Source organism: Oreochromis niloticus, linkage group LG3 (assembly GCF_001858045.2).
Source record: "Oreochromis niloticus isolate F11D_XX linkage group LG3, O_niloticus_UMD_NMBU, whole genome shotgun sequence".
NCBI classification, from domain to species: Eukaryota; Metazoa; Chordata; class Actinopteri; order Cichliformes; family Cichlidae; genus Oreochromis; species Oreochromis niloticus.
In genome coordinates, this window is record NC_031967.2 from 27240894 (window position 1) to 27305969 (window position 65076).

A 65076-nucleotide genomic window follows, 5' to 3' on the forward strand; every position below is an offset into this window, starting at 1 on the left:
AAACTCACAGCCTTTTTTTTTAGTCTACTATATTCGATTTACGTGCACAATAAATGGAAAAATAGGTTTTCTCATGAATGGTCTCTACGGTGAGGCCTCAGCCATCGAGAGCCTTCTGGCAGTGATTAGAGGGAAAATAATTACTATATCCTCTTACCTGAAAAAATCAAGTTGGGAAAAGTGTCGTCAACTAGAAGAGAAATTGTCAGAGCTGCAACACCTACATTCTGTGACGCTGAATGATGATATTAAATCTGATATAATAAAATTTTGAAAAGAAACAAATGATCTAAATATGAAGGACATACAGAAAACCTTATTTTTATTAAACAACAGAACTGTGAGGTAGGGAGGAAATCATTAAGACTTCTTTCTCTTAAGCTTAGGAAGCAACAAGCAGAGAGGACTATACATAGAATAAAGAAACCTTTTAATGGTCAAATACCAACTGAACCAGGAAAAATTCAACAATGCTTTCAGAACTATTATAGAAGACTCTACTCTCAACCCCTCGTAGATAACAATAAGTATGTCAATACGTTCCTGTCAGAACTAGGGTTGCCAGCAGTGACAGAGGAACAAAATAAAATGCTATTATCCACAGTAACCAAAGAAGACATTCATTTGGCAATTAAAAGACTAAAGGGAGGGAAAATGGGAGGGCCAGATGGGTTTGGCCCAGAATGGTACAAAATAATGCAGGATTATTATTCCTCACCATGCTGAAAACATTTAACTGGGTAATGGAAAAGAAAATGGCCTCTTCCTCGTGGAGGGAAGCAATAATTTCCATTCCAAAGGTTTATCCTTTCCTTCCTTTGGAAGGAAAGGATAAACTAGAATGTTGTAACTATTGCCCAATCAGTGTATTGAATATTGATTATAAGTTGTTCACATCCATTATCTCCGAGAGACTAGAAACAATATTACCTGGGTTAATCCATAAGGATCAAACCGGTTTCATTAAACAGAGGCAGACCCAGGACAACATCAGGGTTTTGAACCTGCTATTAACTATATCCTATTCTACACAGGCACTCCTCAAAATCATGGTAATGCTATGAGAGTATGGCTCTATCTCGGGATACAAGGTTAATGTAAATGAAATGCAGGTACTGACTCTAAACTATGATCCACCAGTTGAAATTAAGAATCGCTATAAATGGAAATGGGATGCAGATAGCATTAGGTACCTAGGGGGGGATAATACACCGTGACTTCAACAAAATGTTTGATGCCAACTGTGGCCCACTATGGGCTCAAATTGTGGTCATAAATATTTTGTACTTGTAAATCAGTTTTGTATGTGTAAAAAGAATTTGTATGTGTGTAAAACAGATTTGTGTGTGGACTTAACCTAAAAATTCGTGTGAAACTCTGCACTCAAGTTTCAAGTTACAAGTACGAATTTTGACCCTATTTTTCTTCCTTTCAGCTGATTGGTCAATGTCATGTCAATCACAAATTTAACTATCCAGTCAGAGAATTGATGGGTTTGACTGTCGGAGGGGCCCTTTTTTGAAGCTGGAGGATCTCTATCCGATAGTGATGTGCGGATCGATCCTGAAATATCGATTCCTCCGATACCAGTCATTTATGTTCTAGAATCGATTCTCACATTAAAATATCGATATTTTAGTAATTTACAGTAAATTTGTAGTTTATCATTAACAGGAACACAGTGGAAAGAAACTATAACATTCGGATTGTCTACATTCAAAGGAACTACTTCCTCTTCCGCCTTTCATAGTCATGTGCGAAATACGGCTGTATAAATGTCTCGCAGCCCCTGGCGTGCGCACTCACAACAATGGCTGAGCATAATTGGAGTCATGTGCGGACGTATTTTACCTCCACAAATAGCTGAGACGTGGTTTGCGATACATGTGGCAAAAAAGTGCTCCAAGAGTGTTGTGGCCATACTCGGGAGACATTCAAAAAGGCTGTGGGGTGGATAAATACATTTTACAGTGTTTATTTATCGGATAAAATACGTTAAATGTCACCGTTATTATTGGCCAGCCCGGAAACAGCGGGGGTGTCCAAATTCAGAGGCTGCTTCCACCTGAGGACCCGGCCTTCGCGGTCTAAAGAAAGCCGGGTAGTACGTCACAGGCTCCCTCGGTGGAGTGAAACTCTGCTGTCTGCTCCTTGCTATCTAAAATATAACCAGGCGCTGGCGTAAACTCTCGACCGTCTCTCACGTCTGTTTAATCAGTTTTCTGTTTGACGTTTATTCAGCTGTGTGAAAACCCCGGAGGAACCCTCCCGAGGGATTAATAAAGTTAAATTTAATTTTAATCTAATCTAATAACTTTAATCTCAGCCAAACCGATTTACTCACGAACAAATAAAACACTGAAAAAGCCAAACAATAACATTTTTAAGTTATCAAAGTGACTTCTATCACTAGTGATATATCATGTTTAACCCGAGTAGCGAAAGACCGCGGGGGTTTGAAGACGATGTGTCGGTCGGCTCAGATATTTGAAGTTTACACAGCTACATTCTCACCTGAAAATATGTTAAAAGTCTTTTTGCGACCCAGAAAGAGAAATAAGAGTAATATTAAAAATAAGTAGCTGCCGTCATTGTTGGAAACTGGAATTGGCTGGGCCGCGCTATGAATTCTGCGATATGGTTTTTCAATTTTGTTGTCTGGGTGGAAAATCGGGAGAAATTTGGGAGAATGGTGGCTCTAGGAGTTTTTTTTTGGGAGGGGCACTGAAATTCGGTATTCTCCCGGAAAAATCGGGAGGGTTGGCATGTAAGGTTGTGGCAACACCACTAACCTTGTCAAACACCTCAGAGTAAATCATATCACAGAATATGACGAGCTTATGTTAAGGCGAACTGAAGAGGAGGACAGGGACAGGTGTTCACGTCTCACGGAGTCCTTTAGTGCTGCAGGCAGGCAAGGTGTTCAAATAGCGCACAACTTCAGTTTTTGTATTTCTATATGATGAACTCTGCCTTATTAAGTGATAAGAACAAGTAATCTGATGTCCTGTAATCATTATGATGCTATAATTTGAGATACAATAAATAAAATACGTTTTTGTACAGAGTATCGGTATCGGATCAGTATCGTCGATACAACCCTGAATATTACTTGGTATGAGATCGGAAAGAAAATCAGTGGTATCGCACATCACTACTATCCGATAGAAGCTAGGTCCCCTAACTTTCAGTAGCTGTTGAAAGGATAACGTTGTGGTTAGAAATACCATTATTAATTTAGGATTAGTTTAACACAAATTTTGTGCTGATCCGGGACCATTGCTGTGAGTCACAGTGCGCAGCATAAAGGTCCTTTCACATCGGATGCAGCATGTGCTGCTAATGCTAAACTTACTTAAACTAAAAGCCAAGGATCCAGAATTTGTTGCGCTGGCTGCTGAGCTATGTGGGTTTTTGTGGCAGCTCTACCTGTGCTAGATGCACCTGCTCCTTGTCGTTTCTATCTCTGACTTTATGTCCTCTACAAGAGTTTCTGTTTTTTCTTTTTAACTTCAAACGTTCTATAAAAACATGTAATGCTAATTCATAATGAAGAAAGCTTTGTAACTATCCCCACTAGTGATTTCCACAACACTGCCCCCCCGCAGTCCGCAGCGCTGTTGAAAAGGCTCTGGAGGTCCCTGTATTAAGCACGTAAACCTGTGACACAAAAGTCACCAAACTCGGACGACCACAGACTGTTTTCCTTCGTGGTGATGAAGGAAAACGCTGAGCTGCCATGTAAAAGGGCATTTATTCCCTTCAAGGACCTGAAGCGCCATAATAGCCAAACCCATCTGTTCTGTGATTGGGTAATTGAATTTGTGATTGACATTACATTGACCAATCAGATGAAAGGAAGAAAAATAGGGTCAAAATTTGTACTTGTAACTTGAGTGCAGAGTTTCACACAAATCTTTTTTTATGCACACACAAATTCTTTTTACACATACAAATCCTGATTTACAAGTACAAAACTTATTTACAAGTACAAAATATTCATGACCACAATTTGAGCCCAGGCCCACTGAAAGAATCAATAAAATCTGATATACAATGATGGCATACCATTCCTTTTCTGGACCTACTTTCTAGGACTGAATCAATTAGATTAAACATTCTTCCCCGATTGCTGTATTTGTTTCAGTCCCTACTGATTCTCATACCACAAAAACAATTTGTGGTATAGGATAGAATGTTGTCAAATTACACTTGGAATGGGAAACAGGACTTTTTGGAATTGTGCTGAAACCTGTGTAACTGTGAGGCAGAGCAGACCAAAGTTGTTATACTGAACTAAAATTATAATCAAAACCTGGAATTAAAAAAATTAAAAATAACTAAAATAAAAATAAAAACGGACTTTTGAAACAAATACATAAAACTTACTGAAACAATTTCATAGAGACTAGAAAAATTATACATCCATCCACATAGTTTCTCCCACTTGTCCTTTTCGGGGTCAGGATGTGTGGGCTGGAGCCACTCCCACATGCTGTGGGGCGAGAGGTGGAGTGCAGCATATCTGAGTATTGATGCTGACAAGCTGCAACCTTTTGTCTCCATAATTTAGATTTCTTTATAAAAATTAATTTGTACATAGTAGAATGGGGGAAAAAGAGCATGAATTAGTTTATTTTTGAGTTTATTTTCATGTATGTGTACATTTTCATGGCTGTTGATCTTCCTTTAATGTTTATGATTTTATTTTATGTCTTTGATGTCTCTGTATTTCATAGTGAACCAGTCCTATATTTTATTTTTGAAAGTGTGATTTCTGTGCTCTAAGAGAGAGTTAGTTTTATGTGTTTTGTTTTCAGTTTTGAGTTCATTCAGGTTTAGTATTTACTGTTCTTACCTCCTTTGTGTCCTTGTGTCTCAGCATTTAACAGAAAACTCTAACAGTGTCACTCAGGGCCGTTGCTAGCCATTTGGGTGCCCTAAGCACAAATGCTTTATGGTGCCCCCCCCCGCCACTGAAAAAAAAAAAAAAAAAACATTAATACTTTTGAATTTCTCAGTGGAATTTGTTTAATTAAATAACAACAAACATGACAGTTAAACAAATAAATAAGGTTAAAGGAGGTTAAAAATACTGTTACAAATAAATACTGAAACAAAAATTGAACATTGGAACAAGAACAAAGAGCCTGGCAATAATGTGTAATTTTTTTATAAAAAATAATATATATAATATAATAGTATTATTATTAATATATTTACAAATAGTTTCACAATAGAATTTAAATAAGAAACTTAAATAAGAAAAATAAGAATTTGAACACAAAAGCCACATTCCTTAAGTAACTATGTTAAACATTTTTACAATTAGTTGTCAGAGTATGCCCTAGAGAGGCACACGCCTGCATTTTCTGGTTGCAAAATCAGCTATAAGGTCATCATATGATAGCTTCTGAGCCACGTCACCATTGATGCTGATAACAGCCAGACCACTTAAACGTTCCTGCCCCATTGATGAACGCAGGTACGTTTTAATGAGTTTGAGCTTTGAAAAGCTTCGCTCAGCAGAGGCAACTGTGACAGGCAGGGTCAGTGCAATACGCAGAGCAATCCACAGATTGGGATATACCTCTTGAAGCTGATTGTCATGTAAAAATGACAGCATTTCTGTCAGTGGCAAGACATTTTTAAACATTGAAAGAATACAGAAACAGTCAGAGTTTTGTTCAGAGAACTACGTGCGCACGGGTGAGTGATCGGGTGATACCCACCCCGAGGCTTTGCAGTCAGCTTTATTTATACATCGTAGCATTCCCTGTTTTTCAGGCTGTAACAGACAATCTGGGCATGTATGGGACACAGTGTGTGTGTGTGTGTGTGTGAGTGTATTGTCTATCTCGAGGAAAACAGAAGCCAGTTGGGTCCTGTTTCCAAGGGTGTCTGCAAGAGACTTTCACAGGAGTCAGCGATTACTGCAGGGCTCATGTGTATGTGTGTGAGAAGAAGCAAAGACAAAACATAAAGATATGTGAACACTATGTGCTTTCCAAGCCTTTCTTAACAGGAGCATATGAGTAAATGAGTAAATGGAGCATTATAAGGAGAACTGAGTAAATGAAACATTAAAAAGGAAGATGTATCAAAAAGGAAAAACATCATAAAATCACAAAATCCCTTAACATTCCCTGCTGTTGTTCATATATATTTATGTACTTCAACTACTAGTCACTTGCAGAAGCATTTTCAACTAGAGTATCATTTTGTGAAAACGTACATGATCAACTTTAGTGGGTTTACACAGTTTAGTGCTTAAAAATCATCTTCTTCAACTTGTACCTCTTCTTGAGCTTGTTCATTTTGAGATAATGCAACATAAGCTTGCAATCTTACAGTAAACATTTTGCTTATCATACTCCGAATACAAGGCAGTACACATGTGGAAAATAAGCAAAGTAACATAAGGAGCATTCCAACGAATGTTAGTCCTTTTGTGAGTAATGACTTCCACGACCCGCTAAGCAGCCATGTGAGCCAGTCCTCGGTGTTGTGTGTGTAATCTTGCTGCTGTACTCGTCTGAGCTGACGTAGCGTGTTCAGTGCATCAGACATGTTGGTGGAATGCACATTATCAGGTGTTTTGCATTAAGAGGCATGTGCGAACAGATGTAATAGTTTCTGTCTCTTGTGGAGTTGTACACATAACGGTACCAGGCATTGTTCATCCATGGGTGGTTGTGATCTTGTGTCATGTCGTCTGGATGTATTGTGTCATGTGTCAATCTTGTCCTTCTTCTTCTGAAATCAGCGACAGCAGTCCCAACAGAATTGTGACACTGGCCACCAGAACGAGTAGGGTCTTCATGATGACCGAACACACCTGGTCCTGTGAGTGAGTAGACTAGGGGCGAGAAGAACAAGGGCGGGATTTACCCAAACAGCCCTCTCTCCACCTCCCAGGTCACTGACAGGCAGGGGTGCTGGCGTCTTAGTGTGGACTGTCACTCACTTTTTTACAGTGGCTCTGGTGAATCCAGGAAGGTCGTTCAGCAATTTTGCAGGCTGTTGGTGTGGCCAGGGGGACTTGGTAGGGTCCTTCCCACCTCGGGGAGCTCCACTTTTTCCTCTGGAGCACTTTTATCAGGATCCAATCTCCTGGTTTCAACCTGGAAGAGACTGGAAGAGAATCATCTGGCAGTTGATTGTTCAAAACTATTTCTTTGTTTTCTAACAGTTTTGTCATCCATTCTGCTAGTTTTGTTTCTCTTATGGATTTGTCTATGAGATATGAGAAGTGATGTTTTATACTGAAGCCCAGTGCTTCAGAGACTTTTGATATTACTTCATTTACGAAGTGTGTAGCACAATAGACAATTCAATCAAGACCTTGAGCCATAAACAGACCTCACGCACAGACATTGTTTTCATAACCGGACAATTTTAGACCTTGTTCCTTAAATCTACATAAATATCCTCTGGGTGACATAAAACACATTTTAAGTAATCAATTGCTTCTCATAAAAATTATGTATTGGGATGTTTGTGTGCAGCATTTTGCATGAGCATAAGCATTTGCGAGCAAAGCATTCTTCATTGCATAAGCGTGTGTGTGTGCCATTTCTCCCTCTATCAACGAGTGCACATGTGTTCATGTGTATATTTCACTTCATTCTGAATCGGTGTATGTAGATGTGTGTGTGTTCATCACTTTCCTGTTCTGGTGTTCTGGGTAAACCACAGCCTGAAGCGTGCCCTGGGGTCCTGCCCTCCTCCTTTTCAGTCCGTTTGCCACCATTGCTGCTGTCCAAAGTTCAGTCTGTCCTGGTTCTGACCTCAATTGGGACAGTCCTTTTCTCCAGTGTCCATGCTCACCGCAGGTGAAAACTGCATCTTCTTCTGTGTTTTGTCCATTCGACCTCAGTTGCTCCTTCTGTCTCTGGCACGCCCTTCTTGCTGCCGTGTTGGTCCATCACTGTCCTGCACCGTGTTAATGCAGAATTGTTAAGGTCAGCATTCTTTTGCTCGGCCTTACTTGTCATTCGGCTTGGCAGGCGTCTCGTCACAGCTCTGTCAGCTGAAGCTGTCTGGGAATTTTCCCCCGTGTAGTGAAACGGGCCTTGGTTTTAACGCTCTCCGTCTCCGCTGCATAAGATCGCTTTTCTGCAGCCCTGTTGACATTTTCAGGAAATTGTTGTTATAAGTCCAGCTGTTGCAGCATTTGGTCAGGGTCACGTAGAGGGGAGAGCAGGAGTCCAGGTCAGCCTCGGCTTTCAGGGCCGGCAAAGCAGCCTGTAATTAAACATAAAGAGAAGAAAAAACAAAACAAAACAAAAACAAACAGAAGTGTACGAACAGGAAAATTATGTTGTGCTGGCTGTGATACAAAGAGAGGGGAGAAACACAGGGCAGGCCCTGTGTCAGCCTTCCCCTTTTTTTTCCCTTCTTTTTTTTCCTCTCACGATGTAATCAACTGATAACCCACCAAGTTGACAGGACAACACAGGTAGATATTTAAATTCTTAAGATCATGTTTAAAAGCACAAAAAGGAATTTTCCTTCCGTCAGTAATCACATGTGTCGTTCAATCAGCAGAAAACATCTCACAATTTGACTTTTAACCACTAAAATTGTTGATTAATCACTGGTTGGTCATACCAGTCTCTTTATTTTCTTTTTGAAGAAGTTAAATTGTTGTCCTGCAACCCAGAGGGTATATTTGTTAGTAATAGATAAACTTCATCATTTAACAACAGGTGTATATTAATTTTTTTGCTGCTTTAACCTTGCTGGAAAATCTTCACGTGTTCATGAGTGTAAGCTGTGTTTTCATTGCGTTTGTAGGCAGGTTAATTTTAACTTTTCCTCAAACAAGGCATGTCTCTAACAGTTGCCCTTCACTCGCGTGTGCTAAGAAAGGCAAAAGTGCTTGTAGTAGTTGTGAGATTACATTACATTATACCTGTAAACAAAATGAGTGAATCATGATACTGCTGTAGGCCACATCATACTTCTTGTTTAATCAGTATTTAGTTTCAGTTTGCATCACACCTCCCAATTGAAAGAACGTGAAAATCACCAGATCTATTAGATAGGTTTGTATTATCCTATACTGCTGATTTACTGTGAGTGAGTTACACTGTTTCATGACATTTCATAACGCTGAGTTATGAAAAGAGTATTGTGTTCAGAGAGTAGGGGCCTCCCTCTTTTCTTTCTTTTTTTCCTTTGTGATAGTAAAAAGAACAGAGCACATGCCACGGGAGCGTCACCCCCACCTTTGGTGGAGGCAGAAAAACAGGGAGCCAAGGTCATAACTCAGGCTCACAAAGAGTCAGAAAAAATGTGAATGCTTAGTTTTGTGGCTGTGGCGCATTTTGTATGGCTTCTTTTCTTTTGTTTAGTAGCTTTCTGCCTTCACCTGAGAGGGTGTGCCCTAAGCATGTGACTTCAGGTCTCCATGATTGGAGTTTATTTAAAGATAAATAAGATGATTTCATTTATTGCTCGCAGATCATGCACTAGCAGTATTAGCCGTCCTCATCACTTAAACAAAACATCACTCTTTGTTTTATTATTATTATTATTATTACTATTATTTTAAATTCTCCTTTCTCAAAAACAGAAAATGAAATTGTAGTTGTTCCTTGCTGAGAAACACAAAATTACATTTCAAACAAAAAACAGACACCCCAGCTCTCAGCTGGCTCTGGACTTATCATCATCAAACTGATACAACTGAAACTGATTTATTCATTTTTCAACCCAACAAAACAAAACGAAACAAAAACAAGTTACTGATGGCTTGAACGCTTTACACACGAGTTGGGACACAAAAAGAAAAAGAACTGCTGTCAGAAACAAAGCAGAAGTGTGAGAGAAAAAACTGAGATCACAGACTGCTGCATGTGTGAGCTTTTAATATCATGCAGCTTCTGCTCTGAAAAACAAAAAAAATTAATACACAATAAAAAGTGTGTATCTTGCTCATTAGCTTGGTAGTATAGGTTTGCTCTTCATCTTAACAAAATCTCATCTAGGATGACAGGTTTACAAGCGGGTCAAGTGTCTCTATGCACTTAATTAGTTTACATATTTAATATTATTTCATTATTAATACCAGTTTACCAGTTGCTATCCTTCTATTATCAATTTGAATACATTAACTAAGCTCTAATTTAATTTAACCTTTTGTTTATTCCACTTCATTCCTCTTTCCATGCTTTAAAACATTACACCTTGTTTTGCTTTTATTTATTAATACTGCCAGCACACACTGTGAGACGTTCTGGTACTAGAGTCAGAGGAGGTTATTAAGTCAGCCTTCTACCCTGAACTAAATTCAGGGCGGACTTAATTTTACGCGTTGACGCGCAACCTTTTCTCTTTCTCACCATCCAGTACTCACAGGAAAACAATAGGAGTAGTGCAGGAGCCTAGAGCTCCTATTCAATGAAGCACTTACTCCTCAACAAACATTCAGCAAACAGTTAGCGCGCTTAGAGAAAATCCTATTTTTATTTGACACTCTCGCTTCTCTGGCTACCAACCTTTATTTTTGTTGCGGATTGAGCCTCTCAGGGCATGTTAATCCGTCTTACACAGGCGAGCGTGGCTACCAACCTTTTGTTTTTATGCTGCGGATTAAGCCTCCCAGGGCGTGTTAATCCGTCTTACGCAGGCGAGCGTGAGATATACTGGCTACCAACCCTTACTTATGTTGCGAAACAGGCCCCCACAGGGCAGGTTGTTTCGTCTTACACGGGCGAGCATATTACATAGGACACGTCTGTCCTTTTCCTTTTCGGTCCACACAGGACCCTTCTACTTTGAGCAGTGTCAAACTAAAATCGATTATTCAACGCAAAGTGTTTCTGGCTGTTTTATATTCACCTTCAATGTTGCGCTGTGTTCTTTTTCCCGGCGTCACCGAGAACCTGGCGTCGTGGACCTGTATAAGACACTGGCCAGTAGGCGAATGTACGACTCTGGGCTTTTCCTCGCTTCGCTAGAAACGGTGGTTGCAGTGCAGGTAGTCACGACGTCAGGATCTGGTGGCTCCGTCTGTGAATAGTTAGATGATACAATAATATCAATAAACTATCCGGCTCGAAGGACCAATTAAATGTCAGTGGCAAGACATTTTTAAACATTGAAAGAATACAGAAACAGTCAGAGTTTTGTTCAGAGAACTACGTGCGCACGGGTGAGTGATCGGGTGATACCCACCCCGAGGCTTTGCAGTCAGCTTTATTTATACATCGTAGCATTCCCTGTTTTTCAGGCTGTAACAGACAATCTGGGCATGTATGGGACACAGTGTGTGTGTGTGTGTGTGTGAGTGTATTGTCTATCTCGAGGAAAACAGAAGCCAGTTGGGTCCTGTTTCCAAGGGTGTCTGCAAGAGACTTTCACAGGAGTCAGCGATTACTGCAGGGCTCATGTGTATGTGTGTGAGAAGAAGCAAAGACAAAACATAAAGATATGTGAACACTATGTGCTTTCCAAGCCTTTCTTAACAGGAGCATATGAGTAAATGAGTAAATGGAGCATTATAAGGAGAACTGAGTAAATGAAACATTAAAAAGGAAGATGTATCAAAAAGGAAAAACATCATAAAATCACAAAATCCCTTAACAATTTCCAAAGCAGACGTCTGTGGTGGCAGCTGAGGAAGGTTGATGATTTCCTGCATCATCTCAGGTCCATCAATGTCAGCTACTCCCTTATCTGTCAGTGTCTTCTGTACTTCAGTGCAGTGTTTTTTTAAATCCTCCTTGGACATCCCATTCACTTTGCTGAAATCAAGCAGCACTCCATATTTCTCCTTCACTTGATTCATGGTCTCAAACCTCTCCTGTAGGGACATTAAAGCAGAGTCCACAACACAATTGAAAAATGTGACCTCAAGCTTTTTAAGGGCATCATGGAGGGGCTCATCAACAGCTTCATATGCAAACTGCCTTTTTGTGCTCCTGAGCCTTTTCTCCTTCAACTGTGGTTCTATGTTCAGGGCCTCACAGAGTTCTTTGGCAGCTGACACAGCCTCATCAAACCCAGACTGTCTGTATTTAGAGAGGTTACTTTTGGCAGTGTCAATGAGCCTGACAGCAACATCGAGCTGCATGGAGCTGGACTGTAGTAACTTGTTCACCTGGTTTGTGATTGTAAGAAGTTCACACCACACGATGGAGCAAATCAAAAATCGAAATGAGGCTACTTCCTCAGCAAGCACTTGAGCCTCCACCTTTGCGACTGCATCACTTACAGCTTCTCTGGCCTCCAGGAGAGCATCCCTCACTTCTTTTGTCTGACTCCGGACAGCAGTTACACTTTGAAGCCTGCTTTCCCATCTAACGTCACTCCAAGATTTAAGTGTCAATTTCACATGTTTTGTTAAAATGGCCCATCGCTGGGTGGCACTGGAAAAGAAATTGAACAACTTCTGCAAATACCCAAAGTAGCCAGTTGCATCTGGAGAGGACTTGGCAGCATCAGCTATGACCAGATTCATCGTGTGAGCTCCACAAGGCACAAACAATGCTCTCGGGTTTAATTGTAGCAGTCTGGCCTGAACACCTTGCTTCTTCCCCTTCATGTTGGCCCCATTGTCATAGGCCTGTCCTCGACAGTTTTCAAATGGAATGCCAAGCTCCTTCAACTTGTCAAGGACAACATTGGACAGGTTAAGGCCAGTTGTTTGCTCCACATTTATATAGCCAAGAAAGTATTCTTTAATATCTGGTTGTGCTTGGAAACAAACAATGCGTACTATGACTGACATTTGTTCAGTGTGACTCACATCTGGAGTACAGTCAAGAATGATGGAGAAGTATTTTGCCAACTGGATTTGCTTCACAATGGCGCGGAATGTTTCTGAAGAGATAATCTGAATTAGTTCGTTCTGTGTCTCAGGGCTGAGGTAATGTGTGTGGGAACCTTCATCTTTTATGTTGGCCAAGTGATTTGCCATTACAAGGTCATATGTTGCCATAAGCTCTACTTCCTTCAAGAAGTTGCCATTGTCCGGCTCATAAAGACGGTCAGAAGAGCCCCTAAAAGACAAATTTCTGGAAGCCAGTGAGAGAGTTATTGAGAGTAATCGTTTGAGAATCTCTCGCCACTTTTTCCTTTCTGCCTCTAGTAAGGTCAACTCCTGTTGATCTATTGCCATGCTTTTCTTTAGCCGTGTGTCCAGTTCTCTCCACTTAAGCATGCACTGTATGTGGTCTTGGCTACACTCATGACCCCTCAAACGGATGTTGATGTTCGACCAGTCACTGAAGCCCTCTGTACTCAGCTTTATATCCTTCACACTGAAAAGCTTACATGCAAAGCAGAACACAGCATTGTTCTGCGGTGAGTACACTAACCAGCTCCGGTGAACCTTTTCTCCATTGGGAAGAATTTTGAACTTAAGGCTAGTGTGAAATGCTCTTCCATCAGGCCCCTTTGGAAAATTAAAATCAGAGCTGACATTAAAAGGACCTCTCTGCACAATTTCAACACGATCAGCATCTACAATGTGAGCTGGCCAAAGAGCAGGATCGGTTGAAGGGGGCACACATGTCTCCACAGTGTCACTTTCTGATAGTCTCTCAGTGACAGGACTCTCAGTGGTACTTGTGTATGGAACTGTACCTGAACTGGTGGTTGATGGTTCTTGTTCTTCTTGGCTAGGGATTGTTGCAGGGTCTACAATGGCTGGTGGTTGATGTCCAGGGATGGCACTACTACTGGATGGTTCATCCTGTCCTTGAGATCCTCCTTGAACATATTTAAGCATTGACCCTGCATACAAGAGAAAATATTCAGGGATTTTACAGAAATACAATTTTGAATCTACAGTAGGCCTACGAAAAATTGCATTATAAGACTAATAAATTAAGTAAGTCACTGGTACATTTAAAAATTACTAACTATATTTTACATGTATAGATTTTCATAATGGCAAATGGCAATATAAACATGCTGTACATAATTTGATATAAATGCGCAAGTAGGAAATCTATATTACTGGAAGATATAGGTTTCATATTACACTGTAATATGAAACCTATATCTTATTTATGCCGCATAAATAAGATATGCGTCTTTATAGATATCCTGAAATGCAGCAACATACAAAGTAATCTTGTCTAATCTGATAATAATACTTGACTGCATCACTGACCTATCCCAAAGTTAAGGTTAATCAGTAGCATGCATGACGTTAGCCAGCTAGCAACCTGAGGAGGGAAATGCTAGTCTCACGATTGCTAACGTTATCTGAAAACCGTCAATTGAGTGACCATGATGAGTTGCTTTTAGTAGTCCATTCTATATTCATATCCACAACGTAAACAAACTACCCAACATCAATCATTTGCAACATTTGTTAACACAGTATGAACACTGCTAACAGGAGCTATCACAGAGTTGACGGACATGAGCGTGCAAGCAAGGGCTACAATAATGAACTTTTTTTATTATTATTATTTAAACATTGCCTTACCGGCAAGCGACGCCTGAGTTTCATCACGCTTCCTCTTCTTCTTTCTTTTCTCCGCTCCCGACTCCTGTTGCCGTTTCGAGGCCATGTTCAAACAGGTGTTTACCAATACCGAATTGAGGCATTATAGAACAGACCACTGGGAGTGGGGGGGGGCACCAGGAGGAGACTGGAGACAGGGCACAAAGCAGATTCACCCCTTTTCTCGGGAAAATTGTTTTATGTTGCTTTTGTATTGTTTAACCATATTAATGCATATGATATTTATAGTATTAATATGGTTTACTTTTTTTTTTTTTACGACCCTGATTTTTTTGGTGCCCTACCGGCCATTTGGTGCCCTACGCAGTGTGCGTTATGTGCGTTTGCGGAGCTACGGCACTGGTGTCACTGAACATTCTATGGTGAAGTTAACCTGGAGCATTTTGTAGCAAATATAAATGGAAAAAGATTTATTTACATTTTGTTTCCTCTTCCTGCTCTTGCTTGTTCGACAGTCAACAGTGCAGTGTTAGATTTCCGTTCTCTACAGCATTACATAAAATCCCCGTTTCATCCCCGATATATACACTGGATCATTCTGGTGGAATATTTTTATATTCAGATTTTGATCTTTGGGAAACAAGATCTCTGTGTTAGTGTAGCATACAACCTTCTTTTGACAGCAGTCTTTACAAACACAGTGAGGAGAGACATCAAGGAGAGAACTAACCAGATGTAAGTTTAAATCTTTGTTAAGTCATTTAATCTTTGTACATATGCACAGGTGTAGATGATGTCACTACTCAGTATTTCTGACAGTGTTTCTATTTTCCTGGTTTTATATTCTTTGACAAAATATGAAAATTAAAATATTTTACATTAGTAATTGTTCAGTACAATCAAGCTCTGAAATTTGTCCACTACACTAATCTAGTATGAAGGTTATCCAGGCTACAAAAGCTAAAATTTGGTACTGATTGTGGCTAAAGTTTCACTCATGATTAGCACAAAAACACAGGATCAGAAAGTGAGTGTGAACTTCTTTAACCAACATTTGCCTTGAAAAACTTGAAAAACATAACACACAATATAAGATGCTTACAAGTAAATATTATGTGCATTTTAGCTTGTGTTTTTGAATGACCTGACATTTGGCTCTACTTTACGAGCATTTAGCTGCACCTCTTCTTTATTCTTTCCCGCTGTTTCTCTGGTCATTGAAGATAAGAAGTCAATACAATTCAAATTTTTTCATGTAGCGCAAAATCACAACAGCAATTTTCTCAGGGTGCTTTAAATTGTAAGGTCAAGACACTACAATGATGAAACTGAAATAAAAACAGAGAAAATTGAATGATATTGCAGAAATACTGCAGAGAGACATTTGCAGACCTTGCCTGAGTGTTTGACATGGCAGTCATAGAAACCAGACATGGCATTGGTCTCTGCCAGGTGTGAAATGCATTTAAATAAAAACAGTTGGAAAAGTTTAGAGCCAAAATCTTCTGCTTATCCAGGGACAGCAGCCTAAGCAGAGAAGCCCAGTCCTCCCTCTCCCCAGGCACCTAATCCAGCTCTTTTTACCATGATGGACCTTTATGTCATCCACATCACTGCAGCCACAGCACCAATCCGTCTATCGATCGCCGTCTCCCCTCACTCATCAACAAGTTCCCAAGATACTTAAAGTCATTCCCTAAGGGCGGTGACCTCTCCCACTCCGAGAATGCTGTCGGAGCTCAGCCAGGGTTGAGAATTGAAGATGGGGTCTCTGCTAAGCATTCCCAGGGCACCCAAATGTATAGTGCAGTGAAAGTGCACTGCGAATGCCTAGCAGGTTTTTCCAGCATCCTCCCCACCTGATCCAACTCAAAACCAGATGGTGATCAGTTGACAGCTCAGCCCCTCTCTTTATCTGAGTGTGCAGAGCATACGGCCCCGAACTCTGAACTATCAATCTACGCAAATGCACAGACAGCAGTCAGGGCTCATTCCCTGACTCGAGTGTGCCTGTGAAAATTAGATTTTTGAGCAAAAAATAATAATAATTAAGTAAAATGTGATCTATATTTGGAAAAAGTTCTGGTGAGCCGTGCGCAATTAGACTTATGTATGTCTTGACCGCTGTGTCTTAAGAAACATCATAGTTGGAAGACTGAGACACTTTCTAATGATTTGATAATAAATTTGCTGACCTGTGTTTGTGCCTGACATGAGTGCCCTGTGATATTTATCATCACTTCTCTGTGAAACCTGTGTCACTGGTGTAATTTTCTGCTGTGCGCACCAAACCCGTACTTGAAATACTTTTTCATATGAGGTATTCAAATCTGATAAGACGAATGGAATAATTTATACATTTTAAATTTGAGAACAGAGCAACTTCCCCTTCCCACACACTGTCCACCACTACTGAAACAAAATATTAAAAATGCCCAATACTTAAAACAAAACATCTGAAAATTGTAACTTTAATCTAATGCAATATCACATCTCTTGGTGCACGCTTCTGTTTAACAGTTTAACAGAAGCAGGTTGTACCTGGTGTTTGTTTACAAAAAGAAAAAGAAGAATTAATAAAGATTAATATTCACTCTTCAGTCTTTTCGGCAAACTTAGTAACATTATTACGTTTGAATGGGCAGTGCTGAAAGTAGAGACCTGACAGTCAAACATTAAAATCTGTTTGCCTTGTAATACAGAGCCTGAGCTTCTTCTCCCATTTCCAGCACAGAATTTGTTTACAATTAAAGCAGAAGTAAAGTTAGAAACTTAATCAATATACAAATTTACTGAAATTACTCAAATTTATGAACATAAAAAGTCTCTGGATTCAAAAACTGTAATCATAAATACTTTAATTTATCATTTTGATTTGAAAGTCCAACATCACAACCTAACAATGTGTGTTTTGTTAAACAATATATGAATAATAATAAAAAGGAAAAATCATCGCTCTTGAGAATTATGAAATGTTTGGCATGAATGATAATGATGGTCTGAGATGGACAAGTGGTTAAGATGATGGATGTTAATATAATATATAATGAGTATATGGTGATCTCGGATGAAGTTATTAAGCAACACAGATAAGAAAGACATGTTTATATGTTCTTGTTTGTTGGACAGTTAGCACTGCAGTGTTTTCTACCACTTTTCATATTTATTATTATATAAATGGCACCTTTCATAACTGGAATATACAATTCTCTCCCATCAGCTGATCATTCTTTCACTGGGAAGTAGATACACTTTTGTATTTTAATATTTAAATCCTGACCTGGAAAAAGAGCTCTCTTTTAGTTTATATCAATGTTTATTTGAGAGCTGTCTTCTTGAACACATCGAATAGAGAAGAAATTGTAACATGTAAGTTTAAAAATATCATTTCATGTTTGTCGTACAGAGGTTATGTGAAGAGTACATGTGTCGTTCGTGTAATCAAAAAAGAAAAAAAATACATTTATTAGACAAAACTATTACTGGTACTAGTTAAAATATCAACAGCTATCACGAGCTGCTGAATTATTCAAAATAAATTCATGTCTTTTCTGTCTCATAATGGTTCACATATATTTCATATTCCTTACCATCATATATTGATCCATCTTTTCTTTCTTGACATAAAGTGAAGAAAGAATAAGTTCTGTTCAAATCTTTGTTTCCTTGAGCAATAAAACATCACTTTCATCTGTCAGATCAAAGATGCAGTGGAGTCTGTATCTGCTTATTCTGATGGGTAAGTGGATTGTTTCACCAAATATACTTTAATTTAAATTTAAATGAATTTAGATCAATAATTATTCTATAATCATTTGGAATTTTCTATCAGTGCATTCACTGAATATAGATTATTATTTAAATCGATAAAATTTCTGGTATCATCTGATTTTTGTATTATCATGTTAGTGAAGAAGTTTCCGGAAAGGAGCTCAAAGATATTTCAAAAGGCTCAGCCAAAGTGTTTGAAAAATCAGTGCAGTCAGAGTCTCATTTATATGACAGTTTCAACCCGTAATATTTGATTTTTTAAATCAGATTTTTATCTATATGATATTTCTGTATTTCAGGTCAGTGTTGCTTCTTTACATGCCGCCTGTATGAGTACCACTTTATTGCAGAAAACAAGAGCTGGTCTGAAGCACAGAGATACTGCAGAGAGAAATATACAGACCTGGCCAAAGTGTTTGACATGACAGACATGAGCAGACTCCGTAACTCCACACAGAATCAAGGAGAAGCCTGGATTGGACTGAACAACAACACAGGTGGAAACAGGACGTGGCATTGGTCTCTGCCAGGAGTGGAATACATTCAAAATGACAGCAGCTGGAATCTGAGTGGAAGAAGTCAGTATGAACCACCGGGAAATTGTGGGAGGAAAAGAGACAAGCTGGCAGATGTTTCATGTAACACTACTATGTGGTTCATCTGCTATGACGGTGAGGAGATATGAATAGTGTTGAAAATTATTCTAATATCATGAATACAAATGTAATGGATTGATAATTGTGATTTTAGAAAAAAGACAGATTTTAAGCAGACAAATAATAAAGGATGTCTTCTTGTGTTTTAATGTTTGTTTTGCAGAAATGAAGAAAGACAATAAAACATTGTATTTGATTCATGATCTAAGACTAAATTGGACACAGGCTCAGAGCTACTGCAGATATAATCACACTGACTTGGCCAGTGGACTCGATCAGATAGATGGAGAAGAACTCACGATGATGAAGAAAAAGAGAGACCTGAGTAAAGCATGGATCGGTCTGTTCAGAGACAGCTGGAGGTGGTCAGATGGGAGTGATTTCTCTTTCAGATACTGGGATATGGAGTTATTCAATGATGAACAAAGCAACAAGACATGTGCTATGACTCTGTTAAACAGATCAGGAAAATGGAGCTCTGATGAATGTGACAAAGAAAAACCCTTCTTCTGTTACGATGGTGAGTTTGTACAAAAGTTTTTCTCAGTTTTCCCAAAATGAAACACCGCTGTCATTATTGAGAAGATTCATTATAACATATCTGTATAGTCATTATTGTATCGTTATTTCCAAAGTTACGTTGAATTTATTTTTGAAGACCCAATTTAATATCTAGTTGACAGTCTTCAGAAAGTCATGCAGTTAACATTGTTAACCTTAACAATGAAAAAAAGAAAAGGAAAAGAATTGAAACTAACCTTAAATTTCTCTTTTTACCTGTTACAGATAAAATGATCCTGATCAAAGAAAACAAGACCTGGGAAGAAGCCTTGAATTACTGTGAAAACAACTACAAGGGGCTGGTTTCTATCACCAACCCTGAGGTGCAGCGATGGGTCCAGGAAACAGCCAAGAATGCTGACAGTCCCTATGTTTGGATCGGACTGAGCTACAAATGCACTCTGGGATTATGGTTATGGGTCAGTGACTACGTAGTCTGCTATGAGAAGTGGGCCACAGAGGGGAAGACTGAAGGGTGTGACATGTCTGTAGGCGTGGACAGAGGAGGACCGCATGAGTGGTTCAGTCGCAGGAATAAGGAGACATATAATTTCATTTGTTCTAATCAGTAAGTTTTAAACTTACTGATTTCTTATAAACCTAAAAATATCTAATCAAACAGTGAAATATTAGGATCATTTCATGAAATTGCTTTAAATTTGAACCTAATATAACTAACCTGCACTATGCTAATGCTAATTTCTGAGTCATTTAGACCATCAGAGGGAGAAATACCCACAAATGTAATGATGTAAACATTAAATCTTGACTAATTTCAAGTTCAGCCACAATGGTTGCAGGTTGATCCTGTGTGTCACTTTGAAATGATCATGAACAGTAAAAGATATTTATGTTTTATTATTATTTAATCATAAATCATAAATAAATAAACCAGGTAAAACAAAAAATCATGTCTGTTTATGCAGCTTTTTTTTCACTATTGTAACCACAACAATACTTTTTTAAATTTAAAAACTAATTAAGTTCATATTTTGTTGTACTGTTCGAAGATTTGCATGTCTGTAAAAAAACCTCTATCATCAAGGAGATGATAGAGGTTAATGTATAATCTTAAAGACTGTTTTTAGATTTTCTCTACATTTGTATTTTTGCTGAACTTTGGATTATGGTTGTGTGTTCTGGGTTGTTGATATTTAGCTTCCTGCTATTTCCATTTTATTTTACTTTTTTAATAAATGATAGAAGTGTCTTTGAGATTATTTTATGTCTTTAATTCTGAGTTTCTGTTCAAAGATCTTTAGATTCATTCTGTGTTTTGTGGGTTTATGACGTCCTCGTGGTTTTAGGTTTGTTGATCTCCTTTTGTGCTCCATTCTGTTCCTTCAGTGTCATGTTTGTCTTCTGTCTCTGTCAACTTTATATCTTTGAGTCATGGTCTCAGTTTTACTTATTTCCTCTTATTTTGATGTTCTGTTGTCACTTGTGTTTTGTGTTTAGTTCTACTTCCCCTGTCTCATCCTCTGTGATTAGTTTCAGCTGTCCTGACCTGTTTCCTCTCCCTTCATTATCTGCTGTGTATTATTGCCTCAGCCTCTCCTTGTCCTTTTTTTTTCTGGAAGAGTTATTGATTTGGATTCTTTGTGGCTGCTCTGTGGGGGTTTTGTATCTTATGAAAACTTATCATTAAAGATGCTTAAGTTTATGTCAGTCTCCTGAGTCCTGCATTTGGGTCCACATCCTGTCTGGCCTTTCAGCAATTCACTTTCTCACTATTGATGACAAAGCGAATTTTACTTATTTAGAGAAGACCTTTAGGTAGAGCAGGACAAAGAACGAGTAAGAAGGCTCGTCACATCCCAGACATGAATTGTTCATACCTGCCCTGTCAGGTGCCCACTCATCTTTAGATATTCAATCTCTTTGTTCGCATAAAATCCATGTTATCTAGCCAGGCCCTATGATCCTCTCCATCTCCAATCATTGTCTTGATCCGGGTGAGTGACTGGAAAATTCCATCAGCTTCCTTAGTCCCCACCACTTTTACCTCTAAATTAAGCTCATCTCTTGGACCTTGGATAATCTACTTTTTCTCTGGAAATCTCTCCATGCCTCACCTGCCTGTCCTTCTTCCATCACACTCCCTTGGAACCTACGGAAATCAAGTCAGCCAACTCACACCGTCTAACTCACGTGGACTCACGCCGCCTCTCCCTACAAGCATCTTTCACTCCGACTGCAAGTAAGCTAGAGATGCAACTGTGATCACCTTCTCTCATTTTTTACCACTATTCTAACACTGCTCTCCTCTCTCCTCAGTGTGATCACTAAACGTAACCAGCCACACTCCAGTTACCCTTCCAAGCCCAATTTTCCCCACTCAGCCCCCACAACCACATTAACACGCTACGCCAAGCCCCTGTTACATTCTGAGCTTTGTTGTGTTCAGTTATTGACAAATATTGACTTGTGCTAGTACAATAAACATTGTTAAAACTTTCTCGCCACCTCTGCTCTGGGTTTCTGCGTTTGGGTTCAGTTTTGGTACCGACCTTAAGTCCCTGTGACAACTAAACCCACTTTTAATTAAGGCAAAGGTTTTTTCATTTTACGTCTTCATTTAATGCTAGTTTACAATCTCATTTTTACTATATCATACACCTTAAAATTCAGACGAGATGTGTGTGTCCTGTGTTTGCTGTCAGTCACACAAACACACACACACACACACACACACACATATATATATATGTGTGTGTGTGTGTGTGTGTGTGTCTTTTAAAGTCATTGTATTTCATTGGACTGAATTTTAAAATCCAAAAATAACTCATAAAATAAAAGGTAGTGATGACCTGTCTGCAGCTGAAGCTCTGCTCATGTGTGAAAAAAAAGAAATCAACACACTGCTTCTGAAACACTTTGCAGAGGCTTGGTTCATCTGAGCAGAGTCACGTGATAAGCGACGTTCGCTGCTTTAGTACCTGATTCACTGGTTTATAACAAATTGAATCACTGGCGGGATTTGTGCTTTGTGCTTTATAATTTAAAAAAACTATAATATAAACCTAGATTTGGGGGAAAAAATAAAAAATAAAAAACTGACTTTTGAAACAATATAGTAATGACTCAAAAAATTATCCCTCCTTCTTCTCCCACATGTCCTTTTCAGGGCCATGTGTGGTGTTAAAGGTGATCCCACATGCTGTTGGGCGAGACTGCAGCATATCTGACTGTTGCTGACAAGCTGCTTCCTGTTGTCTCCATATTTTTGATTTCTGTATTAAAATTCTTTTGTAGATGTAGAATGTGAAAAGTAAAGCATGAATGTCTCAATTTTGAGTTTATTTTCATGTATGTGTACATTTTCATGGGTGTTGAGCTTCCTTTAATGTTTATCATTTTATTTTATGTCCTTAAAGTCTCTGTATTTCATTGTGAACCAGTCCTATATTTTATTTTTGAACCTATGATTTCTGTGCTCTAAGGGAGAGTTAGTTTTATGTGTTTTGTTTTCAGTTTCCAGTTCAGTCATGTTTAGTATTTACTGTTCTTACCTCCATTGTGTCCTCATGTCTCAGCAATTAACAGAAAACTAACAGTGTCACTGAACATTTTATGGTGAAATTAACCTGGAACATGTTGTAACAACTATAAAAGATTTATTTATAGTTTTACATTTTGTTTCTACTTCCTGCTTTTTCTTGTTCAACAGTCAATAGTGCAGTGTTACATTTCTATTTTCCACAGCTCTACATAAAATCCCCATTTCATATCTGATATATACACTGGATCATTCTGGTGGAATATTTTAATATTCAAATGTTGATCTTTGGGAAACAAGATCTCTGTGTTAGTGTAGCATACAACCTGCTTTTGACAGCAGTCTTTATGAACACACTGAGGAGAGACATCAAGGAGAGAACGAACCAGATGTAAGTTTAAACTCTCTAATGTCATTTAATCTTTGTTTGCATGCACAGTTCAAGTGTAGATGATGTCATTACTCACCATTTCTTATTGTCTTTCTATTTTTCAGTTTTTTTTACATTTTATGACCAAATATAAAAACTAAACTTTTTTACAAAAGTACAAAAGGTGACACACTGAAATATGTACACTACACTCATCTAGTATGAAAGGTATTCAGATTACAAAAGCTAAAATGTGAGACTTGAGAATGATTGTGGATAATCATTTTTATGAGGAAGTTACAGAGTGGGTAAGACAATGTTAACGTTACATTAACAGTTTTCTCTCAGTCCACTTACCGGCAAATTTTCCAGGTGGCTCCGCCGTGAGTTTGTCTCCGTTAATCGTCGTTGTGATGAAATGAAAAATTTCCCGTGAGGCTACGCGTTCTTGCCGCGCACTAATAATCAATCACTCTAAGTTAACATGCTTTAGAGTAATATTTCTCAAATATTTTGATTCAATTTCAAACAAAATATTAAGTACATGTAATAAAGGAATTCTATGAACCACATACTGAATTTTTAGTCTGAAATAAATGTAAATAAATACCTCAATTTAACACAAAAACATAACTTACATTTCTAGACATTTATTTCAATATATCCAACTCAAATAATTACTTAACTGATATTCAGGGATTTTATCAAGGTCATCTAACTTATATTTATAGTGATATTTACTAAGCATGTGAATTACTTTTTAGAGTGTACAAGTAAATTAATAAATGCACATTAACTTGTGTTTTTGAATGACCAGGAATTTGGCACTAACTTACGAGCATTTAGCTGCAGCTCTTCTTTATTCTTTCCCTCTGTCCTCCTCCTTTCTTTATTCCTCTACATTACGCTGGCGACTTGTTTAATGTAATTTCTGGAGAGAGTATTTAATTTGATTTTATATTATAATAACTTCACGATTTCTGTGTTGATCTGTTTGATTGTGGTTTGCATATTTCAGCCTGACATACGCCGTTTATGCAGCAAGTAAGAGTTGTTATGAAAATGTCTCTTTGTCAGCTCAAATATGTCTGATATAAAAGATGCTGTGGAGTTTCTTTTTTAATTTTTTTATTTTTTTCATTTCTCAGCTCAATTTCATCTGGTTTTATGAAAACATTTGGACTCCTGACACTCTTCATGAACTCTGTGGCTCAAACAGAACAGTTTTCATGAATTTGAGTTTATGGTTGTCAAACTTCTATCAATTTGATTGTTTCTAGAATTTCTAAAATCTATATACACAATGATAGTCACCTTTTCATTGAGCATGAAATTCGTTTCCTACTCACAGCACAGAATTTGTTTACAACTAAATGTCAGGGGACGGATAAAGAGCAGACTCGACAGCGGAGCTCCTTGCAGAAAAACAGTGAGGTTTATTTACAGCGTGGGTAAAACAGTGAACAGCTTATCAGCTTATCAATGAATAATGAGTGGGGAGTCTTGTCCTCTTCTTCCTGACCATGCACGAGTAGTGAATTAACACACAGTGACTTCCAACAGTCCTCGTCCCTGGTGATGGTCAGCCTCGAAATTCCTCTTCTCTCTCCTCGCGGTCCCTGGTGACAAACAAATACAATGACGAGGCAGTTCCTGAGTGAGAGGTATAATCCATACATCCGAGGCAACAGTACCGAGCTTTGCTAATAGACTGTGTGCACGTTAGCATATGCTACTTCCGGTGCGGAAACTCCTGTGGGGAGCTTTGTTTCCGGTGTCCTATTCGCGCCTTGTTTAGGGTGCAAAACAAGCAAATGAATGAATCAAGCGGCGATTTAGATTTCTATAGATGTCTTGGGCATTTACCCAATATATCTGTAAATGATGTTCATCGACTTGTCGATATTTATTCCCCCGTGCCTCAGAGCAAAAGAGAAAAGTGATTCAAATGTTATATTTCTCAGTATCTGTAAACAGCTGTCCCTCGTTTATCGCGGGTGTTATGTTCTAAAAATAACCAGCGATAGGTGAAATCAAGTAGACAATTTTATTTTTTGACGGTGCAAAACGTTTCGTGGACATCGTGGACATACAGTACTGCACTTCAGTCACCCTGCTAGCGATCGATGCAGCGATTCTGTACTGTACAGGAGAGACGTCACGGAGGAGATCGTCTGCAGCGATCAGGATGCAGGACACAATGTGATGTAAAAAAAAAAAGCATGCAAACTTGCACTAAAAAATCTGCGAAACAGCGAGGTGAAAGGTGAACCGTGTTATAGCGAGGGACCACTGTAATTTTGAAGGTAAGTCACAACATACCCTTCGTAAATACTAATGTATAGAAACCCTCACCATCAATCCTTTGTTTTTTGTGTGGCTTTTTTTCACGGTTTGTTAACATGCTGTGTAGGTGTGTACTTGACTAGCTGATATCAACACAACGACGGGGGAAACATCTGGTTTGACTATTCTTCACCTGTAGTTTGAATGCTGAACATTTGCCTGGTTAAATCATAAGACCAGTCACTATACAGAGATGTGCTTCTGAATGTGAACGATGTGTCTTCTGATTCTGTAATGCAGTTCTGCTTGTGTTGAGTGATGTAAACAACTGATCGATCTAAACTCTTTAAACGTCAAAACAGTGGTGAGTGTTCCCACCTTCTGCTCTTTGTAACTTAACGCGATCTTTCCGTTTTCGAGTTTTGGACATGATTTTGGAGTATATCTTCGCAGTAGCGATTGACCGCAAAGTAAAGCTACCGGAAATGTACAACCCCACATCCGGTCTCAAACCAGGAAGTTAGCATTTTCTCGTGCACAAGGTCTATACTCGAGCACAGACTGAAGCCCGATCACTCTGTTAAATAGTCCGGCTAAGATGGCGGAATATTAGCAGCAGGTGCGATGGCTTCAGCTCCAGACGGACGTAAACAAACATACAGAGAGAAACGAGAGGGAGCGAGAACATGACATCACGGGCAGGCCGACCGGTGAGTTAGAAACTCAGCCGGATTTGCATCAATACACAAATGTATTGAAATTACTCAAGTTTTGAAAATAGAGACTTTTCATGTATATAAAAGTGCAGTCTAATCAGAAATATGTGGAAATAAATGTAACCTGCCTCTCACGCAGACAGATGTATTATCTTCCAGGATGGTCTGCAAGTCTGAGTTGGATAAGTGGTTAAGAGGATGGAAGTCAACATTATGTATTATTTATAACTTATAATCGTTTAGTTGATAACCTGTACTAAGTACCCGAGTAACTGTAAAGTGGTTACTATAGTTAAATACACCTGCTTCATGGGGCTAATAACATCCAAACTGTGTGTATATTAAACTTGTTTCCTCAATAAAATACTGTCAGTTTGAGGTTTGAGGATTAAAAATGATTAGACGTCTAAGTAGCTGCAGCTGAAGTAGTGATGTCATGTTTCGTAATGGTTCACATTTTTTTTCTTAAACAAACTTTTGCACATATAATTCATATTTCCTACCATCATATATTGATCCATCTTTTCTTTCCTGACATAAAGTTTGCATCAAAGAAGTTCTGTTCAAATCTTTGTTTCCTTGAGCAATAAAACATCACTTTCATCTGTCAGATCAAAGATGCAGTGGAGTCTGTATCTGCTTATTCTGATGGGTAAGTGGATTGTTTCACCAGATATACTGTTTTTAATTTAAAATGAACACAGATTAATGTTGATTCATTAAACATTTGCAATATTTCTACCAATACATTCACTGAATATAGATTCATATTTATCTGGCAAAGCTTTTCTCCATCATCTAAATTAGTTTCTTGCAGCAGTAAATTTCTTTCCTTTTTTTGGGTCAGTTTTCTGTTGACATGTCAGCTGTATAAGTATCATTTTAGTGAAGAAGCTCAAAGACATTTAAAATGACTCGGCCAAAGTGTTTGACAAATCATTGCAGTCAGAGTCTGATTCATGTGACAGTTTTAACCTGAAAAGTTTAATTTGCTAATCAGATTTTTATCTATATGATATTTCTGAATTTTAGGTCAGTGTTGCTTCTTTACATGCCGCCTGTATGAGTACCACTTTATTGAAGAAAACAAGAGCTGGTATGAAGCACAGAGATACTGCAGAGAGAAATATACAGACCTGGCCAAAGTGTTTGACATGACAGACATGAGCAGACTCCGTAACTCCACACAGAATCAAGGAGAAGCCTGGATTGGACTGAACAACAACACAGATGGAAACAGGACGTGGCATTGGTCTCTGCCAGGAGTGGAATACATTCAAAATGACAGCAGCTGGAATCTGAATGGAAGAGCATCCTGGGAACATCCTGGGAACTGTGGGAGGAAAAGAGACAAGCTGGCAGATGTCTCATGTGACCAAATGAACTGGTTCATTTGCTATGATGGTGAGGAGATGTAAATAATATTAAATAATATTATAATATCATAATATAAAAATATAATGAAATTACAGAATAGTATTTTAAAGAAAAAGTTGCAGAATGGGTTTCAGGAGAAAAATTATTGAGGGATGTCTTTGTATGTTTTTCTCTTGGTTTTACAGAAATGAAGAAAGTCAATAAAACATTGTATTTGATTCAATATCCAAGACTAAATTGGACAGAGGCTCAGAGCTACTGCAGATATAATCACACTGACTTGGCCAGTGGACTCAATCACGTAGATGGAGAAGAAATTGAGGCCGTGATAAAAGGTTTAACCCCTCCATTTAACCTCTGGATTGGTCTGTTCAGAGACAGCTGGAGGTGGTCAGATGGGAGTGATTTCTCTTTCAGATACTGGGATATGGAGTTATTCAATGATGAACAAAGCAACAAGACATGTGCTATGACTCTGTTAAACAGATCAGGAAAATGGAGCTCTGATGAATGTGACAAAGAAAAACCCTTCTTCTGTTATGATGGTGAGTTTGTACAAAGGTTTTTCTCAGTTTTCCCAAAATGAAATGCCACTGTCATTACTGAGAAGATTCATTATAACATATCTGTATAGTCATTATTGTATCGTTATTTCCAAAGTTATGTTAAATTTATTATTGAAGACCCAATTTAATATCTAGTTGACAGTTTTCAGAAATTCATGCAGTTAACATTGGTAACCTTGATAATGAAAAAAAGTAAAGGAAAAGAACTGAAACTGAACTTTAATTTCTCTTTTTAGCTATAACAGATAAAATGATCCTGATCAAAGAAAACAAGACCTGGGAAGAAGCCTTGAATTACTGTGAAAACAACTACAAGAGGCTGGTTTCTATCACCAACCCTGAGGTGCAGGGATGGGTCCAGGAAACAGCCAAGAATGCTGACAGTCCCTATGTTTGGATCAGACTGAGCTACAAATGCACTCTGGGATTATGGTTATGGGTCAGTGACTACGTAGTCTGCTATGAGAAGTGGGCCACAGAGGGGAAGACTGAAGGGTGTGACATGTCTGTAGGCGTGGACAGAGGAGGACAGCATGAGTGGTTCAGTCGCAGGAATAATGAGACGTATAATTTTATTTGTTCTAAACAGTAAGTTTTAAACTTAAGCTCAATTACTGATTTCTTACAAACCTTAAAAATATCAAATCAAATAGTCAAATAGTAGGAATCACTTAATAAAATCCCCTGTAATTATCCTAGTTTAACTAATCTTCATTATGCTAATGCTAATGTGTCACACTGGTCTTGAGATGAATGACAGAAAATAGAAAAGGTTCTCTGGTGAGCATGTGGTGCAATCTCAGCTTTTGAATCAGTTCTATTAACATGTTTTTTTGTAAGTTAGTGACGCTTCTCTGAGCCACAGATTTACACACTTCTCACACATCATGTAGGCCTAATCAAAAACGCACTTATAACAAAGTTATTAGACAAGCAGATGGAAAAATAGCCACAAATGTAAAGACTCTTGAACTCTTGACTAATGTCAGGCTCAGTCACCATGGTTACAAGTCACTGTGAAACTCTGATTATCAATAAAATATCTTTATTGATTTATATTAATATGTCCACATAACATAAAGAATGTACTTCAATTCCAAAACCTTGTAAAAGAAATATACTGTTTATGTATATAGTGTTTTTACTGATGTAACCACAACAATACTGACATTTTTTAATTTAAAAACTAATTAATTTTGCATTTATATTTTGTTGTGCTTTTCAAAGATTTGCATGTCTGCGATTTCAAAGTCTGCCCTTAAGGAGATGATAGAGTTTAATGTATAATGTCATGTCCCATGTTCACTCTGGATCAATGAAACCTAGTGGACATTTAAAGACACAGAATAGTTGGTTTCAGATGAATGAAATATAGACAAAAATACTGCAAACCAAAATAGTGTAAAAGCAGAATGTTTATTGAAATACAGAGAGGAGCAGGAGAAAGAACGAGTAAGAAGACACTTTCTACATACAGTGAAGCAGAACAGCTTTGAGATTGATTGCATGAAATAATCACATGCTACACAACGTGAAAGTAGACATGAGGGCAAAAGTGTGACAGTTGGCAATCATGTTATAGTTATTCAAGATCAATTTCACACAGTTCTCACTGCAGAAAGTCATTCTCACCTTGCTTAATGCAGTTCTCAAAACAGTTCAGTTAAATTCAGTTTTATTTATACAGCACCAAATCACAACAAGTCCTCTCAAGGTGCTTTATACTGTAAGGTGGACTCTACAATAATTAACAGTTACGGTCTTGACTGTCAGCCACCACCGTAGGTAGTGTCTGCAGCTCATCAGGAACAGGTGGATGATAATTCTCAGGTGTGTTAGGCAGAGCTGTGTATACAGACACCAAACAAACACAGAGAAAAATGAGAGAGAATCTGGCAGGACGCCTGGAGAGGACTGGTGACCATGACAAGCTATCAGACCAAGCTGGATGTCCTCAAAGACATTTTCAGACATCAGTGAGGAAATCTGTCACCCAGACTTCTGAGTCACGTTGACAAAGTGTTACCTGCACCCAGATGAAGGTAACAGTTTGGCTCATTATAAGCTGCTGCTGTGCAGTTTAACATTATAATTAAGTAGTAATTACACAGTCCTGCCTTTGTTGCAACAAGGTTTTTAACACTGTAAATTTAGCTTTTGCTCTATATTTGAAAAGGTTCTTAAGAAACATTGCAGTTGGGAAACTGGGAACACTTTCTAATGATTTGATAGTGAATTTTGTCACCTTTGTTTATGCAGGACATGTGAGCCCTGTGATGTTTAATTATTATAGTTCTTGTGTCATAACTGTGGCACTGGTGTATTTTTCTTGGCTGTGTGAATCACTTCAGCTCACTTTTGATTGCTTATTTTTCAGTGCAGTGTGCAGTGGAGTCACATACTTGTGAAACATTTTTATAAGATGTATTCAAGTCTGACAAGATAAACAAAATAATTATATTTCGTTTATTTTGTATATTTCACATTTTAGAAACTAGTTCAAGAAAGTAGAGACTTGACCCAGCTGATGTTGACCTGCAGGGCCCATCACACCTGTACAGGAAGTCTGGTTTGGCTCTCTGTTCAGCATCCCTCATGCTTTGAGTCTTTCCCAGTAGATAATGCAGAGTTCAGATGGAGCCGATGTGGGCGAGGTCAGTCACCCGGCCTGATTGCCTTGATGTCCAGGTGTAATGTAGGATGTCACTTTAAGAGAGATGAACTTGACCTCTGTAACTATGAATGCCATGATAATAAGGTGCTGACTCTATGCCTCTGCAATCTCCCCAGGGTTGTGCGATAAGAACAGATGGCTAATCCAAAGAATCCACTTCCATTCATGTATCTGTTGTTCACTCATTTATTGCACAGGAAGCTGGGTTACACATCCATAATGTAAGTGCGTGGATATCGAGTGTAGTAAAGGGGTGTATGCCATGTGGTGAAGTGATGGTGTTTCTGTTGATAAAAGCATATAGACTTATTACATAATTATGTGAACAGAGTAAATTAAATATGTAATACAACAATACTGGGTAGGACATTCGCCCAACACAGGGGGTATCAACAAAGGCTAATTTCACAATGTAAATCAATCCTACCTACACACTTTACACAAGGGCCAGCATGAGAAATTAGTGACCACCCCTTAATTGCCACATGGCAGAGCCTACTTCGCAGTAAATGACAGCAACATTTGGCAAAGTGTGCACCACGGATTTAAACAAGTGAGGATAATGTCCGCAGCAAGAATAAACAGGACAGATAATAGAAAACTTACAGTCTCATGGACACACACCACTAACTCAGCATTAGGAAGAAATAAATCCACACGGTGAGTAAATCTCAGCTGACTGTCCCCGCCTACAGCTCAGACCCAACTCTTTGCATCAAAGCATGTGCCTGATGGGGAGATGGAACTGTGTCTTCTGATTGGTGCAGAGAATGGGTTGCCTCACCGCTGATTGGCTAACCGGCAGCTGTATACTCATATATTTCTAGATATATAGATATCAAGTAGATGCTGCTGCCTTAGTGACTACAGCTGACTGGCTGGCCTTTTTACAGCCGCACACAACTTCACACAGCAAAGGTACAATTCACTTAGTAAGGTCAGCCAGTAGACTCTGGTGGAAGCGCTGGAAGTCTGATGAATTGAGCCACTGGTCGTGTATATGCCTTGTCTCCCACCTGTATCTGAGCAGTGTGAACCCTGCCACCTGCTCGAAGGATGACCTGGATGACTTGGCCATAGGGCACGAGGGAGCTGCGGGTCCACGATGAGAACAATAGTTCCAACAGTCAACTCATTCCTTTTATGCTGCCATTTGTGGCGCATCTGGAGGGAAGGCCTTTTGTAGGTAATGTTTTTGTCCTGCTAAAAAAACTGAGCACTCTTGGAGACAAAATCTTATCAATCACACGCTTTATGGCACCTCCATTCTCGATTGTGGCACTTGTTAATCCGCACAGTAGGCCCCAAGGGACTGTTAGTTCAGAAGGCTGGAGCAACCTGTAAGAGCCATTTATACTGACACTAATTTATTCTCAGATTTTTTTCCTTTTACTGTTTCACAAAGGATTAAGAATGAAATGGCCACAATTTAGACTTTAATTGCAAGAAATTTTATTAAAGCAATATGGCAGGGCAGAGCAAAAGCAGAATCAAAAATAACGTTCAAATGACATTAATTATACTTATGTAATTAGCCTAGTCGTCTTGAAGGGCCCTTGGCCCCTATACAAGAATGCTGGATAGGGGTCATGTATAGGGGAACAGACCCAGAACACCTCCAGGTGTCCCAATTTATGTTCTGTCAGGTGCCCACTCGTCTCCACCGCTCTTCCTTTGGAGATCCAATCTCTGTGTTTAGATAAAATCCAGTGTTATCTGGCCATGCCCTATAATCCTCTCCATCTTTTACCATTTAGCCATTTTTTAACTAAGGCAAAGGTTTTTCTATTTCACGTCTTCATTTTACACCATTTTACTTCAATTATTTTGCCTTTAACAAAAAGAAAGAAAGAAAAGTCATTCAAAAGAAAATTCATTTTACCGCAATGCCTTTTAAACCAGAACACTTTTTCTTCATAATTGTTTGTCAATCCTACTTATTCAATACACAATCCCATTCTTACTGAATCCTCCAGCTTAAATGTCAGAGATTCAGAGATCAGTGTGTCCTGTGTTTGATCTCATTTACTCAAAAACCCCCTCATACACACTAGGTGTATTTTTTCTTTTGGAGCAGGCTGAAGACATAGTTCTGGCCTGCAATCCAAGGCCCAAAGCCACAAAGTCAGAGTTATTATCTGGTTACAAACAGGAAAAGGTGGTCAGTCAGAAGAACAAGCAGTCAGTCACATATCAATCTTGCCTCTTCCTGAGAAACCTTCTCACCCACCTTGATATGCCTTGCATTAGTAGGGAGTGTTTCCACACCAGATTCTGGGAATTCAACTCTCAAGCTCTTCCTCCCCTGTTTTCTCTCTCCAGATTCCTCCTTTCTCTCCCCTTTGTAGAGAAAGGCTCAAATCATCACCAAACAACTACTGCCAGTACTCAGGTCCAAATAGCTGGCAGCTGGACTTGAGTGGAATCTCCACTGCCAAATGGCTGTGACCTGTATCTTACACAAAACACAAAAGGATGCAATAATTAAAATGGAAAATGATGCACTCTAAGAAATGACACACTGATGTTGGTAGCATTATGTAAATGTTTCATGTTAAAACTAATGCCACCAATTGATTTTTAACTTTAAACACAAGTATGTTGTTTTGAATTTAATTAACAACATAATATTTCAATACAACAAAATGCAGTAAATTAAATCCAACGTAAAAAGTTCATTTCAAATGAAGAGCACTTTAATTTAAAGAGGATTGTCCTAATAGGCTCTCCGTACTTCTGAGTTTGCACATGTGCAGTGTGGAAGTTTGATCATCCGCCATTTTCAACTGAGACTTGCATGTGCTTAGCATCCTGGATAGAATCCATCGCCATCTGAGGATTATTTGGTAAGTACAAAAATTTAAGGATGACAAATTTGATTAATAAATATCTGAAACTTTCGGGAATACTTTTTTTTTTAAACAAATGATGCCTGGTAAATTTTTTAACACTCTAGCTTGTATACCTCTCTCACATGTTAGAAGTATGAAAACATTTAACAAATATTGTTGAACCTGCTTAGGTGTAATTTTCCAAAATCTTTTGCGATTCCTGTTAAGGTGAGACTTGCCTACTAAGACCGACAGTTTTAAAATTACTCCCAACATCTACCGCACCTGCTGCCTGACATCAGTAATGACCACCGGGAGCGCCAGCGATCCTGTAGTTTGAAGAATGAAATGAATGTGTAGCGTATTTTAGAAATGTGCATCAATTAAGTTGCTACATTGTTTGAAAGAATTCGACTCCATGTTGATTTCTGGTTTAGTGTCAAACACAGGGATTTAAGCGATTAACACTTTGATTTGTAAAGTATAAGACATGTGTTCATCTGTTGTCATTGAAGTGCAGTGTAATGATGTGTAATACTGTTATATATAATGCATTTAACTCCTTGTATCAGTTTCCATTGGTTATCATCGCTACCGAAGACAGGAAATCATCAAAGACATGCCATTCATTGCAGAGGTCAACAACAGTTGGCCTGCCCTGTTTTCAGAGACTGAGGTAATTTGAAGAAGAACAAAGTACTGTAAATTGTTAATTTTAAAAGATACAAAATGTTTGACTGAAAGTTGTAACATTCTTGCATGTGGCCTCTAATAAAATTAATAGAGAATACTCTCTATGTCATGATCCTGGGTCCTTTTGACCCAGCGTTTTGTGTTTTCTATTATTGTAATTTTGGTTCTGTTCTTCCTCGGTTAGTGTTCATTCTTTTCTACCCGTGTATCCCTGTGTTTAGTCTGCGTTTTTGAGTCTGTGTCATTACGTGTATGTGTTTCCTGTTTTACTTTAAAAGTCTCTGTCTTATCTCAGTGTGTTCAGTTTACTTTTCCCCTGTCTCGTCAGGTCGGATTACTCCCAGCTGTGCCCTCCTTTTGTGTCTCATTCACTCGTTATCCTTCTGTGTATTTAAACCTCGTGTCTGCCTCTGTTAGTTGCTGGTTCGTCTGTGTTGTTTCCCCTCGATCTCCCTGCGTCTCTCCATGTGTGATTTCCCCGGACCTCCCTGCATCTTCGTTTCTGGTTTGTTTTGTTAGTTTTACCCAGTTTAGGTTTTCCTGTTCATGTCACCTGCCATTTCTGTTGATTTGCACTCCCGTCAATAAATATTCACCTGCACCTGAGCTGCTGCTTCTGATCCTAAATAATTCCCACACGGCTTGCACCCGCAAACCGTGACACTCTAGTTGTAATTTTTAATATGTTTCAGGTTGTTGCGGAGTTCACCCGCATCACCATGGTCCCTTTGTTGTCGACTTTCATGGCCAAGCTTGACCACTACGCTGACCACCTTCTTAGAGTGTTCAAAAAGAAGGGGGGGGACAGCTAAACGCAATATCAACTTAATCATGGCAGCCATGGATGGGGTATGTATTTTAGTTGACCTTGATTGAGCTCTGAAATTATTTGAATGCTTCTTCAACTTCTGTGTCTGTCATTAATCAGAAATTTTTTTCAACTGAATATGTGTATATCTGAATATTTTGTAGATACATGTGAATCAGTGACATGCAGTCAAGTGAGGCACCTTAATGAGAAGTAAAATACTAACAAAAGAGAAATTCAATTTGTACACTAGATTTTAAATTTGCTTTCTGTGTGATTTCAATATTTTTATGGTCAAAATTGCTGTCATTACGGATTTTCTGTTCAAATACAAGGTAAAACGCCGAGAGGAGGAAATGATGATGCTGTGTCTCACCGCGGACACACACATGCGCAATCCCACTGCTGTTTCTCTAAATCGCCAACGTACATGTTTGATTACACATGCAATACAGATGATGACTTGATGCAGACTACCTCATTTATTTGACGAATGTGTGTTACATGTTTAATGTTATTGGTCATAAATGTGCTGCAAAAATGCATGGAGTGAGGCTAATGGAGGGCAGTGCTGAACCCTAAAGGCAACATGTATAAGAGGTACACGTATATGGATTCACAGTGTAATCACATTACACTGAGAGTGCCATTGACACAGTGGATAAAGCAGCGCACTTAGGGAACATCAGTAAATTTCACAAAGGACAAATTGACACCAAATCAGTCCTAAGCAATGAGACGCACCAATTTTATTTCAATGCATCTCCTATTTATAAATTAATAATTAATTAAATTAAAATTAATGATTTTTCTATAATTGCTTCCAGGTCATTTGACCAATTTATTTACTACACACAAAAATGAGACACACCAAATCTAAATAAATTTTAATGCATCTTCTGTAGGGCTGGGCACTTATCGCATCGCTTATCAATATTGTGATAACACACATCCTATGTGATTAAAATGATAGACTGCTTTCAAACCTCTATAAAAAATATATATGATAATTTAGTTGAGACTATTACTTCCATTAATGTCAAACTTATCATCAATTCAATAAGATAAATAACTGCTGGTTTGTCTAAATAGCACATTTGCTAAGTTTAATTCGCAGTATTTGTATTTGTGAGGCTGCATTGATAGATTTATAGGCAAAAATACTATTATGATCTTTTATTGTAACTCTTTTTGTTAAGAAGCTTGGAAAGAAAAGCGTCTGGACTTCTTTAAGTTGCTTGAAGACGTTTCATCTCTCATCCGAGAAGCTTCTTCACTGAAGAAGCTTCACTTTTCTTTCCAAGCTCCTTAGACTACGATGACCTGGATGACTGAGAACCTTCACAGACTTATTGTTATCCACAAAATGTCATGATAGGATTTTTAAGTCCATATTGCCCAGTTCTAATCTTCTATTTAATTTTAATATTTTTAGGGGCACAATTATTAAATATATTGTTGAACAATCTAGAATTGATTAAAGCAAAAATGAAAGCTTTCACGTAATGTCAAAATTGAAAAGCTTTGATTTTTGGGTTCATATATTTGTTAATCTGACACAGACTGCATCATTTCACTAACAGCAGCATAAATTATCGAGGGCCAGGAGTGACAAAATGAATTAACTGTATTTACTATTAAATAATTTATTAAATGTTTCCTTAATTAATTTAAATTGGAATTAATTAATTAAAGAAATATTTCAGTAATGACTTAAATGTCCGTTTGTTTCATTTAAAACATTTAATAAATTATGTATTCATTTATTTCCAATTTTATTTCATTAATGATAGGGACGGACTGATCCGATATACAGTATCGCTGTCCAATCCTGACCTAAATTACTGGATCGGATATCGGAGAGAAAAAAAAAAAAGAAATCCGATCCATTCTGGAGTTACTTCACACTGAAAGCATTTGGAGCCTCGCTACCAGGGGCGGATCTAGAAGGGTGGCATGGGGTGGCAAGTGCCACCCTAAAATGATCCCTTGCCACCCCAAGTGCCACCCCAGTTTTGCATATGACAGTGTTGTTTATTAAAATAAGATAGCATTAACAGTTTGAGCGTAGCTACAGTCAACAGTGAATATAAATGCTAAAACTGAATATATTGCATAATGTTCCCCCCCTCCACCATTAACAAGTGGTTCAGCCCATAGCAGGACCGGCTTTTTTCTTGTTTTCAGTAGCAAGTCATGTTTATTATTGTGCCAGAGCACATTTTGAACAACACCATGGGAATTTCGCTTTTTACACAGGTGGTTGGATGTTACACTCTGGAAATGGAAGGAAGGTGAGTGTTATTAACCCTCTGTGGTCCACGGACACGCTGCACCTCCAAATCACATGACTGATGTAAGCTGATGTAGCAACAAGCTGCAGCGCTGAGTCTCTATTTCAGCCCACATTGAAAGTTCTGACTTCAAAGTTTTTAAATTTTAATTACAGGCCAGTAAATCCAGAGTTATGATAATATATATAAGCCATGCTTTTTTCTAAATACTTTCATCACGTTTTTGTGTGTGTGTGTGTGTGTTTTAAGCGTTTTCTAAGGACAGCGCGAAAACAGTAAAGAGAGGGGAAAAAAAAAGCCACCGCTTTCCTATCGGTGGAAAAATGTACCATGTCGACCAATTAAAAAAAAAAAGTCAACACGTGGGATTTGGTTGTTTAGGAAGAGGGGAGAGTTTTGGGAGTGACGGTAACGGCAGCGAGACAGAGCGAGCGAGTGAGAGTGAGAGAGCAAGAGAGTTTTTTGATGTGGGAGATTTGTGACGTTTAGTGTAGAGTGTATAGTTAGTGTGTTGTGTTGTCTTGTGTAGTTGTTCTGTTGTGTAGTCCTTGTTTTGTTTTGTGTGTCAGTGAGGGCACTAATGAATGTCACAAAGGCACATTTGCAATGTAAACATTGTCACTAAGTAGAAAACCAGCGGAGTGATACACCTGTTGTCAGGCCTGCAGGTTTATCCCTGTGCTGTTCTCTGTCTTTTGGTGGACAAGCTTTTTTTTTTTACTGGCACACATCATTTGTGGGGCATCTTATTGCGAAACCTGATTGTTCTCTCATTTTAGTTTTAGTAATATTTTTAAATGGTTGTACAAAATGAAAAAAAACGGCAGGTGTATTGGCTGCATTTTTAGATAAATAGTTGTATATGTTTACAAAATGTACAATTTATATTTGCATTTCAAGTTATAAAAATTTGCTCAACATGTCTGTGGGTTTTTTTACAGTAAAAAAAATACTACTAGGATTTTAAGTTCTTTGTGTGATTTCAGATCAGTAATACTAATGCAGTATGTCAGTGAAAAAAACAACTAAATTCAGTTGAGCTGAAACGAATGATACCAAACAAGGCAAGGGGAAAAAATAAAATGAAACAGTTTGAGGGTGAAATACAAACGTAAACTCAAAAGGAGTCAAAAATGGCCGGTTGTATTTCAGACCTCAGTGGGTTAATCCAACAAATCATGAAAAATTAGGTTTAAATTTTTGTTCATGACAGTGCAGATTTCTGACATTTTGTGTAATTTAAGCATGTAACAGTGTGATTGTTTTCTAACAAAAAACAGTGTGAAACTTAAGTTAGACTTGTGTTTGTAAATGAACCGCCCCATGTTGTGTAGCTTTCTGGATTTTATACTTATTGGGCTACATATTTATTTATTTATCATACAGGCTATACAGTACATAAAATCAAAACTCACATGCTTTATGTAACTAAAGTATGTAATTATGTGGGCTACAGACAATAATTAAGTTATAGACTATATTTATGTGAAAAACGTGTATGCTTACTGCATTTGAATTATTTTAACCATATGTAACCACCTGCATATGTGTTTGAAAAAAAAGGCTTTGATTTTGCCACCCCATTTGATTTCTTTGCCACCCTCATGCCACCCTAAGAAAATTTCTCTAGATCCACCCCTGCTCGCTACACGTTGCCAAACCAGGTGTCGTGCAAAGGTAGGCATCCCCGACAAAACCCGCTCCCCCCGCGCCGAGAGCACCCGCTGGGCACAGAGTGCAGATCCAGTTTACTCCGCCTCCATTACAGACAATTAGACGTGGAAGTGGTGAAGTTTCAGTTTTGTGAAAAAGTGAGAGTCATTACATTGCCATTTAGTTTGAGGGTTACAACAGAAAGTTATATACTTATTGTTCTCACGTGGTATCGGATGGGATTATTTAACAAACGACTGATAATTATTTTTATGCTCTTGTAACTTTACTGTATAAAGAGCTAAAATTTCCAAAGTTTCAGGAGTAGTTAGTCGTTATAAGGAGTGTTTGTGAACTAAAAATCAAGAATGTGGGATACTGTTTGTCTGTGATTTGGACAGCCCAGCGTGTGCTCCTGACACAGGGGAAACAAATTCTGTCGGGGGATAACCACCCCTGCACGACACATGGCCAGACAGTTTTGATGTTCACAAAAAAAAAAAACTATGAAAAACAGTGTTTTTCATAGTTTACTTTTGTTACATTTTGTATAGAAATGACACAAAATTCAGTCTCAAGTTAAATGTGATAGTAACAGCTTACATCCATCCTGATAGAAGATGAGTGTCATGAAGCCGTGTTTGCATTTATTTGCACTGCTTTCCACTCTGGATGTCTATTTATGATAAACTTTAAGTATAAATGGGTCCATTCTACAACTTGTTTTTTTTAAAGTTGTTGAATATAAACATTATTTTGTGCTGATATTGCACTTTTTTTTCTGAACCAAAGAGATTTTGAAATCTGCATAAAATTGCATTTTAAATTACTTTTTGAATATTAGTTTAAATATAGGTTACTACTTGACATTTTTTTTTTTAATTATTTAAACTTGATATGTTTATGACATGATTAGTTTATCCTCCCTGGAGTCACTCAGTCTTCTCATGTCTGACAGTTTTAACCTGTAATGTTTAATAATCAGACTTTTATGTTTATCATATTTCTGTTTTTCAGGTCAGTGTTGTTGTCAGTGTTGTCAGGTCTGTCAGAGACAGCTGGAGGTGGTCAGATGGGAGTGATTTCTCTTTCAGATAGTGGGATATGGAGTTATTCAATGATGAACAGAGCAACAAGACATGTGCTATGACTCTGTTAAACAGATCAGGAAAATGGAGCTCTGATGAATTCAATGATGAACAAAGCAAGAATAAATGTGAAAGACTGAGGAGTGTGGCAGGGCTGTGGGCATGCAGAGAGGAGGACAGTATAGGTGGTTTAGTCAGACATAATTTTGACTTTTTCAGTAAAATCCCTTTGGACATAGTAGCACAGGATGAATATCTAAGTTTTGAATTTATTTTCATGTACATGTACATTTTCATGAGTTTGGTTCTTCTTATTTTTTATCATTTTGTGTTAGTGTATTCTTCTCTCCTTGATATCACATGAATCTGTGATATCTCTGCTTTAAGAGAGAGGTTGTTTTGTGTCTCTTGTTTTTAGATCTGAGTTCATGCATGTTTAGTATTTATTGTTCTAACCTCCCTTGTTTTTCTCATGTCCCAGCAAACAACTCTAACAGTGTCACTGAACATTGTATCCGGTCTTTAAGTCTGATGTCACTAGTCATGTCTGGGCCCAAACTTCGCTGCAGGTCCCTAACTCAAAAGATCACTGCAGCATTACGGAGAGTTAAAAACTGTCTAAATTATTTCATCTATAATAAAATGATCAGTGTTGCTGCTTTACCGGGTGTAACAATTAAGTTTAACATCCACGCATCCATGAAAATAGAATTTATTCAGTTTAACAGAGTTAAAAGTTTTTTTTTTTTTGTTTTTTTTTAACCTGTCCCGTTTGGTTCTTTTAACAGAGTTAAAAGTTAATAAGAAGTTAGCTCGCTAGTTTCCAGCTAAACATGATATACCAAGTTCTGACTGTGGGATTTCTGAAAAAACTAAAACATACAGCTCTGCTATCAGACAGAAAACTAAACAGCAGTGACGTTTCTGAACGCCACTGAAGTTACTGAAGTTTGGTTAGCTGGTATATAATGATGTGCTACGTGATCGCTAGCGACATAGCTATGTTAGCATAAATATAAACAGTGAAGCTGGAGGATGAGCGCTAACTTTTTCCCACTCAATAAACGTTATCGTGAGGGTTCCTGATGGTTAGAGACAAATGCAATTGTATGGCAGGATGCTGTAAACGCAGCAAACTTCAGTCAGGACAACAACTGAGATAATCCATCCACAATACGAGGCTAGTCATTAATATACTGCTGCATGGGCTAAGCTGTAGTTCAGGGCCGTGCAGAGATGTTTAAAGGGGCGGGTGCTCAAAGTTAAAAAGGGGCACATTGAACCAGGTTGAATAACAACAACACACATTCATCAACAATCTAATATGGGATTGCATCATACTATATCACTGTTGTGAGGTGGTGACAAGGCAAAGCAAACGTAGCCTATGTTTTACCTGATGGGTACAATGTTGCTGTTGAGGGGTTGCTGCTGCTCCTGCTGCTGATAGTGCTGGAGGGCAGGGCTGTGTTGATCTGAGATAGTAGACAGTAAAAAGTCCACAGGAGAGATGGTAGCTGATTAAACAAGTGTCATGAGATAATAACAAAATGCAAAGATTGTTGACAGCGCTTGGAACCATAAGGCAACAAAAAACTGTGAGAAATAAACTAGGCTCTGCCTCTGAATCACTCTTTGCTTCTCTTCCTCCTTCCATCCCCTCATCTCATCTATCACTCTCCACTTTCTGTCCATCTGAGAACAAGGCACAACTTGCTATTGCAATAAACTATTATTTAATTATCCACACTCAACAACTCTTGCTCTTAATCTATAATAAAATGATGACAGAAAAATGTTATAGAAGCAAAACATTCCAGTTGTGCTTATTATTATTTTTATACTGGAATACTTTTCCAACAACTGGTATGTGTGTTAATGTTACCTGTGCTCTTTGTAATCCAGCTGCTGAGGGATCCACTGCCTTTAGTAGCCTCACACAGCTCCTACTGTTTCCTCCTCATGTCCTTACCAGCCATGTCTGGACAATGTTATATCATGAGTAATAATTTAAAAAATGCATATACAGAAAACACACACATGCTTGCACACACAGTGACATTTCAGACCTTCTTCAGAATACTGTATATACTATGGCCACAAGTTTGCATCATGGTGCTGATCCAGAATCCTTCCCTTATTATTTATTACTAGAGCTACAATAATAAAGCAATGAGGGAAAAAAAGTAATAAATATGAAATAATTCAATCAATATAATTATAATCATCAAAATAATTTATGATGATTCCATTTGTTTCACTATCCACTCTGTGCAGGCAGAAAGCTTATTACATTTTTAAACTGTAGAGATACAATAATTTTACTGCGGTAAAATCAGCATTTTGTCTTATTTAAAATATAAATCTAATATAATCTGTTTCTTAATGTATGATCTTTAAAATACAGCATGTGTTTTTTAAATATTATAATTATAATAATCCATAATTATGTGGACATGCATATTAGATCGTTTTTAGTGAAATATAAGCCCTCCAGAAAGGCAGGAAAAGCCCTGTAACTTACTTTAAAACTAAATATGTTCCTAAAATGGTGGACAGAGCTACAGACCCATGACAGCCTTACCCAGTGAGCCAGCAGCTATGACCAGCACTACTTGTGTGGCAGTTAATAAAAGGACAGGTAATGTCTGTCGCGCTGTTGCACACACAGCACGCTCGTTTGTTTCAATTCGTCAGTTGCCACAAGACAGCTTACCAACGTGTACGTGATAAGCTAATACTCCTGTGTGCTTTAGACTACAGTGTGTGCTGTACACCTACTTACTGGTTTTGTCACATCAGTCTGTGTCTCTGAGTTAATTTGAGCTTCTCCTACAGCTCCGGACCAGAAAAAAGGGGGGTGCTCTTTGTGAGCTCGTTCCCGGCTCGTAACCAGCGCGTTCTGCCGTCAAGGGCAATCATTGGTTAATGGTGGTCATGTGACTCATGCAAGCCAGATCCTTTTATTTAGCAAAAACTGTGATTAATAGTTAAATATTATTTTTGAGGGGCACAGACAGGACTCCGCAAGCACACACACATTTAAAAAAAAAAAAAAAAAAACCTCAACAAAAGGGCACTTTGGGCACCCATCAGAAAAGGGGCGGGTGCTCAAGCCCCCCCCGCACGTCCCTGCTGTAGTTACATTTTAAAAACTGAGCTTTAAAATGATTAGCAGTAATAAAAACCGAGAGAGACCGACAGTGATCACTGACTGTTTTTAGGGGCTTGTTGAGATTAAATAGAACAAGATACAAAGCATTAAAACATGTTAAAAACACAACATCCTAATTAAATGCAGGGTAGTTTGGGCCCAGAAGCAGGATTCATCACGTCATCATTTAAAGACCAGATGGTGAAGTTAACTCAAAGCATTTTCCTGTACAACTTTCGTCTAAGTGCTGAATGTTGCATTCAGTAAAAATTATAAATGGGAAAGACATATTTCCATTTCCTTTTCTCTTTATGCTCTAAATAAATATTTCTGTGTTGATCTATTTCATTGTGGTTCGTTATTCAGCTTGAGTCCGTCTGGGAGTAACATGATGACGAGCCTCAAATGTCCCAACAGCTCCATTTGCACTCTTCCTCTCTATATGCCTGCAAATATGAAGGGAAACACCTGCAGTCAGAAGGAGAAGGACAAATCCTGAATCGGAGGATGAGAGAGAGAGAACCCCCCACCCCCCCAAACACACACACACACACACCTACACACGCACATACACACATACACTAATGACGCTAAATTGTTTGGGTATATATTTCCTTTTTTTATCAAGTGCTGATGGGAGTTTTATTTTTGCTACAGAAATAAAGAAAGACAATAAAACGCTGAATTTGATTGAAACATTTATGAAGTGGACACAGTCTCAGAACTACTGCAGAGACAGTCACACTGACCTTACTGTTGGACAAGACCAGCGAGATGAAGATTTAGATGAACTAACAAAATTAAATTAGAGATACTTGGTGCTATGACTCTGTTAAGGGTTCAGGTCGTGGGGGAAGTAGTCTGAGCAGGGAAGCCCGGACTTGTGTCATCTTGGTCACATCTTCGAGCTCATTCAGGGGGACACTTAATCATTCCCAAGTCACCCAAGTCCTGGGTCTGCCTCAGGGCATCCTGGTGATGTACCTCACATTGGAGGCGTGAAGGAGGCATTCCAGGCAGATGCCTGAACCACCAACTGGCTCCTTTCAATGTGGATTAGCAGCAGCTCTGTCACCTCATTGTTTCTCATTTTCACTACCCTACCCTCGTGACTGTTGGGTCTGCACTTCCACAGGCCCCGCTGGTTTAGAAACTTATTCCCGTTAATGACAAGGAAGCAAGAATATCAGCGATCGATCGATTTTACTTGCACAAGGGAGGCCCCGGTCGGTGTCTCAGGAAAGCACTCTGAATCCAACCACAGATGACCTCGACCCCGGCCTCCGCTTGCCGCCTTTTATTGAAAACAGTTACAGTACACACAAGCACCACCCATTGTAAAACCCCCCTATGGTTCTAAAAGATAAGGTACTGTGTGTGTATGTGTGTGTGTGTATGCATGTCTGAGAATCTGAGTGTGTGTGTTTGTGTTTGGAGGTGAGTTTGTGTGACCTCCTGCCCACAAAAGGGTCATAAAAGCAGGAAGCTTACTAAACAAGAAAACAGAACCCTCACATAGGATGTGTCCCATAATAAAACACTACAGCCTCCCCCACCAACAGGCTGGGGAGGGCAATAGAAACAGAAGAATGTCTTTGATCCTATAGTTTGACAATACAAACACAATGACAACATTTAACAATTTGACTCCAACAGTGACTGAAGTAGGGACATTGACCGGTAAGCCCACAGCTTTATGCAATAATCTTGATTTAGCTGATAACCTGTACCAAGTACCTGAGTAAGTGGTCAAACCCAGAGTGATAACAGATTATTGTTCCTGGAAAGACTTCAGTAAAAACTGTCAGTCAATCCGTCTGTCAGGGGCAAGGACATAGATTTGGTTTTGGCATTGGTGGGGACGGTTCATTCAACCACCGAACCCTGCCCTGTTTCTTTTTTTCCTTTTTGTTGTTGCTTCTTGATAAAAAAAAGGAGAAATATACTTGCCTACATATGCTATTCTACATGCTTTTAAACTATTTAAAATTCATAGTTTTATATGTGAATTATATAATGTTAAATTACTATTAAACAAATGACTGATTTTAGACTTTAGTTTACTTCAGCCATCCATCCATCCATCCATCTTCATCCGCTTTATCCGGGGCCGGGTCGCGGGGGCAGCAGCCTAAGCAGAGAAGCCCAGACCTCCCTCTCCCCAGCCACCTCCTCCAGCTTATCCGGGGGAACACCAAGGCGTTCCCAGGCCAGCCGAGAGATATAATCCTTTCGATGTGGAGGAGCAGTGGCTCTACTCTGAGCCCCTCCCGGATGGCCGAACTTCTTACCCTATCTCTAAGGGAGATGCCAGCCACCTTTCAGCCATATTCCATATAAATCAGGTATCATACAAAAATAAAAATAGCTTCAAATACAGTCAAGACAATAAAAGAATATGACTTTAAGGACTTAACAACATTACTTCAGTTATAGTACACCAACATCTCTTATACATTAGCACTAAGGGAACACTGAATGACCTGGTGGGTTTTGTCCATAAAACTACTCATCCAAGATTACCACAAAATTATCAATTTCACCCGTGATCTTGTATCACCATTACTCTCTGAGCTTTGTGTTGGTTCTTCTGTCACCTGACAAATAGGACATACATGACAATAAGAATAAAATGTGGAGCTGCTTCAGTGTTTCTGTCAAATTGTGCAGACCTTGACTCATCAGTAATGTTTGTAGGGTGAGTGCATTTTTAAAACAAATTGTGCAAACTGCACTACAAGGTGGAATATTTGCAAAATCATGACTACCTCATGATATTTTGCCTCAAAAATGAACCCTATGAATATGTCAGTACGATGAGGATGAAATTATTGTGTCACCAACATTTTAACGTTAGACATATAATTTTAACAGCCTCTGTAAACTAATATCCTGACTTGCTCGAAGCTGCCGTTTTCTCTCACAGCTTCAATCAAAATTAGAAATGCTACTCTGGGAGACTGAGATAACTAATAGAGCTGCCTGTTGTGCAGTTAGTTTCCAAAACACGTTATTCATGGTTACATACACTTTTAGACTGATGTGGGCCAAAGCCTAGCATAGCCTGTAACGTTATTAAGACGGACACATTTTATGAGTGAACTTGGCTTTAAGTGACTTACATGTTTCTTTGAAAAATACTTTCTTATATCCAGGTTCTTCCTTTTTGCTGCCATCCTCCTCTCCTCCTTGTAGACCCTCGCAGAGCAGGATTGCCGCTGCTAAAACTAAACAGAGCTCCCTGAAAGGCACAGCCAATCACATTGGCCATATTTGTCACATGACGTAGGACTCCAGTAGAGAACGCAATTTAACTCTTTCTGCACCGCTGGGTGAATGAGACGTTGACAGATCGTTTTTTTCTTTACTCGAAGAGATCAAATTATTGGTGGGGACAATTCAATAATCGCTGGATCATGGTGGGGACATGTCCCTTCCGTCCATGCCAAATCTATGCCCTTGGTCAGGGGGAAATAGAAAGTAGCACAGTTTTCATGAAATTGAGTGTATGATTTGTCACATTGCTATTAATCTGTTCTGTTTCTGTTTCTATCAGCAAAATTATTGAACCCAATGTCTTTAGTTGTCAGTGTTTGACATGACAGACATGATGAGACTCTGTAACTAAACACAATATAAAGCAGAAGCCTGGATTGGACTGTAGAAAAAAAAATGTCACAGCTGGTGATGCCGGCACACAAAGAGGACCCAAAAAGCAGATTCAAAACAGAGGCTTTGAGTGATGTGAACAAACTTTATTTACAAAGACATGATTTAAACGTAAGAGACAAATATTAATAAACATGGGCAGGGGGCTATATACAGGGGCGATAGAGGAGCATGAGCACAAAAACTATGAACATGAATGAGGGGCTATATACAAGTGTGTGACCTAGGTGCTGAGACTAAGAAAAAGACTATATACAAGGACCTGAGAATAACACTTTAAATAACAACATGAGCTTGATAGACGAAGACATGAACGTGGCAAAAAGGAAATCAGAGCTAGAGCATGGGGGCCGAGTGGAATAAGGGACTTGACGAATAAACAGGGATAAGAAAGTGGTGGTGGTGAGAAACATTGTTTACAGGTGGAGGTGCATGAGAGGGGGAGGAGTGGCTGCAGAGGTCCGGGTGAGTATCGGAATGATCCTCCTGGAATTCAGAGTTCCAGGAGGTGAGGCAGGGAGGCAGGCAGGTGAGAGCAAGAATGGAGTCCAGATTCTATTCTATTAGCAGTTTAATAGAAGCAGGCTGTACCTGATGATTTGGGGTTTTTTTGTTTTTTTTACAGAAAACAAGTTGAACTAATAAAGTCTTTTAGACAAACTTGCCTGACAGTATCATATTAAAGTCTATATGCACAATGAAAGTCACCTTTTCACTGAGCATGATATTTGTTTCCCACTCACAGCACAGAATTTGTTTACAACTAAAAGCAGAAGTAGAGTTAGAAACTCAGCCTAATTTGCATCAGTGCACAAATTTACTAACATTACTCAACTTTTGAAACCACAGACTTTTTATGCATATGAAAGTGTAGGATAATCACAAATGTGTGGAAATAAATGTAACCAGCCTCTCACACAAACAGCTGGAACAACCTCTGAGTCAAACCCAGAGTTAGATTATTGTTATATACACCTGTATAAAAAAGCCAGTAAAAAAAAAGAAGTAAAAAGACGTCTACAGATTGTTGATGCTGTACAACCAACAGTGTGTGTTCAGACAGTTTATAGTCTATGATTCAGACTCATTTGTTGGAGCTGAATAAAAATCTAAGAGGACTTTTTGGAACTTTGCTGAAACAAGTTTAACTGTGAGGCTGATGGGACCAAACTTATTATACTGAACTAAAAGTAAAACTTAAACCTAGATGTGAAAATAAAATAGTTAAGTAGAATAAAAATAAAAACTGGACTTTTGAAAAAAATAAATCAAATTTAGTGAAATATTTTATTACATTATTATTTTTATTATCGATTAGGAATGCTAAAATAAAACACAGTTGTAGAAAAAATATCAAAAAGTTTAGTGTTGTTTGGAAAAAATATTTATGATAACTTGTCTGACGAGGCGGTAAAAGTACCTGCACTGATTTTACCTCTGCATGCCGTCCATACAAAACAAGAAAATCCACTCTGGAAACAAACTCAAATTAAACTGAATTCAAAGCAAAAAGTAAAAATGAAATCATCATTATAAAACTAATCAGACAAAACAGAACTATAATAACAGAGTCACTGACAGTTGTATGGTGAGGTAAACCTGAAGCATTTTTATGTACAACTCTAGTCTCTCTGTGACGAGTTGCATTTATTATCACCTATAAATGGAAAATATATATTTACATTTTCTTTCTACTTCCTGCTCTTGCTCATTCGACAGTCAACAGTGCAGTGTTATATTTATGTTTTCAACAGCATTACATAAAATCCCCGTTTCATATCTGATATATACACTGGATCCTTGTGGTGAAAAATTTTAATATTCAAATGTTGACCTTTGGGAAATAAGGTCTCTGTGTTAGTGTAGCCCATAACATTTACTGGACAGCAGTTTTCATGAACACACTGAGGAGAGACATCAAGGAGAGAACTAACCAGATGTAAGTTTAAAATTTTTGTTGTCATTTCATCTTTGTACATATGCACAGTTCGAATGTAGATGATGTCATTATTCATTTCTGTTTTTCAGTTTTTTATATGATATAAATATTTGAATTAATCAATTTATATTTTGTGACCAAATAAAAAAAAAATACTAATGTAATATTTTACATTCGTAATTTTTCAGTACAGTCAAGCACTGCAATTTTTCCACTACACTCTTCTAGTATGAAAATTATTGAGACTATAAAAGCTAAAATTTGGGAATGATTGTGGATAAAGGTTCACTCATGATTAGCAGAAAAACTCAATATCAGGCTGAATCACAAAATGAGTCTTGACTTCTTTAACCAAACAAAATTTTTCAGAGGATTATCTTTATATTTAACAATCATGTGTAAGTTTTAAAAACTTCACAGTCACTGAAATATAACGCATTGACTTGTTTAATGTAATGTGTGGAGAGAGTTTAAAGTATTTCAGTTCACTTTATATTATAATAAATTCATGATCTGGAGTTTGTATGAATATGTTTCTGCATTGATCCTTTTGATTGTGGTTTGCATATTTCAGCCTGACATACACTGTTCATGCAGCACAGAACAGAGTTGTTACCAAACTGTCTCTATGTCAGCTCAAATATGTCTGACATAAAAGATGCTGTGGAGTTTATTAATTATTTATTTCATTTATCAGCTCAATTTCATCTGGTTTAATGAAAACATTTGGACTCCTGACACTCTTAATGAACCCTGTGGCTCAAACAGCACAGTTTTCATGAGTTTGAGTTTATGGTTGTCAAACTTCTATCAATCTGATTGTTTCAGAACTTCTAAAATCTCTATACTTTGCACAATGATAGTCACCTTTTCACTGAGCATGATATTTGTTTCCCACTCAAAGCACAGAATTTGTTTACTACTAAAAGCAGAAGTAGAGTTAGAAACTCAGCCTAATTTGCATCAATACACAAATTTATTAAAATTACTGAAGTTTGGAAAACAGAGACTTTTTTTTTTTTATATAAAAGTGTAGTGTAATCAGAAATACTTAGAAATAAACATAACCAGCCTCTCACACAGACAGCTGTAATAACCTCCAGGCTGCATCTTAGCATTATATATTATAAGAACTTTATGTTTTTTATCTAATAATCTTCATTTAGTTGATAACCTGTACCAAGTACCCGCGTAACTGTAAAGTGGTTACTATTGTTATAAACACCTGCTTCATGGGGCTAATAACATCCAAACACTTGTTTCCTCAAAATCTGTCAGTTTGAGGTTTGGATTAAAAATGAGTAGCTGTCTGAGTAACTGCAGCTGAAACAGTGATGTCATGGTTCATAATGGTTCACACTAATTTTCCTTATCAAGCTTCCTTCTTTTCATATGTATTTCATATTTCCTGCCATCATATGTTGGTCTGTCTTTTCTTTCCTGACATAAAGTGTGCATCAAAGAAGTTCTGTTCAAATCTTTGTGTTCTTGAGCAATAAAATATCACTTTCATCTGTCAGATCAAAGATGCAGTGGAGTCTGTATCTGCTTATTCTGATGGGTAAGTGGATTGTTTCACCAGATATACTGTTTTTAATTTAAAATGAACACAGATTAATGTTGATTCATTAAACATTTGCAATATTTTTACCAATACATTCACTGAATATTGATTCATATTTATCTGGCAAAGCTTTTATCCATCATCTAAATTAGTTTCTTGCAGCAGCAAATTTCTTTCCTTTTTTTGGGTCAGTTTATTGTTGTCATGTCAGCTGTATAATTGTTATTTTAGTGAAGAAGCTCAAAGATATTTAAAATGACTCAGCCAAAGTGTTTGACAAATCATTGTAGTCAGAGTCTGATTCATGTGACAGTTTTAACCAGCAAAGTTTAATTTGCTAATCAGACTTTTATGTTTATCATATTTCTGTATTTCAGGTCAGTGTTGCTTCTTTACATGCCAACAGTATGAGTATCACTTTATTGAAGAAAACAAGAGCTGGTCTGAAGCACAGAGATACTGCAGAGAGAAATATACAGACCTGGCCAAAGTGTTTGACATGACAGACATGAGCAGACTCCGTAACTCCACACAGAATCAAGGAGAAGCCTGGATTGGACTGAACAACACAGGTGGAAACAGGATGTGGCATTGGTCTCTGCCAGGAGTGGAATACATTCAAAATGACAGCAGCTGGAATGTGACTGGAAGACAAGACTGGGAACATCCTGGGAACTGTGGGATGAAAAGATACAAGGAAGCAGATGCAAAGCTGGCAGATGTTTCATGTGACAATAATTTTTATTTCATTTGTGCTGGTAAGAAGATGTGAATAATATTATATATTATTATAATATCATGATATAAAAATAGATGTGATCACATAATTATGAATTGATAAAAAAATACAGAGTTTCAGGAGACAAATTACTGAAGGATGTCTTTGTGTGTTTTTTCTGTTGGTTTCACAGAAATGAAGAAAGACAATAAAACATTGTATTTGATTCAGGAGAAAGTGAACTGGACACAGGCTCAGAGCTACTGCAGATATAATAACACTGACTTGGCCAGTGGACTCGATCAGGTTTATGGAGAAAAATTTGAGGCCCTGATAAAAGGTTTAACCCGTCCATTTAGCATCTGGATCGGTCTGTTCAGAGACAGCTGGAGGTGGTCAGATGGGAGTGATTTCTCTTTCAGATACTGGGATATGCAGTTATTCAATGATGAACAAAGCAACAAGACATGTGCTATGACTCTGTTAAACAGATCAGGAAAATGGAGCTCTGATGAATGTGCCAATAAAAAACCCTTCTTCTGTTATGATGAGTTTTACAGTAAGTTTATTTTGCAATGATTTTCCAAATCAGAAAATACAACCTAAATGATGCATACTATTAATACAAAGTATTTTTTCTAGTTATTTTTTGTTTTTCATAATATAAAAAGAAATAGTGACTGTAAAATAGTCATAGCACTCCTCGCTCTCTCTTGTTTTTTATTAACAATACTCATTGAAGTTGTATTTGTATCTGTATTTATTTTTAACAGATAATTTGATCCTGGTCGGAGAAAACAAGACCTGGGAGGAGGCCCTGTATTACTGCAGAGAGAACTACAATGACCTGGTGTCCATTACTAACTCTGATGAACAGAACTGGATCCAGGAGAAAGTCAAAGAGGCCAACTCTACCTACGTATGGCTGGGACTGCGCTACACCTGCACTCTGGGTTTCTGGTTCTGGGTCACTGATGAGGTGGTGAAATATAAAAACTGGGGGTCTGATGTAACGACTGATGGCTGTGACATGTCTGGAGCCATTAATGCAGGAAGCCCACATGAGTGGTCCAAACAAGCTGATAATAAAAAGTTTAATTTCATCTGTTCTAAGAAGTAAAATCCTCTCTGATCTCAGGCCAAAAGGGTTTGCATTTAAATCAGGATTTAAATAGTTTTTTAGTTTTTTTTAAGGTTTGTATTTTGCATCTCACAATATATAGAACTGACCATTGTTGTAATTTTTCGCTTGATACGTAAAACTGAATTGAATTATTCCACTCAAATTTTTTTAAATGTTTCTGGTAGTTTTTTCTGTGTTTTTAACATTTTTCAACATTTTAACTGTTTCACTTGTTTTACACCAAAGTCATTTTTAATAATTCATCTTGGCACTAGCAGCTCAAACCCCAAATTATTGTATTGGTTCAGTGATCATTTGAGGTGAAACGATAGTTAAAGTTGAGAAGCTGCAATTATGATTTACTGGACATGAAAGAAAAGCTGAATATCAAACTGATTACAGATTAAGTATCTTAAAAGATCACATTTCATAAGGGCTTTCATATGTAAATACTATAATGTATAATGTTATGAAGTTTAATATTAAGTAGTCTATGTTGCATGAAGGTAAAATCCTAAAGTTAAAGTTCTTCATCCTTGTACAGTGCACAGTGGTACCTCACAGCTGCTGCTCATTGTCTTCATCAGCTCACTGGTATTTAAGAACCAGCTGATTGCACCAGACTGTGTGCACGAGCAGTGAGGTAATGAGGTCCTTTCTTCTTCTTGTTCTCAAATTGCAGTTTTTCTGCTGTGAGTAGTTCACACTGACTCTGGTAAAACGAGGCTTTATGAAGCTCTGAAAATTCCCAAATTGCTCCAATGTCCTGACTTCATTTGATATGTCTTTGGTGTTTGTATCCCATATTAAAAAATGCCTGAATAAGTTCATCTATAAAATAATGAAGAATAAAAAAAGAAAAAAAAAAGATTGTAAATTTCAGGAGAGAAGAAAGATCTATTCTCACAATCCAGTGAGGCAGTAGGTGTGATTGATGTTATTATTTAGAGACCGCACACTGATAATGTCAGTTTAATTATGATTTTCACCCCACATTTATTTGTCTCATTCCCACATTCCCACTATTTATTTACAATCACAATGAAAGGTTCCCCTTGACAGCACATCAGTACATTATATTTGAATGAGTACTGAGAATAAACTTATGTCACCTCATACAAAGGCACCAATTTAAAGTATTCCCATTCTTCCTCAATGGCTCCAGTTCAGGAAAGTCCTAAATACATTAAAATGACAGCTATTACTAACACATTATGGACACCACTGTTCTCTTAGGGACCTTAAGTGCGGCAGAAATTGTTTTGTGACCCTGGCCAGATCTGTGCCTTGCCACAATTCTGTCTCTGAGCTCTTCAGGCACTTCCTTTGACCTCATGATTCTCATTTATGAGGTGCCGTAAGGGACATTATTACTGAAACGCTCTCACACGCAATACTGAAACATCAATGTCAACTTGAAACTTGAAAAATTTAAGGGGGTCTGAATACTGTCCGTACCACCTGTGTATGTGTGTACCACAATATTTGCATATATAACATTGTGTGTCTGACAAGGTGATCAGCAACACAGGGGCACCACAAGGGACAGTCCTCTCCACCTTCCTCTTCACCCTCTACACCACAGACTTCAGCCACTGCACAGAGACCTGCCATCTTCAGAAGTTTTCTAAAGACTTTGTGGTGGTTGGATGCATCAGTGAGGGTTGATGGGACGAAGTATCGGGCTGTGGTGGACTCCCTTGTGGTGTGAGGAGAATCATCTGCAGCTCAGTGTGACAAACACCAAGCAACTGATTGTGGACTTTAGGAGGACCTGAAATCCTGTGAGCCCTGTTTCAATCGAGGGGGTCGACAGTGTAGACCAGGGGTCCCCAATCCCAGTCCACGAGGGCCAGTGTCCCTGCAGGTTTTAGATCTCACCCTGGGCCAACACAGGTGAATCACATGATTAGTTCATTACCAGGCCTCTGGAGAACTTCAAGACATGTTGAGAAGGTAATTTATCCATTTAAATCAGCTGTGTTGGATCAAGGACACATCTAAAACCTGCAGGGACACCGGCCCTCGTGGACTGGGATTGGGGACCCCTGGTGTAGACAGTATGGAGGACTATAAATATCTCAGAATACACATTAAACTGGACTGGGTTAAAAACACCACAGCACTCTACAGGAAGGGTCAGAGTCGTCTCTATTTTCTGAGGCTGAGGTCTTTTAACATCTTTAACATCGGACAATGTCCAGGATTTTCTATGAGTCTGTTGTGGCCAGTGCCATCCTCCTTTGTATATATTAGAGCTATTTTGTTAACTTTTATAACCTTGTAATATATTGTATTATTTTATTTAGTTTAGTCAGTTATTGTTCTTACTCTCTTGGAGCAACTGAGACCACATAATTTCCTCAGAGATTAGTAAAATAATCTGTTTCTGAAAATGGGATGTGCCAATCAACCCTGCCAAGGGTGGAATGTACAAAAAATATAAGAAGCTGGGAAAGTTCAGAACCAAATAATATAATACTGACAACTTTATAAAGTAAAGAGAAGAGTCAAGCCTTCATATGCACCAAAATGTGGTTTATCTGATTTGATGGTGAGAGTATGAGAATAATAACAGAATAATCAATCATGTTATGCTTGGTTCATTCAGAAGAGCAATTCAGGGGACAAATAATTGACGGGATGTCTTCATGTGTTTTTCTGTTTGTTTCACATGAGTGAAGAAAGACAATAAAACATTTTATTTGATGGAAACATCTATGAACTGGACACAGGCTCAGAACTACTGCAGATCCTATTACACTGACCTGGCCAGTGGACTCGATCAGGTAGATGGAGAAGAACTCACGATGATGAGGACAACAAGAGAGAAAATGCAGCTCTTTCTTTTAGAAATTAATTTCTAAGACATGAATGTATTCATGATTTTATCAATAGAGCTAAACTACTTTAAACATCCGAGGGATAACTTACAGCTACTGGCAGCTACTGTTGAACCACTTTTTCAAAGTCTCTATTGTCTGTAAAGAAGTTGTTACAGATTCTTAATTGTTAAAAAAATCTCAAATATTTGAGGATGTTGTTGACCTGTGTGAAGATTGTTACTATTATCACACTTCTTTCTACTGAGGGTAGAAAAACACGCAAATTTTCCTTTGCTTTTATTTTTATGGATCAAAATAAAACAGCATAGAGAGTTTCTCATGTTTACAGCTCACTAGATTCAATTGAACCTGTTATTTTGTTTTTATGGCAGATAAATTGATCCTGATCAAAGGAAACAAGACCTGGGAGGAGGCCTTGGATTACTGCAGAAAGTCTCACAGGGACCTGGTCTCCATCACTAACCGTTACCAATGACAGATTGGTGGAGGTGAGAGCCAAGAATGCCTGAAGTCCTTTTGTCTGGCTCGACCTGCGCTACTCCTGCACTCTGGATCTGTGGTTCTGGGTCAAAGACAAGCTGGTCTGCTATGAGAAGTGGAGCAGAGAGGGAAAGACTGAGGAGTGTGGCAGGGCTGTGGGCATGGAGAGAGGAGGACAGCATGAGTGGGTCAGTCAGAGTGAAAATCAAGGATATAATTTAATTTGTTCTGTCAAATAACATCTAATCATAACTTAAATATTTCACTCTGAGGTAAACTTCTTTGATTGTGTAGTTTTGTAGTTTCAGAGTCTTCATTAAAGTTGGTTTCCTCAGTTTCTTCTTGACTTTCTGATTCAGTGAGATCATACTTACGTACTTACTTCATTATTGCTGCATTATTACATTTTTACACTTTTATTGTTAGATGTCAGAAAACAAGGTTAGTTTTGTTTGTTATATTTGCTGTTATAGTTTCTTCTTATTTACTATTGCTGTTTATTTACTCAAACTAATTTAATATTTTTAATCTTTAATGTTTGCTATATGATAGAAATCAATCTCACTGAGAATCCATGTCACAAAGGATATGCAACTACTCTTTTTCATAATGATATATTTGAAGTGACATGTTGTAAACTGATTATCTGTGTCTTTGAAGACAAATAAACTGAGTTGCAGCTGTAACAGTCTACACTACTAACAGTAGTTCTCTGAGCACCTATTTCTACACAGATTAACATACTAATATTTATTTTAAAACATCAGGAAACCAAATGCACTGTGTTTTCAAATAACATTTAAATTTATTTTACTCTCTAACACACAGACAGAATGAACTCAAACAGAGTTCATGACAACATTTTTTCTAGTGTTTTATTTGGTTTTCCACCAATAGAAACTAGTGATGTGACGTTCTGTATCGAGGCTTCGAAGCGTGTGTCGAGTAATGGAGGGGGCGTTTCCGCGATGCGCGTATCGAGGCTTGCTTCATTTATGGGAGGAGCTGAAAATGATGACGTCCGAAGCCTCGCTGCCCGGCTGTACCACGTGACTGGTTCAGGAAGTGGTTCGAACTTTGCCGCGAGCTATGACAGCGATATAAACCCCTCAGACTTCATTCAAAATGTGGGTGTTTGATGGAGAGTTGCGGTTAGTGAGAGTTTGGAGAAAGTTTGGAGGTTTATGAGAGTGAGGAGAGAAAGTCAGGAGAGAATGGAGCCAGCTAAGAAGAGGAGGATGTCCTCCCCTGTGTGGGAACATTTTGATTTTATTCCTCCCAACAAGGTATGTACATTTCTACAGATGATGTATTTTCATAATACTGATGGTGCAATACAATTTATGTTAAGCTGTCTTTACTTTTGTACAAGGTGAAGTGTTTGCTATGTGCCAGGGAGCTGGGATATAACAACAACACCTCATCCATGCTCAGGCACTACAGAGCCTTGCATGAGAATAAGGGGAACACCGATTGTGGAGCAAGGCCAGGTGAGCCATCAAATGCCATGATAATATAGCATGCCGTAATGTTACTAAATGATATAACAATATTATACAACTCTAATAAGTTACGTGTGTGATATTTATATTTGTGCTTTGTTTTTATTGTCTTTCCTCAGGAGAACAATCTCCAATAGATGAAGACCTGGTTAGCATGGTGATTGAGGACTCCCAGCCATTTAGCATTGTGGAGGACAAAAGATTTAAAAGATCTGTTAAATCAGTAAATCCTAGCTATGTTCTCCCCACTTAAAAGGTCATAAAAGCAGTGAAACTTTAGTTTTTACAGAATAAAATGTGAACAGGCAGGACTGAGCCTCAGTGTGTAGCTGTCCATACCTCAACGTTACAAAAGCACAACCACTGTCCATACCCCAACCACACCTCACCTCACAGTAAATGATCATTTCCATTTTAAGCATTTCCAAATAATCATTTTCCATACTGCCAGTATAAATATACACAGCATACTCCCATCACTACAATATACATGCTTTACACACTCCTTTTGTTGTTGACATTTACAGGCTGTGTGCAAAATGCCACACTCTTCAAATTCATGCCAACAAATATTTTTACGTCCAGTAGATGTCCTACTAGAGCAAATGAAGCTTCAAGACGCTTTGCGCTGGGGTGAACCAATTGGATGAAAAGCTTCAGTGCTTCATGAAGCTTCATCTGCCCATCACCAATAGAAACCTTCCACTTGTGGGTCATTCATGGCAAGCTTTCACCTGCGGTGAGAGTTGAATATTTCAGCAGTGAAGCTTCACCATTTAAAGCCACCACATTTACAGCAACAAAAAAGAGGTAAAAGGTAACAAATAGCAACCACAGACCTCTCTAAAGGCAAATGAGATCTATTAAGAAGAAAGTCAACAAAATCTAAGTCTTCATTTAAATCTGTGCGTTTAATTGTTATTTCACTGGAGTGTAGTTTAGAAACTAAAACAAAATTAAAATGCTCCCCATTGGATAATATCATGGCAGCAAAATAAATGAAGGCATTTTAAAGTTTATTTCAAAAGAGTACAAACATTAATTATCAAGCAACAATAATTTGAATTGAGGAAACGCTCCCTCTCGAGCAACTTCTATGTTCCCAGTAAAGTATTCACATTGACTATGACAGTCCAACAGTGCCATCTAGTGGCTTTACAGGTTAGCAACACAGTAAACATGTGTTACATTTCTGATGTGTCTACAGATGTGACCTGTGGACTAAGATAGAAGTGAAATGTTTGGTGCAAGTTACCCAGGTCAAACCTCTGTGGCATCCATCTTGTCTTGCCGGTAAAGAGGAAGCCCGCCTCAAATGCAGCTCTTTTATAGGATGTGAGCTGGCGAGAGTAGGAGTTTGGTTGGTCAACCATTTGCAGAAATTTAAAGTAATTAGAGAAGTGTTAAATGACTTTTAAATTGTGCATATGTATATGACATGTCTGCTTCCATTTTTGACAAGTGATTTATAATGTTACAATTATTTGTGAAAACTAATCTTCTTTGTTTTTCTTTTCCTATTCTGGAAGGATTGTCATAGGCCAGTTTAAATTGAGAAGGTGTTGTTTGAGAGTGTATAAAGGTGGACTGTGGGATGTGTGAGAAAGATGGATAGGTTGCAATGTTGGAAGTTGCTGTGTGTGTAAAAGATTGGCCAATAAACTAATGTTGTTCTCTGTTCAGTGTGATGTCTGCTGTTTTCCAAACCACACCTCTCTGTGTAACAGTGGTGTCAGAAGTGGGTTTAATTTTGCCTGTGAATTAAAGATGAAAACACACTAAATGAGAGGAGTAGGATGTAGAAAAATCTTTGGGACAAGGAAAAGCCCCCTTGCTGACATGGAAGAAGGAGAAGGTGGAAAACAATTGAGCCAGATGGCTGATGAGGATGATCTTGAACTAGTGGTACGACCAAAGCAAATAACAGTTGGGGTTGTGAGTAAAGAACTTTCTGAACCTGATATCTTTGATGAAATTTGAGAATTAATGTGACGATCCAAAAGAATAGAAACAATACTGTTAATAAAAACATTAAACAGCTGAGTGATAATGTACCAAAGCTGCAACATGATGTATAATCTGAACTTCATCAGCCTTCTGTCCAGAGGGACGTTTCTGCAACAGCTGTTTTCCCAAAGCGAGAGACTGAGTAACTGCCTCAGCTATCAGCTGTGCAGCTACCTCATGGAGTCGCTGAGCACCAAGCTGAGCCTCCTTCTCCAAACTGCTCTGGTACAGAGAGCAGAAATCATTCATGTAGGTGAACCAATAATACCTGACTTCAAGGAAGGTGAGGATCCTGAAAGTTTCTTTGTACGATTAGAAGACATAGCTTAAACCCACCATAGGTGAGATGGGAAAGGACTTAGTGCTGAAGCTGCAGCGGATCCCACATGATGTGGGGTGAGAGGCAGATTGCAGCATATCTGAGTACTGATGCTGGTAAGCTGCATCCTGTTGTCTCCATAATTTAGATTACTTTATAAAAATGTATTTTCATGGACATTTTCATGGGTTTGGTCTTCTTTTTATGTTTATTGATTTATTTTAGATTGTTCATCTGTCCTTGATGTCTCTGCATTTCATAGTGAACCAGTCCTATATTGTACTTTTGAATGTGTGATTTCTGTGCTCTAACGGAGAGTTAGTTTTATGTGTTTGGTTTTCAGTTTTGAGTTTAGTATTTACTGTTCTTACCTCCCTTGTGTCCTCGTCTCTCAGCATTTAACAGATAACTCTAACAGTGCCACTGAACATTGTATGGTGAAGTTAACCTGGAGCATTTTGTAACAACTATAAATGCTCGTTCGCTATTAGACAGTGCAGTGTTATATTTCTGTTTATCGCAGTAAAGTCTCCATTTCATCCCCGACATACACACTGGATCATTCCGGTGGAATATTTTAATATTCAGATGTTGACCTTTTGGGAAACAAGATCTCTGTGTTAGTGAAGCATACAACCTTCTTTTGACAGCAGTCTTTATGAACACACTGAGGAGAGACATCAAGGAGAGAACTAACCAGATGTAAGTTTAAACTTCCTTATGTGATTTCATCTTTGTTTATATGCACAGGTCGAGTGTAGATGATGTCATTACTCAGTATTTCTGACAGTATTTCTTTTTTACTGGTTTTCATGAAGAAAATTCTCAAGAAGATCTGTATAAGTGCAAACTTGGTTGTCTATGTTTCTAATCTTAATTTTGAAAAGAAAAGGAAAAGAACTGAAAGTGAACTTAAATATCTTTTTAACTTTTTTAACTATTAGATAAAATGATCCTGATCAAAGAAAACAAGACCTGGAAAGAAGCCTTGAATTACTGTGAAAACAACTACAAGGGGCTGGTTTCTATCACCAACCCTGAGGTGCAGGGACGGGTCCAGGAAACAGCCAAGAATGCTGACAGTCCCTATGTTTGGATCGGACTGAGCTACAAATGCACTCTGGGATTATGGTTATGGGTCAGTGACTACGTAGTCTGCTATGAGAAGTGGGCCACAGAGGGGAAGACTGAAGGGTGTGACATGTCTGTAGGCGTGGACAGAGGAGGACAGCATGAGTGGATCAGTCGCAGGAATAATGAGACGAATAATTTTATTTGTTCTAAACAGTAAGTTTTAAACTTAAACTCACTTACTGCTGGGATAACTTTAATCTTACAGGTACTGCGTTCCCTAAATTTGATCATGAGAAATTACCTTAAGTTATTATGTCCAGTTAAAATCAAGAATGTACTCAGCTTCATAACCTACAATCAAAAAATGAAATTGGGTGGTTGTTACATGTACAAGATTCAAACTTGTAATTTGAACTAAATAATTTTATGTTTCTATGGTGAATGTAATTAAATCACGTAGCATCTGCATGAAATTCAGCAACTTAATTTGTTCTTGTTGAGATGACATGATACAATCTAGTAAGAGTGGTTAGTTGCCTGGACTCACGAAATTCACAAGATCACATTAAATGTCAAACTGCAGGAAAATTGCTGGAGTTTTAAGAGGCAGACAACTACACCCACACCACGTGTATGCTCTCGCTATTTATTGTGGTTTAACCTGTCAAGGACAAAAACGTACAGAAAATTCTGCATCAAGCCTTGTAATCATAGCTTTCCTAGTTTTGCTAAGCCTGGATTGACAGCTTGGTGGTGTGATGGTTAGTGCTGTTGCCTCACAGCACGAAGGGCCTGGGTTCAAATCCGCAATCTGGCTGGTTTGCAGTGCGTAATTAGAGTTAAGTTAATTGGTGATTCTAAATTACCTATGAATGTAAGTGCAAATGGTTGCTTTTCTCTTTGAAAGCATCAACCCCTATATTGGTTCATTAAGCAAGACAAGCAGTAATTACCTTGATTAACAAAGTAGTTGTTCAAACAACAAGATTTCATTGTGTTTTCCTAAAGTTTTTAATTTGTGTAGAATGAATTAAAACAAATTTCACTCTACAAACTTAAATAAATCACTTCAAGTCAATGCAAGTATACTACGTTGATCCAGCGTAATCTGATTACATTAAACCACCAAATGCCAAATGTGTTGGTTTGACATGGTCAAATATGGGTTATTGTACTTGGTTAAATCACGGGGAAAAAGGTGCCATGATTAAATTGTGTTCATCCAACAACAGATTTTTTTGAGTGTAGTAAAAGAAAAATATTGCATATGTATACAGTTTTTTTTAACTGTTGTAACTACAACAATACTGACAATTTAATTTTTTTTTATTTACAAAGACATTTACTCAGTCATTTGATGGACAAAATGTCTCCACGCGGTGTAATTTTTGTTTTTGTAAATTTTATTTTTTACTGTGGATCACTTTGGACATTTAACGACACAGAATAGTTTGTTGCAGATGAATGAAATGTAGACAAAAATACTACAATGATAAAAATAATGTAAAAGTAGAGTGATTATCAAATACTCAGAAATGTAACTACTGCTAAATTAAAGAAAAATATAAATTAACAAAAGAGGAAGTGATGTGGACGTGAAGACAGACATCATTAGGTGGAAAGGTCTGTCATGGTCCCCGAGTCTTGGACTGTTTTTAGATTTTCTCTACTTTTGTATTTTTGATGAACTTTGGATTATGGTTGTGTTTTCTGGGTTGTTGGTATTTAGCTTCCTGTTATTTCTTGGTTTTTTTAAAATAAATAATACAAATGTATTTGTGATATTTCATGTCTTTAATTCTGAGCTTCTGTTCCAAAGATCTTTAGATTCATTCTGTGTTTTGTGGGTTTATGACTTCCTTGTGGTTTTAGGTTTGTTGATCTCCTTTTGTGCTCCATTCTGTTCCTTCAGTCTCATGTTTGGCTTCTGCCTCTGTCAACTTTATATCTTTGAGTCATGGTCTGAACAGAGAGTGAATGGGCGCCCCAGGAGGTAGCAACGAAGGGAGTGGACCGTCCACCCGATCGCCAGGCACTCCTTCTCCACAGTGCTGTAGCAGGTCTCCCGATCTGTGAGCTTGTGGCTGATGTAGAGGATGGGACGGTCGGCTCCCCTTACCTGCTGGGACATAACGGCCCCCAACCCTCTGTTCGAGACATTTGTCTGCAGAATAAACAGGAGGGAGCAGTTAGGTGTGAACAACAGCGGCTCCCCACAGAGAGCCTTTTTGTACCTGCACAAACGCCGCCTGGCACTGCTCCGTCCACTGGACCAGATCTGGGGCACCTTTTCGGGTGAAAGCTGTCAAGGGGCTAGTCAGGTCCGCAAACCCTGGAATGAACCGGCAGTAGTAGCCTGCCAACCACTGGAACCGTCTCACCTCCTTTTTGGTCTTGGGGCGCGGGCAGAATGCAATGGCGGCTGTCTTCTCCACCTGTGGATGCACCTGCCCGCCCCCCAAGTGGTACCCCAAATACTGTACCTCCCTCCGTCCAACTGCACACTTCTTCGGGTTGGCTGTGAGCCCCGCCTGCCTCAGGGACTCCAGGACTGTGGCCACCCGCTGCACATGCTCCGCCCAGGTGTCGCTGTAGATGATCACGTCATCTAAATAGGCAGCATATGCAGCATGCGCTGAAAGGTGGCCTGGGCTCCAAACAAGCCGAACGGAAGTGTGACAAATTGGTACAAACTGTAGTGGAGAAAGCTGTTTTTTCCTTACACTCCACAGACAAGGGAATCGGCCAGTAGCCCTTGGTTAAATCCAGTGTCCTGAAAAAACGAGCAGTGCCCAACCGGTCCAGGAGTTCTTCTACCTGGGGCATCGGGTACGCATCAAACCGTGACGCCTCATTCACCTTGTGGTAGTCCACACAGAACCGTATAGACCCATCTTTCTTCACCACAAGAACTATGGGACTACACCAAGCACTGTGCAACGCTTCTATTACTCCCAGCCTCAGCATGTCTTTCAATTCCCGCTGAACAATTTGTCTTTTATGCTCCGGGACCATGTAGGGCCGTGAACGCACCGTCACACCAGGTGTATCTCAATATGGTACTCTATGAGAGATGTACGGCTGGGCAGGGGGGAGAACACATCAGCAAAACGCTGTTGCAATGCAGCAACATCCGCTCTCTGGGCCTGTGTGAGATGGTCATCACAATGGAGGGAGGCGGGAATGGTGGAATTTGGCACCTCCGGCCCCAACTCATCTCTCTCCTTAACTAGGCTCACCAGAGCAGCAGTTTCAGCCTCTCTCCATGCTTTAAGGAGGTTGAGGTTGTAAATCTGCGTCGCTCTTTCCATGTCCAACCGGGCAACCTCATAGTCAACGTCCCTCACCCGCCGTGTGACCACAAAGGGCCCTTGCCACTTGGCGAGTAATTTAGAACTGGAGGAAGGGAGCAATACAAGCACTTTGTCTCGTGTTGAAAAGTTCCTGTGCCTAGCCCCTCTGTTGTTCAGGCTTTGCTGACGTTGCTGGGCCTGGAGCAAATTCTCTCATGGTAACCTCCCCAACCTGTGCAGCGATGCTCTCAGGTCCAGCACGTATTGAATTTCATTCTTTACTGTACTGCCATACAGTAACTCAAAGGGAGAAAATCCCATGGAGGCCTGGGGCACCTCCCACACTGCAAACAACAGAGGGTCTAGCCAGCGATCCCAATTTCGTGCATCCTCAGGAATAAACTTACGAATCATGGACTTTAAAGTCTTATTCAGCCTCTCTACCAGCCCGTCAGTCTGAGGGTGGTAGACGCTGGTCCGAATAGATTTAATGCCCAGTAATTTGTATAGCTCCCTCAGTGTGTGAGACATGAACAATGTGCCCTGGTCAGTCAGTATTTCTTTCGGAATACCGACTCGGGAGATGACCTGAAACAGTGCTGTGCCACGCTCTTCTGTGAAATGGTACGCAGTGGCACTGATTCCGGGTATCACATTGCGTAATCCACCAGGACCAACACAAAGCGATAGCTGCGTGCACTCCGGTGGAATGGCCCGTTGAGATCCATACTAATGTGCTCAAACGGGATCTCCATCAGCAGTAATGGGCGCACATCGGCCCAAATGCCCGGCCAATAGAATCGGCCATTATGCGCTCCAGAGTTTTCTCGTATCCTAAATGCCCTGCCATGGGGTTCGAATGAGCTGCCTGGAAAATCGTTTCCCGGCGGCTTTGCGGCACCAACAACTGGGTGCGGATCTTATTCGTCCGAGTGTCGTGACTCACTCGATAAAGCCGATCGTTCCTTAACTGGAAATTGTTCCTAAACAAGCGACCATCAATATCTATCACCTGGTCATAGGCTGAGCGTAGGGTTTCATCCCGAGACTGCTCTAGTGAAAAATCTTCTGTGGGGTGCATAACGGGAGGCAGTGGGGCCTTCGTAGAGGTTCCTGC

General features: G+C 38.6%; 3 protein-coding genes and 3 long non-coding RNA genes across 6 annotated transcripts; 4 read left to right on the top strand and 2 right to left on the bottom strand.

Annotated features, from left to right (window-relative positions):
- Positions 1-6102: 6102 nt before the first annotated feature.
- On the bottom strand, positions 6103-11599 carry LOC109198779 (uncharacterized). Its single transcript, XR_003219148.1, has 2 exons — positions 10849-11599; positions 6103-8247 (listed from the first exon to the last, which is right to left on the bottom strand). It is a non-coding gene; the product is annotated as an uncharacterized LOC109198779 (long non-coding RNA).
- A 122-nt stretch (positions 11600-11721) lies between these two features.
- LOC106097770 (zinc finger MYM-type protein 1) lies at positions 11722-14825 on the bottom strand. Its single transcript, XM_019354111.1, has 3 exons — positions 14450-14825; positions 11808-13746; positions 11722-11731 (listed from the first exon to the last, which is right to left on the bottom strand). Exons 1-3 carry the CDS (start codon positions 14532-14534, stop codon positions 11722-11724), a joined length of 2034 nt encoding a protein of 677 aa, XP_019209656.1. The 5' UTR covers positions 14535-14825.
- Positions 14826-23275: 8450 nt separating this feature from the next.
- LOC106098998 (macrophage mannose receptor 1-like) lies at positions 23276-53070 on the top strand. Its single transcript, XM_019354110.2, has 5 exons — positions 23276-23306; positions 26899-26939; positions 27320-27691; positions 27850-28209; positions 52089-53070. The coding sequence occupies exons 2-5, from the start codon at positions 26906-26908 to the stop codon at positions 52433-52435; spliced, it is 1113 nt and encodes a 370-aa protein (XP_019209655.1). The 5' UTR covers positions 23276-23306; positions 26899-26905; the 3' UTR covers positions 52436-53070.
- LOC106098997 (uncharacterized) lies at positions 33445-35936 on the top strand. Its single transcript, XR_003219163.1, has 4 exons — positions 33445-33750; positions 34308-34411; positions 35121-35277; positions 35572-35936. It is a non-coding gene; the product is annotated as an uncharacterized LOC106098997 (long non-coding RNA).
- Positions 48938-50999, top strand: LOC109198760 (uncharacterized). The gene is made up of 3 exons (XR_002059390.1): positions 48938-49033; positions 50554-50594; positions 50975-50999. It is a non-coding gene; the product is annotated as an uncharacterized LOC109198760 (long non-coding RNA).
- A 3598-nt stretch (positions 53071-56668) lies between the features above and the next one.
- Positions 56669-58281, top strand: LOC112846239 (zinc finger BED domain-containing protein 4-like). Its single transcript, XM_025905701.1, has 3 exons — positions 56669-57050; positions 57137-57254; positions 57386-58281. Exons 1-3 carry the CDS (start codon positions 56949-56951, stop codon positions 57517-57519), a joined length of 354 nt encoding a protein of 117 aa, XP_025761486.1. The 5' UTR covers positions 56669-56948; the 3' UTR covers positions 57520-58281.
- Positions 58282-65076: the final 6795 nt, after the last annotated feature.

Bases quoted from the DNA above. Each gene is read 5' to 3' on its own strand.
- LOC112846239 (XM_025905701.1), top strand. From the start codon at position 56,949: ATGAGAGTGAGGAGAGAAAGTCAGGAGAGAATGGAGCCAGCTAAGAAG. The intron at 57,051-57,136 runs GTATGTACATTT...CTTTTGTACAAG, and splicing joins ATTTTATTCCTCCCAACAAG to GTGAAGTGTTTGCTATGTGC. The intron at 57,255-57,385 runs GTGAGCCATCAA...GTCTTTCCTCAG, and splicing joins CGATTGTGGAGCAAGGCCAG to GAGAACAATCTCCAATAGAT.
- LOC106097770 (XM_019354111.1), bottom strand. From the start codon at position 14,534: ATGGCCTCGAAACGGCAACAGGAGTCGGGAGCGGAGAAAAGAAAGAAG. The intron at 13,747-14,449 runs GTAAGGCAATGT...TCTTGTATGCAG, and splicing joins AACTCAGGCGTCGCTTGCCG to GGTCAATGCTTAAATATGTT.
- LOC106098998 (XM_019354110.2), top strand. From the start codon at position 26,906: ATGCAGTGGAGTCTGTATCTGCTTATTCTGATGG. The intron at 27,692-27,849 runs GTGAGGAGATGT...TTGGTTTTACAG, and splicing joins CTGGTTCATTTGCTATGATG to AAATGAAGAAAGTCAATAAA. The intron at 28,210-52,088 runs GTGAGTTTGTAC...TATTTTTAACAG, and splicing joins ACCCTTCTTCTGTTATGATG to ATAATTTGATCCTGGTCGGA.